General features: G+C 46.2%; 2 protein-coding genes across 2 annotated transcripts in view; one reads left to right on the top strand and one right to left on the bottom strand.

The window, feature by feature from the left end:
• The window catches only part of kiaa0825 (KIAA0825 ortholog), a gene marked incomplete at both ends in the record, with an annotated part of 164702 nt that extends 154571 nt beyond the window's left edge, over positions 1-10131 (bottom strand). The window contains one exon of the mRNA XM_083645361.1: positions 10001-10131. Within this exon, the coding sequence (XP_083501487.1) occupies positions 10001-10131 (131 nt within the window). The remainder of the gene's footprint in view (positions 1-10000) is intronic.
• A 6216-nt stretch (positions 10132-16347) lies between these two features.
• slf1 (SMC5-SMC6 complex localization factor 1) lies at positions 16348-69100 on the top strand (the record flags this gene model as incomplete). The annotated part of the gene is made up of 17 exons (XM_083645360.1): positions 16348-16458; positions 18061-18139; positions 18320-18545; positions 18766-18919; positions 21503-21634; positions 21880-21948; positions 22470-22616; positions 23369-23538; positions 23711-23845; positions 26242-26431; positions 26584-26752; positions 27178-27323; positions 28483-28592; positions 33937-34016; positions 41082-41174; positions 42886-43068; positions 68517-69100. The coding sequence occupies 17 exons, from the start codon at positions 16348-16350 to the stop codon at positions 69038-69040; spliced, it is 2718 nt and encodes a 905-aa protein (XP_083501486.1). The 3' UTR covers positions 69041-69100.
• Positions 69101-72089: the final 2989 nt, after the last annotated feature.

Below are 72089 nucleotides of genomic sequence, written 5' to 3'. Positions count from 1 at the left end.
CTACCAAATTTTGTAGTAACAAGCTAAGATGCTTAAAGCCGGGGAAACGTAGAGTGTGAAGTAAAAGTATACATTTTATTTTAGGAAATGTAGTGGGGTAAAAGTTGACATACATATAAATACTCAATAAAGTACACAGATACTAAAAAAAAATACTGTTATGTATTATTACTTTGTTACATTACACCATTGACGTTCATGCATGCATGCGTCCAGGGTATAGGAAAGATAACATTGTAATTGTGAGAGCTAAAACGCAGCTCTACCAAGGTCCCAGCATAACCAGCATGGCTCACAATCGCTGAAGGCACTGTGTGTCAAATGAATAGACACCACTTGAAACAACACAAAGGATTGTTCAAATGCGCATTTGTTTGCGCAACCTCTGACTTTCTCTTTTCCCTCTGAGGAGAATTAGAGCAATGCCTTTTCTAAGAAAACGTTCAACAACACATGCTTAAAATAACGACAGTTTTCTGTTCCCTTTTCACGATCGCTCAGTGTAAGCAAAGCATGGAAAGAGAAGATATGGAATGCAGAAGAAAGACATGTAATGAAGTGCATTCTCAGCACGGTGCCATGTCTTATAATGAAAGCTCACTGTGTGTAATTGAATGGCAGCAGAGAGTATGTCCGTTTAATGTAGGTCATAAACATGGACGTGCTTTCTGGGCTCCACCCCAGGACTTCGCGCAGACAGCAGGTTTGAAATGGCCTTCCATCTGTAGCTCACTCCACAGCCACTCTCTGAAGTTCATTAAAAACAGATACACTAATGGATATGACTTTTGTCTTATTCGCTTTCACAAGCGCTTAGGCTAAACTACACCTTTCTAGCCTCGCTGCTCTATTGAGACCGAGATGTACACTTTTTGATCATACGTTACAGTAGTCTCTTTGCTCTGGGACTCAAGGTGGCCATAATGTGGATTCAACAAGGAAATAGTTGACTTGAAATCGTTTTGGGTTCAAAGCCATATAGACCATGAGAAGAAACAAAATGGCTTCTTATTCTCTCAGTCCAGCCCCACTCCCCATCATCTCACTCGTGTCTTCACTGAGAAAAACAATGTACCCTAATGGCCACAGCAACAGCAAACTCGACATTCTTTCCTCCAGGTGCCACCTTCACGTACATTTCCGAGCACTGCCTCCGCATTCTCTCTCTCTCTCCATTCCCCCAGTCCCTTTCTCTCTCTCTCTCTGCCCTGGAAAACTATCTTACTTTCCTAATTCTCTTTTCTTTCCTCTCTCCTTTCAATTGAGCCCTCCTTAGGGCCTTGTGCTGTAAGTTATAAAGTCAGTGGAGATGGTCTGTGTCAAGGAGTCCATCCGGCTCTCGACAATGTCCCGACCTTTTGCCCGCCAGTGCGAGAGCTACCTGCAAGCCCTAATCAACTTGGCAGGATTAACTCCGAACCTGATGACTTCCACTGCCGACGGCTCAGACGCCGCGGAGAGATAGAGAGACCCAGCAGAGAATGAGAGAATGAGAGGGAGCGGAAGGCTAAAGTGGGTAGAAAACAAGAGGCGTCGCGGAAAATAAAACCGCTCAACTCGGGGAGCGAGGGCGACAATGGACAAAGCTGTAATGGCAAAAACACCGAGGTGGAACCTCGACAAAAGAGCCGGAGAATGAGAGAAGAGAGCCGAGGAAACTGGGAGGAAAAGGTTTCTTTTAGGGCCTCTTGACAAACATGTCAATCATCTCGCCCTAACTGACACACACACACATGCACGCACGCACGCACACACACACACACACACACACACACACACACACACACACACACATGCGCGCGCACACACACACACACGCACACACACACACACGCACACACACACACACCGCTGAAGTGAAATCTAATTGTTTTTCAGAGCAGTCTAGCTAGACAGTCGACACCGCGGACCCCCGCTTCCCCCCCACCTTCAGCAGCGCTGAGCGAGTTGGGGAGCGAGCGGAGGTCTTTTATTAGATATGATGGCACATTTCACAGCTCCCTGACTTACAGAAACCCAATCCCGCGATTAGTCAGCGCTTTGACGTTATCTTAAGTTCCTTGTCAGAATTAATTTAGTGTGGGTGGGCTGCTGCGGGGCTGTCTGTCTGTCGCGCTCCGCTCCCCTCCGCGCGCCTACAGGGGGGGGTGGGGAGCGGGGCAGGAAGATCCCTTTCAAATAAGCCCCAGCTCCAGTCGGTGCCAAACCAGCCGCCTGAGAACCGAATATCTGCTCCATCAAAGGGCCCCATTCTGCGAGGGGAAGAGGAGTGAACGGGCTTGAATGAGCAGGCTGAAAACAGATCCCGTCCTGGCCCGGCCTGTGGCCCACTTAGTGCCCTCGGCCCCTGGCCGCCCGGCCGGGCTCCAGCGACACCGGAGAGCAGATACAGCCGATAGACTAACCCAACACACGTGTCACGCACAGCTACACACAGAACCCAGCGCACACTGCCACGATTAAAGAACACACTTTTTTTTCTAGTAGAAATGGAAGCCGGTGATGTGTTTCAGTGTGGCCGACTTTTCCAAATCCACCGGCTCACATCGGACGCAGCACACACATACACATACACACATACACACACACACACACACACACACACACACACACACACACACACGCACGCACAGAATCAAATTTAAAAGTACTGATGCATCCTGATCAAGATTGGCAGTTGACTGGTGAGAGCCATTTGCCTTAGCAGTGTGAAACAGGAGGCGTGCCTGTGGTCCGCAGGCCCGCACTGACACTTCATTAGAGGCCTTTTCCTGGTGGCCCTCCCCCGCCCGGGCCACTATCCCATCTGATGAAAACTAATGGATTACAGCGTTTCAATTTGGGGGAGCCGGCTCCGTTGTCAGCCTATCTTAATCTCCTTCAATTAGGGAGCAGCTCTTAGGCAAATCTCTGACATCTGACAACTGGGAGCAAGCCAGTCACTTTGACCCATAAACAGGTTCAAGTCCTTCACAGGAGTGGGCATCTCTCTCTCTCTCTCTCTCTCTCTCTCTCTCTCTCTCCATCACGCCATCCCTTACTTCTTCTCTTTCCTCTCATCCACTTCCGTAATTTGTCCCAGACACCACTAAGTCAATTACTGTAGGCAGCAGGTGTGTGTGTGTATGTGTGTGTGTGTGTGTGTGTGTACACACGTCTGGAGCCCACCCTAGTTGGGGCAAAAGAGAGAGCCGTTAGTCAGATCCTGTGTGTGTCCCTACAGCATCAGGGCTATCCTGAAGTGGTCTGGGGAGGAAGTACGCCACAGACCGACAGAGACACTGACCAGCGGTCCCCCGCGGCGAGAGGAGGATCGCCCTATTTTTAGCGCCATTCTCCATTATATGGAGCCTTTGTTCTCATAATGGTTATCCCTCTCCCATCTGCAGGAACACAAAATAACCCTTTAATGCTTAGAAAGCAGAAAAATGGTCCGGCCTTCAGTAATAAGCCTGGAATTACCTACCCAAGGGTTTTCCTTTCAAGATGTGGAATCTTCAATTATTATGGTCCCATTTAGAAGGGGGGGAGAAAGAGAGAGAAGGGGGAGAGAGAGAGAGAGAGGGGCAGAGAGAGCGAGAGAGTGGGGCAGAGAGAGAGAGAGAGAGAGAGAGAGAGAGAGAGGGGCAGAGAGAGAGAATGGGGCAGAGAGAGGGGCAGAGAGAGAAAGAGAGAGGGGCAGAGAGAGAGAGAGAGAGAGGGGCAGAGATAGAGAGAGAGAGGGACAGAGAGAGAGAGAGGGACAGAGAGAGAGAGGGGCAGAGAGAGAGAGTGGGGCAGAGAGAGAGAGAAAGAGGGGCAGAGCGAGAGAGAGAGAGGGGCAGAGAGAGAGAGTGGGCAGAGAGAGAGAGAGGGGCAGAGATAGAGAGAGAGAGGGGCAGAGAGAGGGAGAGAGAGTGGGGCAGAGAGAGAGAGAGAGAGAGAGAGAGAGAGAGAGAGGGTGTAAAAATGGAAGGGATGGGTCCCAGACACTAATGGTGGCAGAGTGAGGCTTTGTTCACTCGTCACATTTAGCCTGTCCCTCATCATCGGCCCTCTGCCTCACAACAACACTCAGGATAAAAGAGCTGAAATATAGATTTCTCTCCTTATTTTCTCTCTTTCTCTCACTGTCTCTCACTGTCTCTGGCCTTGTCAGTCTACAGTCCCTGACTATCCCTGTCTGCCTTCATAACACTGGCACACTACATCTAGTGCTGCACGATTAATCGAATCGCAATCGCAATCGCGATGTCAGCACGTGCGATTACATAACCGCAAAAGTGTGCGATTATTTTATTTTTTTCACGTCTTTTTGAGTGTGTGTGTGTGTGTGTGAGAGCCTCCTCTAAACTAACGTTACACGCGACACAGCAAACACACGTTTCTCTGCCATCACACTGGGCATCAATACTAGCGGGAGACTTCTCCCATGCACTGCACTCCCGCAAATAAGTAATGTTATGTGCAGCAAGGTTACATATTATCTACCGAGAGGGCGAGAGAGAACATCCATGATCGCTAACAGCAAACTATGCTAATAACTAGCTAGCCGTTCGTTCAGAAATGCATGTAAACAGCCGTGTGATCAGTGAGAACATCAGTAAAATAAGGAGAGAGCTGCAGGTGCTTATTCAGAACTAGTGCGCGATTAAGTACACAGTGGGGATGACCCGCTGTGATGAAGAATATAACGAGATTAACAAGGTTGATAGCAAAACACTGTCGCAGCTGCCAGCACTGGCAGCATCACCTCCAGGCTAGCTAACTAGCCTGTCACATGACGCCTTCATGGTCCCTCGTTAAAAGTCTGCAGATGCACGTTCTCACCTCTCTCTCTCAAGAAGCGTCACGTGAGTGTGGCGTTTAAGGCCATCTGTCGCTACAAAATAAATAAACGGGGTGTATCATTCATTAGTATTGCTGGACAGACATGTAACTAACTTTGCAACTTTGCTGAGCCATCTTCTATGTGCTGTAGCACAGTGCAGTTTCTATTTGACTGGTGTTTCTTTTTTACATGTTTGGGACAGGCAAATGTCTCAAAATGTTTTATTTTTTTGTAAAGATAATTTAATTTCAAATTGTTTTATTTTTTTAGTTTTAATATATATTAAATTGTAACATATTTCATGTATTTTAGTCTGTGATATGTGAAACCGTGGTATTTTTGTCCAAGGTTATCATACCGTCAAAAACTCATGCCGGCACATCCCTAGATACCTCTTGTTTATTATATCGCAATCACAATCGCAATCGCAATATTGTCCACCCTAATCGCTAATCGCACCTTTTCCCCAAATCGTGCAGCACTAACTACATCTCAGTCTGCAGTGGCAAGTGCACAGGAAGCAAGTGTCATTATTAACTTATTCATACTTATTGGTTTGAATTATTTTCTTCATCTAAATTCCTAAAATGCCAAATTCAATGCACTATTTTGACAACTACACCCGGAAACGTCACATCAGGGTTGTTCAATAAACTTGACTGATGAGAGCTAACAGTGTGTGGACTTTTTCTTATGCTTTAAAGGAACACTCCGCCCATTTTCAACCAGCTTTGTATCATTAGAACATCAGTAGTATATCAGAAAACTGTAAACTGTTTTGAAGTCTGTCATTTAATTTGACAGTTATTGAGTGTTAAAGTGTGGACCAGTGACATCACTGGTCCACACTAACTCAAATGAATAACTCATTAACTCAAATCAACTCTCAATAACTGTCAAACTGAAGTCATTCATCTAGTTTGACAGTTATTGAGAGTTGATTTGAGTTAATGAGTTATTAATTTGAGTTTAACACTCAATAACTGTCCAATTAAATGACAGACTTCAAAACAGCTTACAGTTTTCTGATATACTACTGATGTTCTAATGATACAAAGCTGGTTGAAAATGGGCGGAGTGTTCCTTTAATATTGACTTCTTCTGGTGGCTCAGTGACTCTCTCTCTCTGCCCCTCTCTCTCTCTCTGCCCCTCTCTCTCTCTCTCTGTCCCTCTCTCTCTCTATCTCTGCCCCTCTCTCTCTCTCTGCCCCTCTCTCTGCCCCTCTCTCTCTCTCTCTCTGCCCCTCTCTCTCTCTCTCTTCCGGTGGCTCAGCTGGTAGAACATGTACCACAAAGTCTCAGCCCTTCACGTGGCCGACCCGGGTTTGAATCTGACCCGTGGTGCTTTGCCTCATGTCATCCCCTCCTTTCCTGTCTGCCCACCGTCCTATCAATAAAGGCAAAATGCCCCAAATATATATATATATATATTTAAAATATTAAAGGTCCCAATTCGTGCAGCTGTAACCTCTTAAAAACGTGTGTCTCTGGTCCATAAAACATGATTCTGGATTAATTTGCCGAAAATATAGCAACCCCGTTTGTTGTGACGGAGTTCTCACTTCCTCATCTCGTCGCTTCCCAAGAACGGTCTGTTTCTATAATATATTCAGAACTAACAGTTCCCATTGGCCCAATCAGATTAGCGTCTGTGGACCAGCACGCTAGGTTGCGAGTTATCGTTAACTTAGCGGTTACTACGCTAAAGAGGACATCTCAAAATGCCTAGACTTACCGAATGCACCTCTGCAGTTGCTGGATCACGTACAGTTGGCGTCGCTCCAGCTAGAAGTGTTAATTTTGTGGCTATAGACAAAATGGTGCAGGTAGCTTGTGTGAGAGAGACCCGCGCAGTATGCATGAGGAAGCTCGTGACGTCCCGATCCCCCGTCTGGGCAAACGAAGCGTTTGGGGGTGTGGCTTGGAGGAGACTGCTTGAGAGAGCTGTATAGGGACAAATCCAACTGTGGCAGTTCTGAGCTTGTGACCACTCATTACAGGGAGGGCTGACAGCAGTATACTGTATATGCATTTACAAGTAAAAACAGCTTTTGCATGGAATGGGAGCTTTAAAATCTTCTGGCTCTGCACCTGCCTTGAAGGTTTGCGGATGTGCTTTTGATCCATGGCACCTACACCTTCCCACTATCCTCCTTCACAGCAGAGATGCTCACAAGTCATTTTTTGCAAGTCCAAGTCAAGTCTCAAGTCTCTTATGGATGAGCGTTCTATCATCTGCTGCTTGCCATCTGGTCTGCTTTGAACACTGCATAGCTAAAACTAAGAAATTCAAAGCATGTCATGTATTACCGTCACTCCTTATCTATTAGCATACAGTATCAGCATTGATTGGATGACATCAGTATAGATTTCCTTAATGTTAATGCACCAAAAAAAAAAAAAAATAATAATAAAGATTGTTCACAAGTCCCAAAACTCAAGTCCAAGTCAAGTCTCAAGTCTTTGAGGACGAGTCTCAAGTCAAGTCTCAAGTCACTGTGAGTGAGACTTAAGTGTGACTTAAGTCCAAGTCCCAAGTCCAAGTGCCCATCTCTGCTTCACAGCGCCCCGCGGTGCGGCGCACACTGAAACTCAAACTCATTTAACTCACACTCACTCAAACCAAATGAATTTGTACCAATGCTGTTTGTAGTTTTAGGCCACATGTGAGATGATCTGCATGTTTTACAGACAGGCAGCAAAATTGTATATACATCTTGACCTTGGCCTCTTCATGGGAATCTTTACAATCAGTTAAATCAGGAACAGTTAGGGAAGTAGAGAGTCTCAACTGTGGAAAGGTGATATTTCCGTGAAAGCCCTCAACAATGCGCTAAGGAAATAGATGCAATCCAATAGACAGTCATAGACATGGTGGAAATCAATGATTTGTCTCAGCGGAGAGTAATCCCTTTACTGGGAATGAAACGCATATATTTATGCAGTTTGGGCTCCCTGACGTTTCTAACCACAGGCCTTTTCAGAGGTAATTGTTTTGTTCAAGCTCACAATAGATCACATAGAAACAAAGTGTGTGTAAATTTACCATTCACTGTTCAAATGAGCCCCTAATATCTGGGGAAAAAACATCTGACATCTCTGACAGATTCTTGGCAAAGGCTGGGAGGCTCATTAGTGCGGTGAACGCACACGCGCGTATACACACGCACACATGCACGCGCACGCGCACACGCGCGCATGCGCACACACCCACACACACACACACACACACACACACACACACACACACACACACACACACACACACACACACACACACACACACACACATCCACAAACAAAGACTAAACTAAAGTGGTTCCAGTCCCAAAGTCAGCAATTTATAAACTGTAGCTAGTGGATGAAGACATTCTCAACTTTAAAGGATAAAATCTGATTATTACATTTGATGTCTTCATTCTGGAGTTTGGATTGACCAAACTTTGTGATGGGTTTATGGCTTTATGGGCCTTTTGAGTGACAGTGACCGTGACAGTGTGTGTGTATGTGTTTGTGTGTGTGTGTGTGTGTGTGTGTGTGTGTGTGTGTGTGTGTGTGTGTGTGTGTGTGTGTGTGTGTGTGTGTGTGTGTGTGTGTGTGTGTGTGTGTGTGTGTAAGGTGGATGGAAAGATAAAGGGAGAGAGGGAGAGAGAGAGAGAGAGAGAGAAAGAGAGAGAGAGAGAGAGAGAGAGAGAGAGAGAGAGAGAGAGAGAGAGAGAGAGAATGATCTTGGTTTGGAACCATGGTTTTGCCTTTCTACGTCTGTACAGGACAGTTAGCAGTGTTTGTTGTGCCAGTGGTCTCGGTTGCCCCTCTCCTTGACATTCTCCCTGCTGCTGTTTGCACACAGTCAGCACAGTTGGAGCTATCGTGGCTGGTTTTCCTCCCCTCAGAAAGAGCCATGTGCTGCTGCCATTCATTCTAGTACCGTACGAAAAAACTACTTCTACTTCCACAGCCTTGAAACCTGCCCGAGCTCCATGATCCATCACAGTAAACATGAACCCTTGTGTTGGCTTTGTCAGAGTTTCTGTTTTATGCTTATTTCATTGTCCCCGAGTTCAGTCTTTTCATATCAGTGCGCGCCATTATGTTATGCTCTGCTTAATGTTGATCACCTGTTGATCAACAGTCAAGTCAAGTTGCAGTCTACTGTACATCCATACATTACATTACATTACATTACATTACATTACATTACCGTACATTACATTACGTAATTTGGCAGACGCTTTTATCCAAAGCGACTTACAATAACACATTTTTGTCAGCAATAGAGCAATCAACTATGGAGCACAGTCTATGACAACTACAAATTCTGAAGGAACAGTGGTACAAGTTTAGTTTAGGTTAGTAGTTGGAGTTTTTTTTTTTTAGAAAGAGAGAGAAAGAAGTTAGATCAAGAAGGGCCCAGATGGAGCCTGAAAAGGTGAGTCTTTAGTCTTTTCCGAACTTGAGGATGAAGAAACACTTCGAACACTTTCTTCATCCTCAAGTTCGCGATTCCGGTGATCAGCACCTCCTGAAACGTATTATTGGTGTGCGTTACTATCTTCTTTTTTAGTCTTTTCCGAAACATCGGCAGTGATTCAGCTGTCCTGACCGAAGGTGGAAGCTCGTTCCACCATTGAGGTGCCAGGGACGAGAAGAGTCGAGATCGGGATGAGCGATTTTTGAGCCCCCGTAGCGAAGGAGGGGCGAGGCGACCTGCACTGGTGGAGGAGCGAAGGGAGCGCTGAGAGGTTTGGAACCTGACCATAGATTGCAGGTACAGAGGAGCTGTCTGGTGTACTGCCCTGTAGGCCAGTACCAGTGTCTTGAATTTGATAGTGACTGGACCAGGAGTTGAGTCGCTTCTCTTGTGAGAAAGGGACGTATTTTGCGGATGTTGTAGAGGGAGAACATCCATGTCCAGACTCATACAAGCACAAATATCTTGAAGTGCACGGCGCAGTGTTGTGGCCATTCAGCCTTATGGCACTTTAGGTAACGTTTTGGGGCACCTCAACGACATGTCTAATCGTTTTCAACATGGGAAATGGTCCTACCCTAAACCACCCACCGCCTATCACTGCTCTACGACCTTCCTATCCAACAAGACTTATCAATATCATACAGCTATTGTCAGTGTGGCAATGATGTGTAGATGATGGTGGTGGGAAACGTATGTAGACAGCTACTCTGACTGACCTGCTGGCATTGAGTTTGAGCTTCTCCTCTGTGTCTTGGAGAAGCTGTTGGAAGTCCAGCTCACTGGACACCCCAGGAACCAGCAGCTCCACAAAAGCATGGTCCTGAGGAAAATCACCTGGCCACTCCATACCGCTCTGCTGAGAGAGAGAGAGAGAGAGAGAGAGAGAGAGAGAGAGAGAGAGAGAGAATGTCAGGGACTGTATGTAGTAGCAGTAGCATTATATATAGCATGTAGCATTACATGCACCATACATGGCATGTGGCAGTTCATAAAACCTAATAAAGGAAAAGATAGACAGTGGTGTTTCGATTCAATCGACAAATGTTTATGAACTGACACCAAATACAACTGAGAAATCTGTCACAGACTCAGTTGTCTGTCAAAACACCCCCACCTCGACCACTCACACACACACACACACACACACACACACACACACACACACACACACACACACACACAAACACGTGCACGCACACACACACACACACACACACACACACACACGAACACGTGCACACACACACACACACACACACACACACACACACACACACACACACACACACACACACACGAACACACACATACACACATATGAGTCATATGGTCCGTAATAATTAGATTTTTCCTCAACGTCTTATTGCTTATCATGAACAAAACCTGTTTTCCGCCTCTCCTCTCCTCTCCTGCACTTCCCCTCCCTCCCCCTCAGAAAATCACTTACAGTGGGAGGAGCCCTGATCAAAATGCATTGCCTCAGCCTCTAACCACTTCCACCTTGTGACACTACAGTGAGTTAACACTGGTGGGGGGGAAACAGACCAAATAAATCAACAACGAGGTGCGCTGCTCTTCAGTCAAGGCTTTAAATAAACAACTCATCTCCGCACGTCTGTGCCAGAGTCGGGGGGCCGCCCCCCTCACCCCCCACCCCCTCAGCCCTGTGGTGCTTAACGCTCATGCTAACAGCCCATCCTGCGCCGGTGCCGCGTCGCCGGGTCTCACATCAACATTGTCATCAAGGCGAGTCAAGTGGAAGGTAATGGAGAGTGTCTGTGTCAATTTGGCTTTCTCACACTCCGCCTCCTCGCGCCCCTCTCTCCTCCTCATCTGCTGTGATTTTAATAATCCCTGTCAAAACTCCAAACAGCTCGGGCGACTCCGCGCCGCTCCTCTGGCGGCTGCACACAGCCTACGCCACTCTGCCTGACAGGGCGGGCAGGAGGCTCAACATTCATTTAGCCTGCACAAAGGCAGGCGGGCAGGAAGCTCAACATTCATTTAGCCTGCACAAAGGCAGGCCTGTCCAGCTGGACAAATATTATTTTCCTCCGCTGACAGCCTCGGCAGTTAAGCTTGTTCTTTATTATTGCCCTCTCTCTTCTTCTCTCTCTGTGCCGCCGCACTGATCATCATCACACTCCCTCTGCTCTCGCCACTGTCTATATAGGCAGCCATTGCCGAAAGCGAAGAGCATTTTCAATCCATGGGTTTAGAAAATCGACATTGTAATTATACGGGTCGAGACAGACTGTGACTTTGAGTAGAGTGTGCGTTTGCGTACGTCTAGGGGCGGGAATCGCAGAGGACCACACGACACGATACTATCACGATACTTGGCCCTCGATAACGACGGTATCGCGATATACAGCGATTCTGCGATAATCATTACACTGCAAGAAATTTCATCTACGATACATTCACGATATCTGTGTCTGACTAAAATCGTTTAAATCTGTGCCACTTCAGTTGACAAAAAAACATAAATGAATGCAAAAAATACACATTTAAGGTGGGTAAATGTCACGATATGGTATCACAATATGGCACCAGTGTATCGATAATGTATTGCAAACGGAAGTATCACGATATTTCGGGGGGGGAATTACACCCCCCCACGCGTGTGCGCACGTGTGTGTGTGTGTGTGTGCCTGTGTGTGTGTATGAGAGACAGACAGACAGATGGGGAGAGTCTGTATGTGCACAGGTCTGTTGGGTGTCTGCCTTCTGGCCTGCTTATTGTCTGTTGTCTTTAGAGTTTGCGTGTGCGTGTGCTGTACAATATGAGTGTGTGTGTGTGTGTTGTCAGGATCCTCCAGTCAGCTCACAGGGCCTCATTAGTACTATACTTTAAATCATCTGGTCTCCATTGTCTTGTCGTTAGCTCTTTTCAAAGCAGATGTTGGAGAAACCCCTGTGTGTTTCAGAGTGTTGCAACAGGGACAACTGGGCCAGGCACTGAGATGCTGCCTGCTTGAGACATTGACTCTACAGCTATTAGGGGGGGGGAGGCACGCACGCATGCGCACACGCACGCACGCACGCGCACACACACACACACACACACACACACACACACACACACACAACACACACACACTCACACACACACACACACACACAAGACACACACACACACAACACACACACACACACACACAACAGACACACACACACACACACACACACACACACACACACACACACACACACACACACACACACACACACACAATCACTGTCCCATCTCTCTTGCTGCTGCCTGTCTACCCCAGCTAGGCTAACACACAGGCCCATTTACAGTAATGAGTTTGTCCTGAAATATTTAGCAGCATGTCCCCCAGGCCGGCGCTTTAGAGACACTTAGAGCATGTCAAGTTAAAGTCAACATGATTTTAAAGAGGGCACCTAACAGTCAGCTGTAAAGGAAACATCATCAATTAAATAGGTACATATTCTAAGATCACACAATGCTGCTGAGAGCCATCTAATGTGTGCTCAGGGGGAGCAGCCTGCTATCACTGTGCAGCCATGCAGCTCTGACTGCTGCACTCTACTGCTTTTGACTGATTTTCTTCTTCGCGCCAAGTCCCTGTCTGCTTAGAGAGCTACATGTAGACTTACTATACATTTGAAATAGTGATATTCCTTCTAAATTTATAAAGGGAATTCTGTTTGAAGCCTTGGTGACTTGTTTTTTTTCTTGAGGGAAACACATAGACATAATGTTTTCATCAAATGCGTTTTGAAAGACCGTACTGTCCAACAACTCAGCATCAACATGAAAGCTCTGTGATTAAATTGAAGGAATGAATAATACATTAATTCATCTGTATTACTTGTTGTGGCTGTTTTGTGTAATAATCCTCCTAATCATTCAACTGTATTGCCCTGAACAATGAGCCAGTTACTATGGCTTATGGTAATCCAGCTGTCACAAGTCCAATACTCTAATAATCGTACTAATATAATTGGTCGGGCGGCGGTTCCGTGGCACACAATTGCTCAACCGTGCATGCGCAAAGGCTAAGCTCATGCCAGTTGAGTTGAGCGGGCGAGGCCACGCAGCGTCCGAGCTGCGGGTGAGGTCGTGCAGCGGCTGAGCATGCGTAGCGTGCGAGCTGCATCTGGTGAGGCGGGCGAGACCTCATGGGCAAATCAACCACTGAGGCACGGTACAAATGAGCGCTGCCAGTTCAGCGGGCGAGCCAGCGAGGGGCGCTAGAAATGAGCGCGCAAAGCATGCATAGTACTGTATTGCTAAACATGCATATGAGTAGGCCAGGTGACATGTAGCCAACGCACACACACACACACACACACATGTAGCCAACACACACACACACACACACACACACACACACACACACACACACACACACACACACACACACACACACACACACACACACACACACACTTGTTGTCCCACAATGTGTTTCATTAATTTACAGCTAAAAATATACATAATAACTACTTCTGATACCTGTTGGAGCACACAATCACTGGCCATTTAGTCAGGCCTCTGTTCACTCACAGAGTTGGCATGCTGCAGCCTCTCCTCTCTCTCCCCAGAGGGCTTTCATAGTCCACTTCCCAGGCTGATTCCAACTACGCTCAGGTGTGCTCCATCAGTAGCTAATGAATGGAGCTCTCCATTGTGCTGAACCTATGTTCACTCATTTCAGCCACTAATTAGCCATTTTTGCCCATTTAGTCAGCCCTAATGAACTAATTCAAAAATCCGGGTCTGTCGCCGTCTGCTCGGGACCCCTGCTGCTACCCCTGCCAAATATGAATGTTACCAGGCCGATAACAGTGTCAGAAGAAAATTAAACAGACACAGAGATACATAGAGAGATACATAGATACATAGATACATATATACATAGGGTTGCTCATTTATGTGTTAGACATGCACAACAAATACAAACAAGTACAAATCAATGAATCAATAAATCTTAAAATTGAAAGATTAGTGATAAACAAAATAGCCTGAATGTCATCTGATCTTATTATTTTCTACTGTACCACATAACTTGGTGTAAGCAAGCCATCAATGTATGGGACTATAGAGTCTTAGAGACCTGTTTGACTTGAAGTATATGACCACGTGATCCCACTAGTGATCCTACATAATAGTGTGGGATACTCTTCGACTGAGACCTACACAGGTAAAAACGCAAGTAAACACAGTTTAGCCACCTCTTTGAAATGAGGCAGAGTTTACTCACCTATTTTCAGATCAACTGTATCAATCAATGAGGGGAAACAAGGTGGGTAAAATACTCACCTTGGTTTACCCACCTCCGTATTTACCACTACACCTCTGGCAGTATACTGTACATGTAGATTTGTAGCAAAAGCTTGGCAAAAGAAAATCTATTGGTTTGTTGTCCTTGACAGGTTTTCTAATCTGTACCCTTGCAGTGCCATTTACTGCACCTATAATAATGCACAAAGACAAATGCCTCGTTTGTAACATGTTTACTCACTTTGGCTATTAAAATAATCTTGACTCTTGAATCCATCACTGTGAAATTGCGACTTAAACATTCTGAGGAAAACACTGTAGCCTACCTTTATGTTGTATAGAAACTCCCTCAGTTTTCTCTCAAGTTCGGTGATATGGTGAATCCATTGTGAAATATGCAGTAAAAGCAATAAAAACGCTTATGCTGTCACCCATTTCCGACTATTAACACAATACAAATCTATATCACAAATGGAAAGGGCAAATAACAAGTCTAAATCGACCTACACTACAGCAAATATGCCACCACACCAGACTGAGTCCAACTGTATTAAAACAGTTTGAGGGCTCACAAAGCATGTTAAACGCTGTCACTGCACGTTTCAGAAGGAAAACACGGAGGTGGTTAATACGACACGCGGTCGCTACAAACAACTTCTTTCACATGCATTTATCTGTCAGAGAGCACGTTTTAATGTGCGCAATCCCAAGCAGATAGCGTTATATCACACCGTAACGTTACACGCTATCTATCTGTTGTTTATGTCGGTGCAGAGAGAGCGTCCGTGTCCGTGACAACCACCCGGAAGTAAATGCATAAAACTTCCGCTTGCTGGAAAAGACCAACTGACATCGAAAACGAGGTAATTCAATTCCACAGTGCCGAATTAATACGCAACTTGTGCAAATATCCCAAATTCTTTTTTTAGAAGTGATAAATTAAGTAATTATTCCAGTATTTATTTTTATTCCAAACGAACTCGATTCACGGTTGCTAATGCGTACAGCACGAATGAATATGTGATTCCCCCCTCCTCTGATAGTACAGCTCGCTATGCTGTGTTTTGCTGTCAACTTTTGAGGGGTGGTGCCGCGGACGGAGCATGAGGAAGTAATCAATGCTGCAGATTTGTCTGCATTGTTGATTGTTTTGTTTATTTTTGTCTGAAGTCAAACATTGTATTGGTGATTGGTGAAGACGTAGCCAGACATACGTCGGAATTGAGCCGAGCATTGATCATGACTGGCTGTTGTCAGCGTCAGAATTTTGGCGCGCCAGCACACAATTGGGACACTGGAACACCGTCATCAAATGCACGAGAGAGGTATACATCTATTCGTTACAGCTGACACGGATTTATAACGTTGTCGTTAGCCAAATGAACACGAATCAGCACAGACACACAGCCATGCCAATTTAGTCCACTCAGCAAGACTGTGTGCATTCTAAACACTCGTATGACAGAAAGCTATTTGTAGACCTGCAGCTATGCCTGCAGCAACGTTTCACTTGCATGATACAGATTAACATTGGGCATAACGTTACTGTTGCCCCGCAACAAGGAAATTAAATGAAGTGTGAAAGGCTAAATATGAAACTGTGCAGATGGTACTCTTGTGTCAGTGACAGTGTCTGTGTTTCTACTGCTTAGCTTATGATGAAAAGCAATGTCAGTCATGTACAGTAGGCAAACAGGAATGCCATCATTATTTTCATGAATGGAATGAATTCAGTGAGCTACTGCCTACCTTCTAGACAAAACTCAGTTTTGCCACTTATATATCTGCTTCACTTCCCTCTTTAGGATGGCAAGCTCCATGCATGTGTTTCAAATCTCTGGGATCAAGATCCACGCTCAGAAGAAAACGTTGGTCCGTGGAATCAAGCAGCTGGGTGGGAAATATATTGGTGGTTCAGTGAGTATTGTACTACTGGCTACAACTTTTTTCAATAAACTGCTAGATGTTTTTCTTTCTTTCTTTCTTTCTTTCTTTCTTTCTTTCTTTCTTTCTTTCTTTCTTTCATTCTTTTTTGCATTTTGGCAGCCTGTAAGATATTCAACCACACATTGACTGTCTTGTTAATGATCAACTTTTTTTTGTTGACGTAGGGCTGTACAAATTTGTTGTTGACATTTGGCTCTACGAATTCATGTAACAGCCACTTCCTGTGAAAGGCTTTTTATTATATTCCTGTATCTATCTGCATGTAAATCAGTCAGACATGTCAGGCCGCTGACAGTGTTGAACTGTATTAATTTACCAGTGAGTGCTGGGACTGTATGGTAGATCCCAGTTAACTGTCATTACTCTATCTATCTATCTATCTATCTATCTATCTATCTATCTATCTATCTATCTATCTATCTATATAAAAGGGAGCAAGTGGGCAATGTTTGTCTGTTTCAATTTTTGTCATCAACGACATCATTATTGAACAAAATCATCTTATGACATCACTGATGATGTCATAGGAACTGATGTCATAGGTATTGCGACATCATCAGTGATGTCATAGGCATTGTGGCATCATCAGTGAGTCCCACTGATGATGTCACAATGCCTGACATCATCAGTGATGTAATCAGTGACATCGTTGACCAAAATTATCTTATGACATCAGTGATGATGTCATAGGCACTAATGATTTCATAAGCATTGTGACATCATCAGTGATGTCATAGGCATTGTGACATCATCAGTGACAGTGATGTCATCAGTGATGCGAAGTTGAGTAATTGTGCACTGTGCATTCCAATAGAGCAGGCGAGGCCACACAGCTGCCAAGCTCCAGGTGAGGCCGCGCAGCGGCTGAGCTGCGCGAGCGTACCATTAACAGTGATTTGTGCATGAAGAGTGACTGACCCCAATTGATTTCTGAGAGTGTATTTTTTGACTCCATTTCATCTTTGCTCTCAGTTGCCTCTTGTTATAGTGTCGACTGCTTCAGCTAGTGCCTGAGGGAACACATGTACTACAGACTTGTTAACCGTTACCCCCTTCCAGCATATGAAGTTTCATTCCAGAATGTTTTCCACCATTTGGAAACAACATGATGTCTACACACTAAGAATATTGCTTATTGCTTTATTAAGGTTTACATAATCGTTTTTATGACATAGTCTTTAAGGATAGATCTAACATTGTTATTAGATATGTGCTGATGAATTGCATGTTCCTTACATGGGTTTATAAAGATTTGTACGCCTTCATATATAATTTTGAAAAGGTCAGGCTATTTTTTTTTGTATTGGTAGAAAAAAAGTGATGTAATATAAAACACCACTGACTGTTGTACATAATCCTTAAATTTCCAGTGCCTTCCTGCAGATATCTGTTGTCTGTAGCATACATGTACTGTAGGAAAACGTATAGTATCTCTGGTTGGTTGGTACTGTGTGTTTGTTATCTTCCTGCCCTGCATTACTGTTTCCTTTATTGTCCATGGTCACACTGCATTTCCACCGCTGTGATTGATGCATCAATTGATTGATTGATTGATTGATTGTTGTCTTCCAGGTCTATCAGAAAGACAGCACCCATCTCATAGTCCCTCAAGTCTTGTCCAGTGAGAAGTTTTTGGCAGCATGTGCTGCAGGTCAGTGATGATGATGATGATGATGAATTTGAGAGCAACAGGAGTCAAATCAGCCAATTAGCCTAATCATTAAGATTGGTCATCTAACAAAGCTGCTTCATATCACTCTAGCTGTCCCCTTTTGTTTGATGTTTTGTGACGTGACAGTATTTTATATCCTGTTGCCCCCCCCCCCCCCAGGAAAGTGGGTTGTGACTCCAGAGTATGTGTTGGACAGCGTGAAGAGTGGCTCCTGGCTCGCGGAGGAGGCTTATGAAGTAGCCATTTCCCCAGGCAGTGACGCTGCCTTCTACCCCGTCAGGCAGTGGAGGGAGAAGGTGGCCAGTGGGAGCCTGGCGGGGGCCTTCCAGGGCTGGCGGGTCCTTCTCATGGTTCGAGAGCCTGGCCGTAGGGCCATGTTCAAACGGTAAGGTCTCACAGAAAATGTTTTTTTTCCCCACCCATGTTGGTATATTGAGTTAAGCTAACCTGACTTTGACATCTCTTATTCCACTCTGAGCATTCAGTGAACATGCTAATTCTGGGAATTCAGATGGATAGTTAAACAAAAAATGCATCCAATTCTAATGAAATGTTATTGAAAGTGTCACACTTTTAAATGACGGAATCGCACTTCTCTTTTCCAGGCTTCTGAAAGCAGGCAATGCCAAAGTATACCGCTGCCCTATTCCCCCTCAAGCAGCCATCACCCATGTCATGGCTAAACCTGTCACAGAGAGCTCAAAGACCCTCAATGCCCCCTGCTACCCTGTGGAGCACATCGTCCAGCACCTCTTTGGGGTAAGAGATCATCTTATCTAAGAGTGTGCGGTTTAACACAGCATTGCTCTCCCCCTTCTATGCCCCCCCTCCAAATTTGTATTAAAAAAATGCTTCTTCCTAATGTTTTCTGTTGGATATTCACAAGTTCTGCTTAATTAGTTGCACTAATCTCCCCATGCTGTGTGAACCCATCCTTCTCTTGTTATGCCTCCGCCGGCGATAGCCAGGCCGGAGGCATTATAAACTCCTCAAAAAAAGTTCGGAAACGTTATTTCGGACGATTATTTCTCCCCTTTAATAATACCAATTGGTAGCCGGAGGCAGAACTCGCCATCTTCGGCTGCTCAGAGTCCTCTCTGAACTTTCCTACAGCTGTGCAACAATCTCTGACACTGGGGACAACTGTTACCAAAAAACAAATTCTGAAGGAATGGAAATCTCCCTCTCCACCCTCTTTCCAATTGTGGTTGACGGACATGACCTCTGTTATACGCATGGAGAGGCTTAGGTTCCTGAGAACCAATATACTTAGAAAGTTTGTGACTATCTGGGACACGTTTTTGGTCTACCTCAACGAGGCTAGGGGTGACGGGTGACTCGCCTGGCTGGCTTCCCATAGACCCCTTGAGTGAAATCCCAAGTATATCGTTTACAAGAACATAAGCACCTTAGGTGGCTGGCGGCACCACTTTGTAATGTTGAATATATTGTTTTGTTTTTTCTTTCTTTCCCCTGTGTCTGAGCCTGTTTGTCTGTTTTGTCTTGTTTGTGTTCTATAAAAATTTAAAATATGAAAAAAAAAAAAAACCAATTGGTATTGTATTTTATATTGTTGGAAAGCCTGATTAGTCACCTTTACAACGAAGTACAACTTGTAAGGATCGTGTATTCGTGGAATGAGCAACACAGCTAACCGTGTGGGTGGTAGCGCCCCAAAAAACGTTGTAAAAATCCCATGCAATATTCTTCTGTTGGTATTCACTCTTGTTGTGCTGGCAGGTGTGTGCTGGCACCTGATTGGCACCTAATTTGCGGTGCTACTTGTTGGCAGAGTCTGCGGTGCTCGTACTCAGCGCATTTCCTCATCAAACTCCGCACACAAAGAAATACCACTCGTTTGACGACTTATTTGAGGGAATGTAATAATGTTATCTATCAGATCTGCTAACCTGTTGCTCTTTGAACAACTCGAGATATTTATTGGTGAGATGTTTGACCAAGGGGCTGGGAGGATTACACCAGAAGAAGCGCCCATTTCACGTAAGGCATCATGGCAGCTAGGAATAAGGTGGTTAACTGGAGGAAAATTCCAAGGTAAAGAAACTTCCCCATTCCAAATTAAATACAAGATGTAAGGAGGGATGTGCTTGCTTCTACAGTTTATCTAAAGCTGCAGTTACAAAGCACTACATTCCTGGATATTTTTTCAATTTAATATGTTTTCCAATTAGGCCTATAAAAGCTGATTTAAATTATTTAATTATTAAATAAAATGGAAATCTTGAACACATTTTGGTTTCATTTAGAGCTGACAGTGTTCTAAATCACATCATACGTTTTTTTTACAATTCACTTATGGTTATCAGTTTGTATAAGAACATATATAATGAAATAATGTTTTTTTAAGTATAAGGTTTTAAGCAGGTGTACACAAACTTTTGACTTGTGTGCAAAGCAAAGGTGCCGCGTCTATGTGCCGACAGACCGCAGTGCCGACAGTCCGCAATGCCGATAGCCCACAAGCAGAAACAGCTGAGCGAGGCGGTGTGCAGCGTGTCGGGGGACCGGCTGCCTCTCCCAGCCCCCACGCCTAAACCTAACCTCTCCCACCCCCCATGCCTAAACCTAACCTCCCGCAGACCCTAACCCTCAACCTAACCTCTCCCACACCCCACGCCTAAACCTAACCTCTCCCACCCCCCATGCCTAAATCTAACCTCCCGCAGACCCTAACCCTCAGCCTAACCTCTCCCACACCCCACGCCTAAACCTAACCTCTCCCACCCCCCATGCCTAAACCTAACCTCCCGCAGACCCTAACCCTCAACCTAACCTCTCCCACCCCCCATGCCTAAACCTAACCTCCCGCAGACCCTAACCCTCAACCTAACTTCTCCCACCCCCCATGCCTAAACCTAACCTCCCGCAGACCCTAACACTAAACCTAACCTCTCCCACCCCCCACGCCTAAACCTAACGATGGCATTGCGGGCTGTCGGCACTGCGGGTGGTCGGCACAGCGGGTGGACGCCAAAGCAAAGTGGTGAAAGCATGTTATGTGAGCTAAGCACAAGCCTAAAACACAGCGGTGTGTGGTATTCAAAATATTTCCCCAAATATTTTCTTAAACAAAGTCCTAATACCAGCTTGTTGGCTGTCCTCTCTCATTCTGTTGAAAACCAGAATAGTCCCACTCTGGAGCTCGGTTTGGTCGACAGAGTTTGCTGTCAGTTTGGTTGACCACAGCTGAATGTAAGCAAGTAGTTGATTACAGGTGATTACATTCACCTGTGTCACTCACAGGCTTCATCCAGACCAGCTTCATTTAAAAAGCCCAAAACAAACTGCCTGTATGTTGTTTCTATTCTTCTTCTTTGACAGAGTCATTGTGCTGATATGAATTTCAACATAAATCATCATCATCAGCCAGCCGAGGCACAGGAAATCAGTTTTGTTGGTGTTGACTTCTCTGAGCTGGAGAGAGAGCTCAGGGAATATGTCATCAAACGGGAGGTGTGTATTTGTGTGCGTGTGTGTGTGTGGGGGGGGGGGGGTGTTGTGTGTTTGTGTGGTCTGTGGTGTGTGTTTGTGTGGTCTGTGGTGTGTGTGTGTGTTGTAGAAGCATTGCAGCTTAGGTTCTAATTATTGTGGAGTGAAAGCTCGTGTTGGACCACATTCTGTTGAGCTGTCACGTGAATGACTGCTTTGCATCATAAGCATACCTATTTGACATTTTTAACGTGTTTTTTTTTCTGTAGGGGCGGACGAGACTATTGGGTGTGGGAATGGGTTACCATGTCCCTGACCCTTACCTTCCACACGCAGAGGTAGACGCACACACACACACACACACACACACACACACTCACTCCCCCACACACCCTCACGCTCAGTACTCTACATCTCTAAAATAACTGTGTTTCATCAAGAAGATCGGGTCATTCAATTTCCTTTATGTCATGCGTTTCAATGGAAAGTGACATCTAGAGCAAGGGCGTATCATACCCAGGTCAACGATTTAACCAGTGCTGTCAGCTGATCGGAGAGTTTTGATTGGCAGGCCTATTAACAGTACTCTCCGCTGTCCTGTCCATGCCTTACCCAAGTGGATCTCCATCAGATTGCTATTATAAGTGCTCATGTATTTCCATTCTGTGCTTTGACTCCATGTGCCATTTGCCAATAACTGACAGTCACAAATGACCCCCAGGAACTTCGGATTCCTATTCACTTCTTGTTCTCATTACCCTCTTACCCTCCTTTATTCCACCATTTTCAATTCACCAATCGCAATTTCTCCTCCTTTCATTTACCTCTTTCTTCCCCATCTCTTCCTTTATCCCACTAGGTGCCAGAAGCAGACTTCAGCAACGTGGGCGCCATGATAGAGTGTGGTTTCTTCGATGATGCGGTATCCAGGGTCAGAAACGCTGTGTTCCCAGGCGCTCTGCCCCCGCCACCGTACCTGGTCTCCTTCCTGGAGTACGCTCTGCAGGTACGACCAGAATTACCACACTTCCCACCTGCTGCTGCATACGCCTCGGGGGGCCTAAATCTATATGGTTATCTTGGGTAACTCGCACGCCTAACACTTCTAGCATTTTGCAGATCACCTTGTTGGCATCATCTGCATAGAATTTGTTCCAGTGTCACTTTGATGGTTTGAAATACAAATGTGCATTATTTTGTTTTGTGAACATCATTGGTGTCTTTTCTAGAGCCCGACCGATACTGGATTTTTTGGGGCCGATACCGATATTAGGGAGTAAAACAATTCCGATATCGATATATCGGCCGATATTGTTATATTAAATATACCGGTACACATTATATTACACAATGTTTTTGCAATGATCCCTCAAATAACAAACATTTGACAAAGATATGACTTGACATGACTTGAGATATGTAATGTAGGCAGGATATTTTACAGCTTATCAATAAACTATATTGTCCAAAATGACATCAATGCAATGAAACAGTCAGCTGAACTGGGGATTTAATAATTATAAATAACTAGAAATACAAAAACACAAATAGAACAAATATAAAATATAACTTGAATTAAGAAAAAATATCAAATATATACAACATACATTGTCTACAGTATGACTTAAAAAAAAATACAAAATAAAAAAATATCGGCCGATAATATCGGTGGACCGATATATCGTTTGGGCTCTAGTATTTTCACATCTCAAGGTGCCCCACTCCAACTCCAACTTCTCTCTCTTCTTCACATTACAGGGCGACGCCCCTCCTTTTTTCTACACTAATTTCCAGATGTGTCTGGACAGCCTGCTGTTGACCAACCCTCCCTGGCTGCCTCCCAGCCCCGTGAAAAGATATTACAGCCAGGTGTTGCAGTGTCCCCGGTGTAAGGCAGGGCTCTGGCCTTTTCTAGAGACGGCCATCAGGTAAACGTCCTGGCTCGTGTCGCGTGAGATTTCCTGTCCACGTACAGTATTCACACAATATCTTAATTGCTTAGATATTACGGAAGAGATAATTGCCCTCAGTGCCTGCCACAAGCACTCTGCTATTGTCTTCTCATGTCCATTGTTTGTCCATATCTGTGTGTCTTTCCAGGTACCAGCTGTCCAGTGAAGACACTTGTCACCCGCTCCCTGGGCCCGCACTGCCCGCGCTGTTAGATTTCTGTAGTGCCATCCTGGCATTTGTCCTCGGACTCTTCCAGGGGGAATTCCACTCCGTCACCATTGGGTAACATCTTAAAGAAATGGTTATTGTATATATGAGATAGGGTTGTGTCGTTTGTCTTTATGTTCAAATGACTGAAGTTTGTAGCCTGATAAAAGCATCGTGATAACGTGATCTCACATTCTGTTTCACTCTATCAGTCTGGACTCCGTGCCGTCCACATCGATTTCAGTGGGTGTAAGTACTTCACTACTTGCCTTGACAGACAACTCCTTCAGCCAATCAGCGTCGCCTAATCCACTCGGAAGAACGGCGTAAAAACGTCCTTTCCACCAAGAAACTCTGTTGGTGCATACTCTTGATCTTGTTTAATTGTTTGTTATTGAGCCTGTTTCTGCAATAACTGCACTTACAGGTATGGCTGTGTTTACTCTACTAACGTTAACGCCCGTTGCTTCGGGAGATGCCGTACTATTGCCAGGGGCGTCCCTGATTGGCCGGTTACATTGTCAACTACGAGGCAGGTCCCTGATTGGTCCGTGCACTTTGTAATTTCTGTAAATCGCTGGGGGGCGGGCTGGAGGCCAGACTGATCGGCAGAAGGGAACAGAATGTGAGTTGACGTGATCAGAATGGTTTACCAGGATAATGAAGTTTGTGTACCTGTAGTCATTCTGTCATCCCCTCGTTAACAGAACCTCAGACCTGCTTTCATGTTTCAGTCTTCTGGTGGGATTTTCCCACAGATACTGGATGAGTTGAATATTCCAGAAACTCTCAGCTAATCCTGTGTTCACCACCACTTGTGCTGCAGCACTGGGTTGGAGCACGTTCACTTTAAAGCATCATGCATCATCAGCCAGGGAAGCTGGATAGACCATTTCATCTACCTTACTGGATGTACAATAAACAACTTAGGTTCAACTAGATTTGTAAACGGGACTTATCTCATATGACAACAGGCTTTTCTGCCTGCTGTTTGAAAAGCATTCATCAAGACAATCATGTCTTACTAGTTCAATACATTTTTAAACTGTATAGTAAAAAAAAAAGTTATTTATGTTTTTGAGGAAAAAGTGGCAGCTCCATTATGAGTTATTAAAACAATTTGGGCCAGCTTCCATGTAACAACATAACTCATGTAAGCCCCTTCACATGCAGTGAAATCCAGATTATTACCAGCTGCTAGCCGGTCGGCCTGCATGTTTAGAAACAATTATCGGCTTTAGTGCGGATCATTACCATCTGAGCCCCTAGTACAGGATCCGCATCGTTGGCAAAGCGACTATTGTTTAACACTGGCAGCTCGTGTTCCGGATCATTCTGAGTGGGCGGGTGGTTAATTGGCACTTTACAAACCATTAATGTCCCCGTGCTATTTAATAATTTCATGAATGGATGTAGTTACGTGGCTGGATTATTTGGAAGGGAGCCAATTGGTGAGTAAACAAGTAAAAGTTGAATTATCTTTCCCCCATCTCATCTTCCAGTTTGAAACTGCAACAAGGAGATGATAGCCTACTAATGCATTAGGCTATTGGGTGATAAGTGCCCGCTATTAACGTTTACGTAGCTTATTAATTAAAGGTTTGCGTAATCGCTTATATCAACGAATTAAATGAGCAAACTCACGGTTTCCTCAAGTGCTGCAAACGGCTTGAATGGTTTATTTTCCTCCCGACCCGTCTGTCTTGTATGTGAAAATACACAAATGCAAGAGGGTGATGATAGTGTTGCATTAGCCTGTATATTCGAGCCTAACTTTTTTGTGGGGAGAAATAAATTGAAAACTGGTCAGATATGACTTGAATGCCACTTGTAAAATCATCCACTGTTGAACGTTATTGTGACCACTATTTTGATTGGCGGCTTTTGGGCGATGTAACAAGGCAAGCGCTCACTCTTTTTGGCACATTGCCACCCCACGTTATCGCCAGAATGCATCTTGAACTTCACAGTGCGTTATGGAGTAGTGGAGAAAAGTGTTTGGCAGAGATCTCATGTTGTGGATGTAGTGTATGGAGACCTGTGCACGCGTTTTGGGCATTAGTGCCCAATTCTGTTCTTCGGCTCTCCTCCTCCTCCTCGGGTCTGTCAACATCATACATACACCCTCGCCCAGTAGACCCAGCCGAGGCCGATTACGGCCCCGACCCGCGTCCCAGAAGCAGCCGCTCACGGAGCAGCCTTCCTACTCTGTCTGCAACGTTGCCCAATCCGCTGCAATAGAGTTAGTGCTACACCGCAGTATTGAAAGACCTTCGGTGCATGGAGGTCTAAGGCCCTGTGGGGTGATTCCAGACAACATAATCCCCCCCCCCCCCACACACAACTTTTTTTTTGGCAATTTTTTTATGTACCGGTACTCTAAGAGTGTGTAGTGTTACTCTTTTTGTACTTTCAACAAAGACATTTCAGCTGTGAAGTCCTTTACTCACACCACACTTTCTCTTCCTCAGAGATTCTCTGCTGCCTCAGGAAGTAAGAGTCTCTCAGACATCAGGAGGCTCTCAGCCATCAGCGTCGGGCTGTTTGCTGTATGCCACCTTCTGGACGGTGTGGGAGCGCCACACTCTGTTGTCCCGCGCTGTGAAGCAGCTCACCCAGCTCCTGGTGCGGGCATCAGTCTGGGAGCAGGCCCCCAAGGAGGTAAATAAATACCGTGGAGCTTGTACATCAGCACTCTTTGTTTGGTATATTACATCACTAGAGAGTAGACAATGATGAGGCCTACTCTTAGCGACTTGTTAACTCCACAGTGTGGTATTCAACCTGATGTTGTTTGCCCCCCATCTCTGAAGGACCCCACTGAGAAGGAAGCGAGGCACAATCTGCGGCTGGTTGAGAACCTGCTCGACCTTCTGTCTGTGATAGTGGAGCTCTGGTGTCATCAGCACTTTAAACTGAACCCAAACATGGTGGAGAAGGGCCTGAAGGACCTGGCAGAGCACATCGCCGTCATCAGCCAGGGTACGGGGCACCACGTAAAAGAAAGATGGTGGCAAGGATGTTTCAACTCACAGGTGAAGAACAGCCGCACACTGCAAGGCCCCCTTCATTTTGAGCATGAAGCACCACTTCTCTGGTGCTCTGAAAGAATTGAAGGGAGCCATGCAGTGTGCAGGTCTTCACCTGTTGGCTCCTGGATGTTTGTCAATTCCCCTAAAAGTCCTGGTGTGATAAATCAAGCGCTTCCGTTATGTGTGACAAAACCACAACCTTGGAATGTGCACCATGCATACGTGACCGAAACAAAAGTTAAGATAGAAAATGTAACCGAACGTTAGAAAATCCTTCAGCTATTTCTGAATGGTTATGTGTGTGTGAGAGTGTGAGTGAGTGTGAGTGATCTGATGTTACCTGCTGACATAGTGTCCCTCTATTCTATCTGGTAGATGTGTCTCCAGAGGTTCTGGTGCAGCTGGTTAGCAGGATTCCTTCAACCAGACTCAAGCTGGTGACAGCAGATGCCATGTTCAGGAATGTCTGCTGCAGAAATGGACTCACACTGGGAGATGAACCCCTCTCTCTCAAGAAGATGGTGTGATAATTATTTATTTTTCTTCATTTTCTTGATTTTGCATTACCTGCCACCTAGTAACGCTCATTCCATTCATCCATTTGACATAATCCATAGGCAGTCTGCCAATTGATAGGCTTTGATTTGCGGCCAAACACCCTTACTTGAAATAATTCAGTCTGTGTTGTTTAGTAAGGTCATAAAAAATATTATAGAAAATTGGCTAACTAAGCCGTTTTTGATTGGTAGACATTGTGTAAAATATAAGTTTAGAGGAGGCTATTCAGTTCAGTTCTGGAACAATTCCTTTGCATTGGCAGTGGTGACGCTGAAAGTCAGCTTGCCAGCTCATAAAAACACACAGACACAAACAAATGCTCATATAAAAATGTGCGCAATTATAAAGTAATTTATTGAATAAACAAAGACATTTACTGTGTTGATCACAAAAGCATTTTTTTACAAGTAGTTTTAATTGTCCGCTTCCTTTTTCCACTTGATACCTATGTTGAGAGTTGAATCATAAAACAGAGAATGTTGTATTAGTCAACCTGAAATTGGTATAAAGTGGGTGTTTTCAAAGTCTGAGACGGTGGGCCTCCCCGTAGACAAAGCTTGGAAAAAGGCACCCCACTCGCTCAATTCCTGGATGCCTATGAGATCGTGATTATGTTATTTGATCCCATAGACACTCAACAATTGTGCCAAGATTTCCTGATATTGCAGTTTGACACATTTCAGACTATAGCAAATACATCAAAAAGGTCCGTCTGCAGGCATTTATTTGTTTCTGCCTCTGGGAAAGTGAAAAAACAACAACTGTAAAATTCCACAAAACCACTCTATCTCTGAACTATCTCTTAACAAAATCACACACATTTAGCCTATTCTATGTGATTTCCTTTTGATAACTAATGTCATAATATTTATTCACTTCCATTCACTGAGCCCCCCTTGAAACTGCTTGGAGGGCCGCCTCCCACTTTGAAAACCCCTGCTAAAGTATATTACAAGATGTGCAGAAGATGTGGTCATTGTGTTATCAGGGTGCTGTTGGAACATCTGGCTTCCTCACTCTCACAGTTGGTGCCGTTGTGCCCGTTTAGTCCCCTGAAGACACGCGCGCCTCCGCAGTGTAACGGTGCTGTCTAACCCTGTGTGGATGTGTCATTTCTGACAGGTGTTGTCCTACCTGCCCGCCTTGGGGAGTTTAGGTGGGCGTCCCAGGCGTGCGGACCTCAGGGGCGTAACCATCTCCCACAGCTGGACCAGCCAAGGGACCGGCTCTGGGTCAGTAAAAACACAGCTGCCTGTCTGTCAGTGCCACTGCTCGTCTCTCAGGTACATTTTCAGGAAGAGCCCAGAGCACAATGTGGGCGCGACAGGACAGATGTGGGACACAGCGACGCTCCGAGGAAGACTCTGCGGAATGTTGGCTGTGTTTAGGATGCCGTCTGTGCAGCCTCTAAAATACATTTTAAATCAACTTGAGTGCAAGTTTTTTAACCCTGAATCTACTTCTCCATTTCGAGTGTCTTGCTCTACACTGCATTTGAAATTGCCAAAGATCAAGGAAATGTAAATCTGCAGCAAATCAGCAAGGGAATTCCCACTGGCAATGGGTTCAGTTCAGTCCAGGCAGTGGGCAGATTGCCTAACATGCAGTCATTAGTTTCTGAAGCAATACAGTGTACGTACTGTAATACATTGTTACTCTAGCAACCTTTTGAGTGTCAAAAAATTAACAAGAAGGGTCGTAACAAGGTGCATGCAGCAGAGCGGATATCGTACTGTCGCTGCATGTCCATCTCACTGTCGGCTTCCGTCAAGCTGTCATGTCGGGAGTCTTCATTGTGGGAGCAGCCTGTCAAAATTAGCTCTCATAGTCTTTTTGTCGTGTTTGCGTCTTCGGAGAAATGTTGCCTGCTCATGTGTCTGAAATAAGACCGTTGTTCGACCAGTGGTCTACTCTCTTGTCTGTACTGCGAGCTCCAGGTTTCCACGCACAGTCTTTTGAAGCGTAGAAAACATGAGGCAAGGCGGGCCTACATTTTTTTTACAGACCAAGGGAAGATGAGGAGTGAAAGGGAACAAAGGAACACCTGTAGAGTGAATGGGGGAAGGGGGGGTGGAGGGGCTGAGGGAGAGCTGGGGAGAGGCAAACGGAGGTCAGATGGAGTGCGAGGAGTTGGCATGTGATGGGTCATGCCCAGGTCTGATCCTATCAGTGTGTGCTGGCTGACAGGAGGGGTGCAGAGGGAGGTTAGGCCCCCTCCCCGCACGCACGTACGCGCACACACACACACGCACACACACACACACTGCCAAGGCCGATTCGGACAGGAGGCTGACAGACTGACACACAGACTCACAGGGAAATCCCGTCATCCCTTTGTGTGCCCTCCCACACGACCACCAGCTCTCCCCCTCGCTCCCCCCCCCCCTCCTCCACCTCCTCACCTCTCCTCAGCTGCCCCCCGCGCGCTAAATCCCCTCTGCCGCCTTCAATGCAATCACACACATCATGCCCCATAATCAGACATCTGCTGCTCCACCAGCAGGTAGTTGGCCTGGAGAAGGGCAAGAGTCACCAGGGAGCAGGTTCATCTGAAGGCTACTGGTTCATGCACTGAGCAGATCCCCTCCTCGGCTATCCATCTACTTCTCACCACAGCTTTAAGGTGTTGCGCTGGTGTAGTTGCACTTAGAAATGAGAAGTGGAAAAAGCCAAATACGGTCTGTGTGGGGGAGATGAGGAAACCTCAAGTGGCTTCTTGTACAGAAACATCTTGATACTAAGATAAAGGTCATTTGGCAACCGACACCACAATGACATCAAGTCAATATGCAGAAGTTCCAATTATCTTGTTTCCCTCGCTTTTCATACAGTAGATGAAATCATGTATATCTTAGTGATGTTGGCCCTCTTGTTTTTACGTTTCAGATATTCATCAAATAAGTTAAAGGAGAACTTACCTCCAAAACACTTTTTTTCAGCTTTTAACCAATATATATGACTTTGGGGGTGATGTGTGAAGAATTCTGGTCAGAATTTCCACATTTGACACCAAACTGTTGCCATTTTACCATTTGTATCATTTTTCAGCAGCATACCTGGCATAAGCGCCCTCTAAGGGTGTAACACTGCTTTTTTTTTTTTCTCAAATGAATGGGATATTTGACACGTCGTGACGTCACGGTGACCCAAAGACTATGGGATTTCAAGATAATTACTCCCCTACCCCCCCTGTACCCTTTCGGCTCCTCAGAACTCCAAGCCTATTTCTATTGAAGTTTGCTCTTAAAATACTGAACCAAACGTCGTCAAAGTTGGCACATGTCTTAATTATAGTTAGTTTCCTGCTGAATGTGTCATTACTTTATTGATATCTTACCTGGATAAGCTCGAATGATGATGTTTATATTATCAGTCCGAGTTGCAAGCACTGTCTCCAGCCCAGAGGCAGGCGGGAGAGAGTCGTACTGTAACATGGACGAGCCCCAAGCTCCGCGGGCGCGCGCAGCAGGCCAGCAGCAGCTGGGCTCTCTGAGAGCAGAGAGAGCAGTCTGATATTTCCGCAAACAAATATGGTCGCAGTTTAGCGCACATGTAAAATATAACGCTATACTACGACGTGACAACGTGACAAAGCTGGTCTAAACACATCGGCTACTGTAATATCGTCACTGTGTACAAGCAACGGGGGGGGGGTTGACTCGCTGTGTGTGTGTTTTGCTGTCTGGAGCACTTTCTCCAGTGCTCTCTGTGCACAGTCTGACATTTCCGCGGCTATCAGTCCGACTTGGAAGCACTTTCTCTCGGCCAGTCAAACGGGAGTCTGCTCGCTCATGCACCCGCGGGGCGCGCGCACACTGCACACAGCAGCAGTGAGAGGCGGGGGCTTTCAGTCAGCAGAGCAGAGCAACTGGCTCTGTCTGTGTGTGTGTGCTCCGAGGAGGAGAAGAGCTCTGTCCTGCTCTGCGCCCTGAGAGGAAAAATCATAGGTGCTGTAACTTTCAACAAGAATCACGAAAAGCCCCAAAACGCAAATTAAAAACGGATTTCATTGCGCGGTTTATCGCTAGTTGTACGAGGGAATGACGTGGAGAAATCTCGCATTGTGTTACCCCAGAGCGAGAGGTTTGTCCTATTGTGGGTGTGCTGCTGTTAACGAGCCCATGTCACTTTGCTCCCGTAACGTAGTTTGAGTAGTTTCCATAGAGATACATGCAGAAAAATAATTAAATTTCTAGTTCGCCACTGAATTACCAAATTGATATAACTTAAAACCATTTTCAGATTTTCTGTTTCCATACAGACCAACAGCGTTGGCTAGTTGTTGATATTTATAGAGATATTGCCCCTCTCAAATAAATTATTTTTGAGGCAGTAGGCAAACTGTAATGGCGTCGATTTCCGAAAAAGAATCTCGACTTGAGCACAGCCAAAGAGTCCAGTATAGACAAGAGCATATGTCATTTCTTGGTTTTTTCCATAGGTATTTTCAAATCACTGTTCTAATACATATCTAGGGGGTAAGTCCTCCTTTAAGCTAAAGCATTTCCTTTACAGTTCTACACGTGGTTTTGAGCAAACCACATAGGGAAGATGCCATACAATTGAATTAAAAATAATTTAATAATCACTAAATATTTATAGAGCACTTGTGAAAACGGTGGTACAAAGTGCTTTACAGGCTACATATGAAGAGCAATAAAAAATTAAGTTGAAACATCAAATTGAACATAAACATAACAAATGTGTTCATTGTTGTTAACAGTGGAGAGGTATTGGTGTTAAATGGGCCCGTTTCAGAGGCCTTTGCACACTTTTGGTGGAAGAAGCGTCAGGATGTTGGGTTTTGGCTTTATGAAAAGAGCCAGAGCGAGCCATGAAAGTGAGAGGAGCTAGGACTATTTTAGCTTTCATTTTTTAGCTGTTAGAAGAAAGCATTGGCTGTCCTAACATTAGGCTGTCCTAACATTAGGCTGTGCTAACATTAGGCTGTGCTAACATTAGGCTGTGCTAACGTTAAGCTGTGTTCACATGGCTGGAGGCTGCTGCAGGAGCATATGAGAAAGGGCAAGTGCGGTTCCACTCCAACAGACCGCCTGCCATTAGGGCACAGGTCCAAGCCAGACCAAGATGACAGGCCGGCTGATTGACCGACTGGTTAGATGGCCGTTTGACTGGCTGGCTGGCTGGCTGGCTGGCTGGCAGTGACAGAGACTGCTGTTAGCGGGAGGGAAGCTATAATTGAACTGAGGTTTCCTCCCGCTGGCTTAATCAAGCACAGCTTATTGCTTTTCCTTTTTCAAACCATTTGACTATGTCATTACGCTGGCTCCCTCTCTTCTGACCAGACCCGCATGTAGCCAGTGTCATTTGGAATTTAGAGACGCTTTGAACCAGACCAACTACACAGATATTTCCATGATGGGGATAGGTCAAAGGGATAAAGGAAAGGGAGTTTTTTTTCCCCCCTCCCATTGAGTTGTTTTTTTTAATCAACTTTTCTTGCGGGTTATATTGTTATGGCCTTTTTGGTGGGAGTTAAAGCGTTGGGAAATAGAACGCAGAGTCTCTGTCTGCTGTGGCATTGAACATGCACATATTCCATTATTGCTCGCAATTTTCTCGGGAGTTGGCCTCCAAGAGCACACACTGCCGCGGGCCCTGAATTGATAGCTGGGCCCACATGGACAGAATGCAGGCCTCCTATAGTGGACCATGGGGAATCAGAGAGACTAGTGAGGGCACACACTAGCCAAGTACTGTCAACTCCACCGCTGCCAGCCTATATGGACAGGGGACACTTGGGTTAAGTGGTTTGAGATGAGAAGTGGTACCCCCCCATCGTAGATACACTCTCTCTCACACACACACACACACACACACACACACCCCTCGTCTCATCTCGTCTCAGCCTTGTCCCTGCTAATAACAAGCAACGTGACAGGACGTGTGTTTCCTCCTCACTGCTGGGAGCTCCTTCCTGGCTTCTGAACAAGCCAATTACCAGGGAACAAGCCTCTTCCCTGTAGTACGGATGGCACTCCTCTTCGCTGCCGCGCACGCTCACACACACACACACACACACACACACACACACACACACAGAGACACAGACAGACACAGACAGTCAGACACCCGTCAGGCTCCGTGCAGGCAGATCTCCCATACCCCGCTCACAGGACTAGTGACAGCCCACAGCTATTAGCACGCCACTACTTTGAAGTGGCTTCGCTCTCTTTTACTATTTATTCCTCCTAATGTGCTTGCTCACGTCGAGTCCTCCGTCTCTGCGCGCGCGAGGCTTTAAGTGGGAGGAAAAATGCTTTGGAGACGGCGATGCCGGATCGTTTGTGTGTGTGTGTGTGGCCAACGCTGTCGCGCTTTGACAGATATTGTACATTTCATATAGGATGATCCTACGCCACAAGGGATTTGTTAGCTAATGGCCCTTTTCTACAGTGTTCCACTTTAGCGTTTCGCTAGGTCTTCTCACGGTCACACCAACATGGTCAGCGACCCACACTTTGGACTTGTTTATGTGCATCCTTGAACAAATTATATATATATATATACTTGTTTTCCCCATAAACCTAAACCTTGTCCTTTGTCTCTGTACAGAATTCAGAGTTCTTCTGTGGATGAAACAAGCCCGGGGAAGGAGAACATCCCCAGAGGTCTGAACAGAGTCAACGCGGCAGGTATACACACACGCACGCGCACACACGCACACGCACACACACACACACGCACACACACGCACACGCACACACACACACACACACACACATACATACACACACGCACACGCACACACGCACACGCACACACACACACACACACACACACACACGCGCACACACACACACACACACACACCCCACTACTTGACAGCATACTGTAGCTGCACATTTGCAAGGAGCTGACTTTGAATGGACTGATGCACAGCACTAGGTCATCAGTACAGAGGGACATGATAGCTCTGTCATCACTTTCACTTTAATGAACAGCACATAATGTATATGGAGAGTGATTGATTTGCATAGGACCATGCTTCCATGTAGTCAGCTGTAAGGATGACTTCAACTTTAAGGAGGCCGCGCGCGCGCGTGTGTGTGTGCGCGCGCGCGTGCAGAGTTTGGACAGTGTTAGCACCTCCAGTCTCTTCTGTACCACACTTGCTCCTGCGCTTGGAGCATCCTCATTGGAATTCCACATAGTGCCCCCCCCCCCCCCCCCCCCCGCATGTCTTATTCGCCTTAAAGAAAATAATAGGTAAATAAAGAAATGGCATTGACAGAAATAATGGGTTTTTCGCACAAAACAATAACGCATATTGGTAAGCACGGCGCACGTCAGATCTCCAGTTTAGGAATATTAAATGCAGCAATTAGGGCAGTGCAGCGGAGAGGCAGCGGCTGCACGGTGGAACTTCCCGCAATTAGAGGCATGGCACTCTGTGTGAACTCTGGGAGGTGTCAGCACTCATATCTCCCCCCTGCACCTGATCAGAAAGGCCCGGAGCCAGAGCCAACCAATCAGGAAGGCCCTGCGCCGGAGCCAACCAGGGGTTCAGGGTAAAGGAGAGGAGCACGGGGTGGGGAGCGAGGGGGGGGGGGGGGGGGGGGGGGCTGAGGCAGGAGACTCAAGGCTGTTGGCATGTGTTGTTTTTCCACTACGTGATCTCTATACCGATGCGCTCGGCATTAATTTTTGATGAACCATCGGCACAGCATCCTCCCCTCTCGCCCTCTCATCCCGTTCTCTCTCTCTCTCGCTCTCTCTCTCTCTCTCTCTCTCTCTCTTGCATACTTGCTCACCCACATATGTGAGCTTGAGCTTGCTTTCTTATAGGCTGTGCTTCTTTGCTTTGGAGCATCTGTCTCGCCTCCTGGAGCCCTGCTATCGTTGTCAAAGTAGCTGAGGGCGGTTGAGGGATTTTGGGAAGACGATCTTCTCTTTTTCACTCCCACATTTGCTTTGGGAAGCTCAGCAACTATTTCAATCTACATCAACCTGGTGAATATACTGTAGACTGTCAAGGGAATTGTTGGCTAACTCTACTACAAACATGTTTTTCATTGTCCAAAATGTTTGCTTTTGAGCTACGTCTTCTCTGAAATAAACCATATACAATTTTTTTTAAGCTGTGCATGTTGGCGGTTCCAAATGGCTGTTAGAGGTAACGGTTTGAAAAGTTACTACTTTTCATCGAGATAGTATGGCCAAACTTTTTACATTTTAGGATGTGTGCAGATGTATTCAACTTCTTGATAAGTTATCCAGTTTTTGCCCTTAGAAATACAATGTTGAGGAAAGTTACTTTTGAAACGAACTACCGGTAGTTACTTTACTTGGCAGGCTGTGCTCACAAGTGCTTTGAATTCAAATCTTCAGCTTATGGTGAAAGGCTGAACTTAAAGCTTAACTAACAATAATGTTCTTATCCATCTGACTGTTATAAAAGAGTCCAAAACGTGGTTAACTAATTGTTATAGAACCTTGCTCAAAGAATATTAAATGTCCAGGTTTTATTATGGTCGCTATTTGACCTACAATTAGCATCCTACATTAGCATCTATCTATCTTCTATCTATATTCTATATTATTATATATAAAACGTAGCAAGTGGACAATGTTTGTTTCATGAGAGCAATTGTGATGTCATCAGTGATGCGAAGATGAGCAATATGCGCTGCGCATGCAAATAGGGCAGGCGAGGCCACGCAGCAGCTGAGCTGCGGGCGAGGCCACGCAGCGGCCAAGCTGCATATGTGAGCCCGGACAGCAGTTGAGCTGCAGGGCGGGCGAGGCCGCGCTATGCGCTGTGCGCCAATAGAGCAGGCGAGGTCATGCAGCAGCCAAGCTGCGGGCTACTGTGTAATTAAATTTTCTAACATTTCAAAATATTTCTAGAGCAAGTAGACTTCCAGGTACACTGCCTTCAGCTAGTCTAGACCAGTGCTTCTCAAACGATTTCCACTCAAGGACCCCTAAACTGACTTGTCCCAGGGTCCCCATCTGATACGGTTTTTGCTTTTAGATGTTTTATTACAGAAAGTGTATGAAAGCCATGACTAAAATAACCATACATTCTGTCATTGTGTTAGTAAGGATGGAATTTATAGTGAAAATAAATGATCCCCCTTTTGCTGGGGACCACCTGCAACCCCCTCGAGGACCCCTGGCGGTCCTCGGACCCCACTTTGAGAACCACTGGTCTAGACATTTTTCTCCAGGAATGAAACTTTTCTTCTCGAGTAAGATGTGTGTGCATGCGTGTGTACTTATGCTGTTTGCCCCTGTTTGAAAAGTTGTCACTTTAATAGTCAGAAATAATGTGGTGTGACATCAGTAAACAGCAAACAGCGCGCTCTTTTACCAACGCAGCCGATCCACGATGGCTTTATACCAAACCAAATGGGATGAGGGAGGGTAAAGATCTAACGTTGGTGAGTTCAGGTTTCTCTGGATGGAGCGCTGTCGCCCTGCTGTTCAGGAGACAGTTATTCATCGTTTGTCCATTCATACCCGACACCAGAATGTCATTTGGTTAACCCATTGATACCTGATGCAGCATTTGTGTGTGTATCCCTTTAAGACCGCGAACCGCGTTAACGCGGTTCGCGGTCTTAAAGGGATACGCACACAAATGAGGGATATACATGCAAATGCTGCATCAGGTATCAATGGGTTAAATTGGGTGAATCTCTGGCACCTCAGTTGAGGGTGGGACATTGTTCTCTATTGCAGCCCTACTGCATGTGATTTAGGCTGAGAAGACAGATGCATTTGTACATTAAAAAAAATCCTGCCCAGCACAGTTTGAATGCTTTAAAAGATGGCACGGTTGCAATAATCCAGATTTTGAGGAATCACCATGCTGCCTTTGCTCTGCCAGCAGCAGTAGTAGAAAATTGTTTTTTAAAAGGTTCCAAAAATATATGCAATGACTGGCACGGAATGCCTTTCTAACACATTCCTAAATGGCATTGTTACAGGCTTCCAGCTGCTTTTCGGTGCAGGGATCGTCTGGCCAAGCAACACTTAGCCGGAGTGCAGCAGGCAGACCGAGGGATATAAAGAGCAACACATACATGTAACTTTTCTCTTAAAGTGTGAAACGGCCGATTGTTAGAGGATTTATAGAAAAGGACAGGCGGATTTATCCTTTCCGTGCTTGTAAATGCTGAGCATGCAATTACCCCTATAATAGAGGCGTTGTGTCCAAATTGGAGCCGTTAAAGTGATTTAACAGTGCGTGGATTGGCCCTGGCATTTGCGAGGATGTGTACATATGAGGTGTAGTGGAATGGGTCTTTAATCACACAACGGTAATAGCAGAACAGTCCATGTAGAACGCTGACCTGCCACACGGTGCTGCTTACTCATTAGAGTAAGCAGTTTGGTTTGGACTCCGGCACCCTTCTTGTTTGGCTGTTGGAGGTGTTTTTAAATTGTAATTGTTGATTTGCACCAATTGATTTAACTCTCATTGTTGTTATTGATATATTTGTACTCGTTTTATATGTCTGGCATCTCTAATGGGGCGAGGGGTAAAATACACTGTTGCGGCCCTACTTTGTAATTGAGGCTGGTAAGAAAGATGAAGGTATTAGATGGGTCAGGTACTTTTAGCTCGGTAGTTTGTTTTGAGCCACACTGATAAAGATGAAGGTATTAGATGGGTCAGGTACTTTTAGCTCGGTAGTTTGTTTTGAGCCACACTGATAAAGATGAAGGTATTAGATGGGTCAGGTACTTTTAGCTCGGTAGTTTGTTTTGAGCCACACTGATAAAGATGAAGGTATTAGATGGGTCAGGTACTTTTAGCTCAGTAGTTTGTTTTGAGCCACACTGATAGTTGCAATAATCCAGTTTTTGAGGAATCTACCTGCTGCCTTTCCTGTGAGCACCAGCAGCAGCAGTAGTTTTGAAATTGTTTTTAAAAGGTTCCAAAAATAGCTCCAATAACTTGTCACGGAAAACCTTTCTAACACCCCCCCCCACCCTGGCCAATACTGAACAAATACCAGTTATTCATATCATATTTCTCCAATGTTATTTCTGCAAACAATCGCCTTTCACGTGTGAGTGATTATGATTTACGCTATGTGTATAATGGTATTTTTTGATCGATTGGTTTTCAGTTTGAGAAGTTTTCTGAATGAGAAGGAGTCAGATTGGAATGATGAGTTGACACCAGTATTCCATTCACTGAGATCAGATGCATGCAGAGTCAAACATGAACAAACTAAGAGGGCATACCTCCGCCAAACTTTCTACAAAGTCTTGTAGTGTTAGGCATATTTTTGTGATTGACCACACACCCATTGCCACATCCCCTTTTTGGCCTGTGGGCATGGACAGTTAAATCGGTTCTTCTAAATTGACCCATGACCTACTTTTGTAAAAAGTTTTGTTCAAATCCATTCATATCTTTATGAGATATCCTGCAGACAAACAGACAGACAAACAGCAGTGAAAACATGACCTCCCAGGTAACTCCGCTGGCAGAGGTAATAATCACAGTCTGTTATAGCATGGAAACTGTCCCGCGTCTTAATTCAGCTGAATTGCATCTACCTCTGCTGAACGCTTGCACTAATGACGTTTGGTATTCACTTTTTCCAACACAACATGAGCCAAGTTGGGCTTCACTCTTTTATTTGTTTCTCAACTGGCTATGGTGGTGTTGTGCTACCACAGAAGGTACAAACAGTGCTCAACATTGGGGGGGGGGGTGAATGAATGTGTACATTACGAATACCGTATTTAAACTTGCTTCCGTTTGGTCGCTTTTGCATCGCGTCTCTGAGGAGAACATAAATGATCTTCTTTTCCATTCCCTGTTTCTCCACTCGTCCTCCTCTTTGCTGGGAGCGGGTGGCATTTAATGCATCTGCTGCCATCTCAAAGACACCTCCTGGAAGAAAGGAGGCTCTTGGAGATGAATAGGATCCAGCATCTTCAATATTTCCCCTCCATCCTTTGAAATGCAACAAGCCTTTCACTCTCACCCGCCCGCCCCGCTCCAGCCTCCACACCGCCTCTTCGCCCCAGCCTCCACTCTGTGTGCCCTCACCCCTCGCCCCGCTCCAGCCTCCACACCGCCTCTTCGCCCCAGCCTCCACTCTGTGTGCCCTCACCCCCCGCTCCAGCCTCCACACCGCCTCTTCGCCCCAGCCTCCACTCTGTGTGCCCTCACCCCCCGCCCCGCTCCAGCCTCCACACCGCCTCTTCGCCCCAGCCTCCACTCTGTGTGCCCTCACCCCCCGCCCCCGCCCCGCTCCAGCCTCCACACCGCCTCTTCGCCCCAGCCTCCACTCTGTGTGCCCTCACCCCCCGCCCCCGCTCCAGCCTCCACACCGCCTCTTCGCCCCAGCCTCCACTCTGTGTGCCCTCACCCCCCGCCCCCGCTCCAGCCTCCACACCGCCTCTTCGCCCCAGCCTCCACTCTGTGTGCCCTCACCCCCCGCTCCAGCCTCCACACCGCCTCTTCGCCCCAGCCTCCACTCTGTGTGCCCTCACCCCCCGCCCCGCTCCAGCCTCCACACCGCCTCTTCGCCCCAGCCTCCACTCTGTGTGCCCTCACCCCCCGCCCCCGCACCGCTCCAGCCTCCACACCGCCTCTTCGCCCCAGCCTCCACTCTGTGTGCCCTCACCCCCCGCCCCCGCTCCAGCCTCCACACCGCCTCTTCGCCCCAGCCTCCACTCTGTGTGCCCTCACCCCCCGCCCCCGCTCCAGCCTCCACACCGCCTCTTCGCCCCAGCCTCCACTCTGTGTGCCCTCACCCCCCGCCCCCGCTCCAGCCTCCACACCGCCTCTTCGCCCCAGCCTCCACTCTGTGTGCGCTGGAGTGGAGCCCCTGTACAGGCGTGGCGTCCTGGGGAGAGCTAGTAAAGCATTTATTAGGAGCTTTGCAGTCCTGTATTATACTGGCAAGCACAGAGCCACTCATGCTTGGCCTTTAACTTCCCTCTGAAGTTCAGCCATACATGAAAAGAGGGGGCTCTGGCCCGCTAATATATTCCTCCATTTAATATTGTATCAGGGGAAAAGTGTGAAGAGGAGGAAGGAGGGGGGAGGAACGGGGTTAAAAATGTAAATGGAATCCGAGAGTTATTTTTCCTCCCCTGCCTGTTGGTTGGTAGTTTGCTGATTAAACGTCACGTGGCGAAGCAGGGCGATGCCCAGCGGAGCTTTTGAACTCTGGATCTGTGAAGAATCCTTTTGGGGGCTTTGTGCTTGAGCCGTCTACCATAACTTCCTCTCCAGTAACAATATAGGGACAGGAAGACAGGAAGGAAGACGATTGTCCCACAACACTCATTCAGCCGCCGCGCCGCCTGTCCCGATGTTCACTTTGTGGGGCTCTGGTGTCAACGCAACACTGCTCTGTCCCAAAAGAGGAGCTCAACTCCCAATCTTCATTTTCTCTCTCGCCCTTTTCCCCCTCTTCCCCCGCTTTTCTCATCACTCTTCTTAAATCGCGTCCTCATTGGTGGGTCGCGTTTTTTTTTTTTTTTTTTGGTCAGCCTTTTTTCTTTTGGTGTTTGGGGACATTTCTCTGGTATGTTATTGGCGTGTTCGCCATATGGAGGGGGACAATGGGCAGGACATAGGGCACACCCTAATTTTGGATTTATTTTTTTCTCTTCCCTGGGTGTGTGCGCACATGTGTGTGTGTGTGTGTCTCTGCTGTGTGTGTGTGTGTGTGTGTGTGCGTGTGTCTCTGCTGTGTGTGTGTGTGTCCTGGTCGAAGGAGAGACCCTCCTCCACAGAGCGTGCAAGAAGAACCAAGTGGAGACGGTGCTTCAGATCCTGGCACTTCCTGGCACGGACGTCAACGTTAAAGGTAAGGCTTTCTCTCTGTACGCCCCGTCTCGCCTTCATCTCCCCTCACTCCCGCTGCGTGTGCTCTCAGGTGTCATGCGGCGATTAGCATGGGGGGGGGGGAACGAGCAGAGAAGAGATGGAGGAGTGTGTGTGTGTGTGTGTGCGTCATCGTCAGGGTTAACCTTTAGCTAAAATGTAAAGGGTGTGTCTAGGAGGAGCGGGGTGTGTTTGGAGGCTCAGATTTATAGATTCATGGCCACTTTGCTAAGTGAATGCAACGCCTTCTGATATTTCAGAATGACTTTTCTTTTGTCACCTCAGGTCAAATATAATGACTTTGCCTTCCTTTTACGGATCCGTTTCAAAGGTTTCTCCTATTTTGCAGTCGGGATTTAATAGCAGTAAGTGGAATGTCGACAGGGGGGCTTGTGGAAGACGTGATGGCCAGGAATCAGACAGAACTATATTATGGAATTGTAAAATGACTGCTGAAACCTCCTCCTTTCTGCCAAAATGAGGCCCGTGGTACAGTAACTGGAAGAATTTAGGTTGGAAACATTTTTCGTCAGACAAAGCAGATTGTACATTATGTTCTGCTACCGATTGGCTAGTTCTTGTTCTCCTCAAACTATAATTAAGGAGAGGCTTTTCATTTGGAAATCCTCTGCCTCCCCATGGCTGTTTAATTCTGTCAAATAAAGCTGTAAAAAAGAAAATCATGAACCAAATGATTTAGTGTTTCAAAGAAATAATGCTTTTAATGATGATTTAGCTGAACAAAGGTTAGTGACGCATCCTACTGTAGCACTGAACAATTTTATAACCGACAAATGGCACATTCATTAATACTGAATCGATCCTTCCAGTAGGTTTAGTTATGTCGTGTCACAATGTGATTTGTAATAATGCAACGTATACGTAGCTCTCTTGCTGGCCTACTTGTTAGTTAGCTCTGGAAGCTAGCCCATTGATGCTGTTTCCACTATTCTCTCCTTGGACTAACCGCTTTCATCTACATACTGCGGACACACTTTAAAATAACAAGTACTTTAGGAGATGTGCAGATGTATTCAACTTTGATACGCTTAATTCCTTTTAAGATATTTAACGTTTGCATTATTTTTGACATGTGACTTTTATTCAGTTGTTTTCCCATACAAATGCCCACTAGAGCAGTGATTCCCAACCAGGGGTACGTGTAACCCTAGGGGTACTTGAGCAGCTTGCAGGGGATACTTGGAAAGATTGGGATTACAATGTATTTCCAAAATGCTAAAAACTGGCAACTTTTTCCAATTGAAAACTGTCAAAATTGTAGGATATTAAAGAGGAGTCATTCAAATTATTTTAATTTAATGAGATGTGTTAGAGAGGCCTAGTAAAAGTTTAATACAACCACTTTAGGAGAATTATGGACACAGATAAGTGAGGGGGTAGGCTACTATCGGCATGGTAAAACAGCTCAAGGGGTACATAACACAAAAATGGTTGGGAACCACTGCACTAGGGAGTGAAGAGGTGTCCAATTGTAAGCGGTTTCTAAACAAAAGAAAAAAGTCCTTCCAATGAAATCAACTTTTTAACATTTCAAATTAAAGCAAGCAGACTTTTGGGTGCTTTGAGCTGGTCTTTCGCCAGTAAACTTTCTCCAGGAATGTAACTGTAAGTGGTGTGTGTGTGTGTCTGTCTGTGTGTCTCTGTGTGTGCTTGTGCATTTGTCCACCTGTTAGACCATGCAGGCTGGACACCTCTACACGAGGCGTGTAACCACGGCAGCACAGCGTGCGTGGAGGCCTTGCTGCGGCACCAGCCCACCCCTCACCTGCTCAGCCAGGTGGGCGGAGTCAGCCCCCTGCACGACGCCGTGCACACAGGACACATGGACATCGCCAAGATGCTGCTGGAGCACGCAGGTGGGTCAATGTCAGCTTCCACCATGCAGTCCGCACCATACAGTCCACACCATGCAGTCCGCACCAGCGCTTTACAGGGTTTTTACAACCGCTAAGAGCCGTTGTCGGCCATGATGCAATGCAGTGTTCATTCAGAAGTCACCGTGAAGAACTGCCTTGACTGGCTTAAACTGATAGAAGGCTAATGTTCAACCCTAACTCTGTTTGATTTGAATTGCTAATAACTTGATGATAGTTAAATGTTCTTTCATCAAGCAATATACTGTACTTCTGAACCCATAGCTAAAGTGCTTGCTAAGTGACACATCTGGTCTGCCATCATTAGGCAGTTTACAAATACCTTGAATGTGACTCAGCCAATCAGAATTGAGGCCTGGGGCTGTCTGTTTGATGAAATAGTTTCACAGTATTATGGTGTTACACTGATGAAACGATTACCGGTTTAGTGATAAACCGTGATAAATTCCTGACGGTTAGTATAAATCTGGAAACATGCTACAACGTCAGCCTCCACTGGGGGCGTTGCAGACAGCAGCTAGAACTATATACTCGGACGTCAGCTTGACGAGGGGGTCGCAGCAGAGTCCCCGGCAAAATGTGTAAATTGTTTGATTTCACTCTGATTTCAATGATTAGAAGTTAGCCCAAGGAGAGAATGTAGTGCCTATACTTGCTTTCACTCTCTCCTGTTATCTCCCCGTCTACATTATGTTATACTTACGCTGTTCACGTCAGCTGCGTCGACACTTTTTCGGGGAGCTGCACGCCGCCTGCACCGCCCTAGGCGCCTACTGTGAAGGCTTTGATGCTCGACCATGAATTTCGCTTTCCCAATTTGATTATCATTAAAACCGTGTTACCATGGTTACTGTGTTGCCATGATTACAGCACTTTGAAAAACACGGTAAATACTGTCCATCATCAACCAAAGTTAGCAGCAGTCCCCCAGACGCAGGCATGCAGCCTTGGTGAAATGATTTCAGTGAGTGTATCGGTACTTTTTGAAAAATATCAGCACATTTTAACAATACTGATTATCAGTATTGTTAAAATGTGCTGATCATTTGTCACTATAATCGTGATATAAAATTTTCATATTGTTTCATCTCTACACATGCTGTCCTGGTGATTTAAAAAAGGGGAGCCTACTCTACTAGAGTTTTTCCATAAACAATATTTTATTTTGTAATAGTTTTTTATGCCTCCGCGATGGCTGTGGCCAGAAGCATTATGTTTTCGGGTTGTCCGTATATACGTCTGTCTGATGTCGTTAATGCGATATCTCAGCAACGCCTTGATGGAATTGCTTGTATGGGTGGTAGAAGGGGGCGTGGTGAGGAAAATGGGTGGGGCTAGGGAAAAGGGGACATGGCTAGTGATAGGTAGGATGTAGAGAGTCAGGGTTCGAGGGGTGGCTAGGGGGATGTGGGTGATGGGAAGGGTGTGGTGAGAGAAGTGGATGGGGCTAGGGGAAAGGGCCGTAGCTAGGGATAAGAAGGTCGTAGAGACTAGAGAGTCGTGGTTCGAGTGATGGGTAGGGGTAGTGGCTGGGGGGTCTGGGTGGTTTAGGATAGGACCATGTTCCATGTTGAATACGATTAGACATGTTGTTGAGGTACAGTACCCCCAAATATTGCCTAAAGTGCCATAAGGCTGAATGGCACCAGTGCGCTGTTGATTTCAAGGTATTTGTGCTTGTATGAGTCTGGACAGACATGGATGTAGAGTGAAACTTGACTTGTTGGCGGAGGCACACACCCGTGAGGCGGTTATTTCTAGTTTTATATTTAATTTACAATGATCAGTTTATTTCCTGTCCAGGAAATCAGGCATGACATAAGCTCCACAACCAGGATGTTTTGCAGTTAGCATGCGAGTGCAGAGAAGTTGCGCTACAGTCAAATATGTCCTACAGACAAACACTTTAGGTAGCTTACTAGTACAATTGTTTCATTTAAACCTCCCTGTGTTATTTGTAGGTTACTTCATTGGTTATCCTTTATGCATTAATTTACTGAATTATTCTTTTACTATGGTAGCATTGTTGAACCGAAACCAATTATTCTTTTGGCTGTAATACATATTTCTGATCTCTACATGTTATTTTCACATGTGCTGGATGGTAATTCCCCAAAGTTAACACATTGAGTGCCAGCCGTTTTTTCAATGCTGGCTCATTTTACAAGAGCCGAGGATTCTTTTCTGTTAAGACTTCGTGAACACCAATCATCTAAAAAGAACTAATAGAATGTGTGCTTTCTCTGTCTAAAAGAGTTAGTTTGTAGAGTTAGTAGTTATGTAGATATTAGCCGTTGAGTACAGCATGGTTTCAGAGATTTTCAGAGAGTTTTGAGATAAATGGATTTTTAGAACCACCTCACGTGCCTGTGATTATGGGTGCCCTTGGGCAAGTCTGTATACTGTTTTGTGTGTGTGTGTGTGTGTGTGTGTGTGTGTGTGTCTCCAAACTCCTCCCTCCGTAGGTGTGGCTTTGCAGTGTTTTGTCACAGGCGAGTTTCTGTTGCCTCACAGATCCCAAAAAAATAGAAGGGAATCGCAGGAGCGGGGAAGAGGAGAGGAGAGGCGAGGGGGGGGGGTTAGACACGGGAGAGAAATTCCTTCGCGATCCCCTTCTTCCAATCTTGAGGCAGCCTACTCCGCTCTGTGCTGCTGCTGCTGCTGCTGCTCCTCTGGGCTGCTGCTGCTGGCGGCTCTCGGGCGAGTCTGGAAACGGGCTCGTTCGTTTCTTGAGGTGTCGGCTGAGAGCTTTGAAGAAGCTTTTGCGATTCTGGTCTTATTTATGCGCAAAGGTACTCGAGTGTGTGTGTGTGTGTGCGCGCGCGCGTGTGTGTGTGTGTGTGTGTGTGTGTGTGTGTGTGTGAAATCGAAAGAGTTTTCGCCCAGCTATTTCCTTGAAAATTAGAATGGCTTTCTCCCGCGGACTGGCTTTCTCTCTGTCTGGAGAGAACTGTCGCCACTTAGTGGTCGGTAAAATAGATTATACACATTCTCTTCCTCCAATATTGATATAGAAGACGTAAAAGGGGTTGATTGATGTCCCACCGTCCAAAAAAAAAAATGTTTATGTAAGACGAGATATCTCGTCTTTGGCACTCAACGGTTGGATTATGTAAGACGAGATATCTCGTCCTTGGCACTCAACGTGTTAACGGTACATTCAACAGAAAATATTGTTGCTTCAAATTTGGCTTAAACGTCCACTTGGACTCAAGGATGAACTGGTTAGATTTTGGTGGTCAAAGTTCAAGGTCACTGCAACATCACGACCGCCCGTTCCATGCTCGTTAGCGCGATATCTCAGGAACGCCTTGAGGGAATTTCTTCAAATTTGGCTCAAACATCCATTTGTGTTTTTGATGTTCTTGCTCACAATCTAGCCAACTAGATATACTCACCTGTCTTCATATAATCCATCTTTCTTGAAGCTGTACATCAACCAAATGATCAAAAAAGTTAAAATAAAGCACCTAGGCCAGTTGGCTGCCAAGATCTAATCTGAAGAAATATCCATTTAGCTAATGATTGAGTGCATTGGGGGGCTGTGTGTCACTGCTGCTGTACAGTAGATAAGACGAGCTTTCAACTTAATATAGCCAACACATGTAGCTAAGTTAATATAGCCAACACATGTAGCTAAGTTAATATAGCCAACACATGTAGCTAAGTTAATATAGCCAACACATGTAGCTAAGTTAATATAGCCAACACATGTAGCTAAGTTAATATAGCCAACACATGTAGCTAAGCTTGCAGACAAATTGAATGCTGCTCACCACCTTGTTGTTAGCCTGCCCACTGTTCTCTTAGCTAAACCTCCTGGTAGAGAGAGGAGCCTGTTGATATGGGACACCTCACATCCCCAGACATCAGCTAACCAAGCAATTATTCACCTTTCTGCCTTTTATTTTGCAATGCTTCTGTTTGGGTCGGGGTTGTGTACGCTCACAATCATTTACTTCACTGTTAGTATCGCCCTGAGTGATGCAGCGAGGAGTGACACGTTTGGGTCAAGAATACAACATAGAATACAAATGTCTGGTAATTGGTTTGTTACCTGCACACCATGGACTACTTCACACGGTGACAAACACATTTGGGACAAAGGCAGTTGGCGAGAGGCCTCAGCAGCCCTCTTGCTTGTTGTGCTGTGTGAAATGGAAAACATGTAAACCATCTTCTCCCGCTCATCCCCCGGTCGCTACAACCCTCACGCAGTCCCTCCATCGCCATGTCTGTCCAAACGGATTATTACCCCATCAGCTGTGTGCATGTCTGTTCATGTCTTTTTTCAAGGGATTAGAAGAGTCCGACATGCTGCTTCTTGTGGGATCTGTCAGCACAGAGCTGTGTTGTGTGTCAGTGTGTTTTGTCAGCACAGAGCTGTGTTGTGTGTCTGTGTGTTTTGTCAGCACAGAGCTGTGTTGTGTGTCTGTGTGTTTTGCGCTGCCACATACAATCTCCGCTCACCAGGGTTGAAGTGAAGCGACTGTCGGGCGGCGTGCAGGAGAGGGTGGCATAGCTGGGTGTGCTGCAGCAGGTAGAGTGTGTGTGTGTGTGTGTGTGTGTGTGTCAGGGGTGCCGTTCGCCAGCGGAGACAGCGTTGAGCAAGTCTCCCATGTAACGCACCTCTGCCTCCGCTCACTTCTCAGTTTGACTAATTATAGTTAATTTGATTCGACTTTCCCATTAACACATGTACATATTCTGTCCTCAAAAAATAAATTAGACTGGGATTGTTTGGTCCCGGAGAGGAAAGAGGAGAGCGTTCTCTCTCTCGCCCACCCCACCCCCCCCTTTCCCTTCCCCACCCTCCACAGCAGCGGGAGAGAGAGAGAGAGAGAGAGAGAGAGAGCAAATTAAAACAGGTCAGAGGCAGAAGAAGCTATCTGTATGTGTCAAATGAGAAGAGAGGGAGAGACTGCACAGCAGACGTCTGGCCTGCCGTCTAGGCCATGTCTCTATGAGGGACTACGCCCAACAGCAGGAAGGAGACTACTCAATTTGAAGCACCTGCAGGCCTGAATATTCTCCTTGTATTTCTGACTTCTCTCTCCTGACTGTTGGCTCTTTGTTCCCGCCTTGATGGCAGGCTGTCTGTAGGCTACAGCGGGGAGTTTGAGAGAGGAGGAGGTCCTCCTGACTAGAGGCTATACCCTCTCCGTCTCTCTGCGGCGGTCTCCGTCTGGTTGCCATGGACACCATCGACAGCCCCGGCCGCTTTTGTTTTAGCGGGCTTGATCATTCAGATTGCACCTCTCAAAAGAGCAGGCTGCTGTTAAGCAGAGGGAGTTTGAGCTCTGAGGCGTACGACTACGTCAGGCTTATTTACTGACACCCTCTTTGTGACTGAGTTCCAACTATAAACTCAGGCAGGGACTTTTCTGCTTATGGCTGCGTTTCCTAATACCCACAGTGATACATCAGACGACTTTTTGGGCTCGGCGTTGACAATCGCACAGGGAAGCGCTGAAAAAACAGGCTAGTGGGCCACTTGCATGTAGCATATTTTGTTTTATGAAAGCCTACTTTATTTGCTCTCGTTGCCTAAACGATATTTTTCACGTAGGTCTTCACCCTGTGTTGTCCTACTTGTTTCCAACAGACAGGCTGAGCTTGGCTGCCAAGGTTTTGGTAGGCCAGAGAGGGCAGCACTGACACTGGCACACCAACAAAGCCTTTCTATGGGAGTGATCTCACCCTTTCTAAGCCTCCCTGCTCGGAGGCCTGTGTGTGTGTGTGTGTGTGTGTCTGGGTGTGTGTGTGTGTGTGTGTGTGTGTGTGTGTGTGTTAGGGGTGAATTGTGGTAGGGGGAGGGATGGATGGACCCCCTCTACCTCATTCCCTGAAGGCTTAGGGAGCTGGCAAGGAAAGCATGCCATGGCTGAGGGCAAGGCTGACTCTGCCCCCCTCCCCTCCTCCTCCTACTGCCCAAGGCTGCCCCACATGACCCTGTGTGTGTGTGTGTGTGTGTGTGTGTGTGTGTGTGTGTGTGTGTGTGTGTTTGTCCTCCCGTGTGTGTGTGTGTCCTCCCTGCCTGGCTTGTTTTTACACACAATATGGAAGAGGCCTTGGCCATAGCCTTTGTTGTGTGTGTGTGTGTGTGTGTGTGTGTGTGTGTTTTTCTGTTGGGATATGCGTGTGCATGAATCTATTCCTGAAGGTCAGACCTATGGAATATTAAATCTTCCATCTTTGCTCGCTACATCTTAGCCTTTCTTACCCTCAGGTGTGCATAAACTACAGGTTATGAAGAACTACTTAAAATACAAACATGTCAACTTATCGGTTATCTTATCGGTATCAGCCATGAGCGGCAGGTAATTATCGGTTATCGTCTGAAAAAAAATCCATATCGTGCAACGCTACTTAATCATAAGTGGTAATAAGTGAGAGTGTGTGTGTGTGTGTGTGTGTGTGTGTGTGTGTGTGTGTGTGTGTGTGTGTGTGTGTGTGTGTGTGTGTGTGTTCACGCTCCCTCAGCTGGTGGGCGGGGAATGTTTAAATGTTGCAGGGTGGCCGGGGCAGCCTGTACCCCTGATTGGAATGGAAAATGACCCGGAGCCTTTAGCTGTGCAGTTCTGGCCTGGCACACACACACAGCCACACACACACACACACACAGCCACACACACACACACACAGCCACACACACACACACACACACACACACACACACACACAGCCACACACACACACAAGACACAGCCACACACACAGAGGAGGCGTGTCAGTGAGCAAGGGGAGGGAAAAGAAAAGGGCCTTTAAGCTGTCACCACTTCGGCCCTGTGGCCCTAATCTCTGGTGGCATCCTCTCAATACAGGCCCACCATGTTAGTAAGCACAGCTAGTCCACCTCAGCTTAATAGAAACACACACACACATGCTCTTAGAAACACACACATACTCTTAGAAACACACACACATGCTCTTAGAAACACACACATACTCTTAGAAACACACACACACATGCTCTTAGAAACACACACATACTCTTAGAAACACACACACACATGCTCTTAGAAACACACACATACTCTTAGAAACACACACACACACACATACTCATGATGCAGCTAGAAGGGGACTGGAACAGTCGGTCGGTCTGAAGATGATTGAAGTAGAAAGAATTGCTCAAGTATATTTAAGAGGTTTTTGTCTTAAGAATCACACAAAGGGTCAAACGTGTATGTGTTTTAGTTTTTCTTCAATCTGCAGCCTAACTGCTGGTTTGCATCTCCTGTCTTAAAGGAACACTCCGCCGATTTTCAACCAGCTTTGTATCATTACAAAATCAGTAGTATATCTGAAAACTAGGGATGCACCGATTGCCATTTTCTTGGCCGATTCCGATTTCCGATTTTTGAATAGTCTGACTTGCCGATACCGATTTTTGCCGATTCCGATTTTTTTCTTCTAAAAACAACAATTGACAGCTTACACAAACGTTTTTGTAACTTTGTTTAAAAATTAAGATTCATAGAACAATTCTTACATCTAATGGGGATCCAAATAAACAAATAAACAATTCTTATCATTTGCATGAAGTAGGACCTTCTCACTCAAACACTCAAAATAAAAGTGTTCCAGGTTAGGCTACTGGACAGAGCTTTTTTGTGCAAATACAATGAATACAAAAATTAAATTAAATCCAATAGCCTATATCCCACAGCTATCATGCATTTACTTTTCCAAAAGAAAACAGGTGCAACAGAACATCAAAATGATCCATGGACAAGGAGTTTATAGACTGGCTCCAGACCAGTCCTCTTGAGTAGAGGGGAAATGAGTTTATGAGTTACAGTAACGATCTTCAGTCTGAATATCAGGCGGAGTTTACACACAGTCCGAAGTTTGGTATGCATATTTTTATCTGCCATCCGAAAAAATATCGTCACGCACAGAAAACGTTGCACACTTGTGAGTCCGATGCATTTTTATTATTATGTCCGTCGTTCTCATGTCGTTCTATTTGCATTACGAAACAAATAGTCTCTCCTGTATCCACGTCACGTTACAACATGACTTGACAGGCTGAGGCAGCAGCGCTGATGTGGAATGGAAGAGCAGGTCGGGGAATGGTTATCATACTGGACACAATGCTCGCGTTCACCTCGCCAAGCCGGCTGTGCGCGGTGGCGGGTTGCTGGAGCACCGCTTCCCGGGGAGAGAGAGCAGAGAGAGAGGGGCCAGTGAGGTGAAGCGAGCCGCTCTGACTGGACTCCAGCCGAGCGGGACTCGGCCGCATCTCTGTCTCCACGGCTTATTTTCGACTTGCATGTGTGACAAACTGCGAGCTTTGTCTACTTCACTGACGGTGAAAAAAATCCACAACGAGGAAGGTATGCTGGCGTGTGTGGTGTGGTGGCTGGGTGCCTGTCTCGGTGCTTTGGGGTGCGCGCACGTCATGTGAAAATCGGCTCACAGAATCGGCTATTTAGAGTGACCGGAACAGATCACCGATCGAGGCCGATCACGTGAAAATCGGCCATTTCCGGTCACGTGCCGATCGATCGGTGCATCCCTACTGAAAACTGTTTTGCAGTAGTCATTCATTTAGTTTGACAGTTAGTGAGAGTTTATTTGAGTTAAGTTGTGGACCAGTGATGTCATCCATGCACATGAATGTCTGCAAAACCGTTCCGTTTTCAGACATACGACTGATTTTGATACAAAGCTGGTTGAAAATCGGCGGAGTGTTCCTTTAAGTACTCTGTTGCAAGCAGTTCAAATGAGGTAAAAGAGGTTGTTAATTTTGTGCATCTCTTACCTCTTGTATGCACACACACACACACACACACACACACACACACACAGATTAACACACACACACACACACACATTAACACACACACACACACACACACACACACACACCAACCAGCCCGTGTTTTCCCTGCAGATCCCAGGGCCTTTCTGTGAATGAGTGTTTGTGGAGCAGAAAGATGTCATTTGCTCGGTGGCACAGGAAGCGTACGGTCCCGTTGGACTGCTGTAGTCAGTCATGGTTTGTCTCTGTCTGTTTGTCGATCTCTGTCCTAGATACACACACACACACACACACACACACACACACACACACACACACACAGGTAGTGATTTAGACACACTGGGGCCTCTTCGCTGTCAACGCGGTAAAGAAAGTTCATTCTGTTGAGCACTTTATTTCCCAGCGGGTCCTGAACTGGCGACTGTGAGGAGTCGAGCGCCATGTTGCTAACTATTAGAGGCTAGGCTGCACATTTCTCCAGGCTGTTTAATTTGTTACCAAATCCTTCCTCTTACGCCGCTTCTCCTGTCTCTCTGTCTCTCTCTGTCTCTGTCTCTCTCGGTCTGTCTCTCTGTCTCTCTGTCTCTGTCTCTCTCTCTGTCTCTGTCTCTCTCGGTCTGTCTGTCTGTCTCTCGGTCTGTCTGTCTCTCTCTTTCTCTCTACTCTTTCTCCATTTTGGGGAGGTTGCCAGGATTTAGTCTGAAACTCACTCCAAGAATCTCCCTGCTCTTTCCTCACCATGCTCCGGGAGGAGGGCGTGAGACCCCTTTTGTGGAAAAGCGTGTGTGTATGTGTGTTTTACACAGAAGAGGGACACGAGAAAATAATATTATAATAATAATAATGTCATATTGAGAGGAAACAGGTGACCTGTCAATCACGACCAAAACATAGTCTTTTCTATCATCTAAATGGGTGAGTTATATAAAAATTCACCCCCGTACAGTTGTTATGAAAGGTGAAATTAGCTACAGTATATAGACCAAAACATGGGGGTGAATGGGGAGCGACTCCCTTTTGGATTCGACCTCAAGTGGCCATTTGATGAACTACAGCTTTCAGTATGACTTCCGTGGCTTTCTCCTCCCGAGCTTGCCGCCTGGTTCCAATTCAGTGTTTACATGTGTTTTTCAGTATGTACAAAATTTGATGATCATATGAACTTGTTTTTAATATCGGTTATCGGTATTTGCCAAAATGTCCATACCATTCAGTGTTTCTCCTAGGTCTGCTGCCTTGGGGGTCCATATCATTCAGTGTTTCTCCTAGGTCTGCTGCCTTGGGCGTTGGGGGGGGGGTCGCGGTATCGCAATATTCCCCAAATATCACAATTTAAAATAAATTGTTTTACCCCCTTCAGGGTGGGCGGGTTGTCCCGTTGAGGCAATGGTAGGGGAAGCACTGATTCATATACTTATTTGTGATTTGTTGCCGAAGGCTCCTTGCAGGCTGCTTGCTGTATGGCCAACACCATTTTTTCTTCCTAATGTACACACACACACACACACACACACACACACAGAGTACGCTTTTCCCTCTGCTGTCTTCTTTTTCTTTTATAACTGCTGCATTAAGTGAGACAACAGGGAAGTGGCTTGTGTAAAAGGGAGGGGCAGAGGCCAAGGAACATCTTTCCATTTCACTATCCTGCATCTCCCGTGAGCTTCACATTATTTATATAGTTTTGTATTTTCTTCATAGACTGCACGATAATTTACTGTGCCAAATTCGTAAGTGATGAAAACATACCCTTTTCCATCCCATAACAAAGCAGGGTTTCAAGGGTAGCTGCTCTCTTTGTTACTGTAGCTGCTGTGCTGATTTCGAGGACAACCAGCTTGGTCACAGGCCAGAGATGATTTTCATTGTTTGGCTATGATCATTCTCTGTGTCTGCGCTCCAGCCCTGAACTCAAATCTTCATATACCCCCAGAGTTCAATGTTTTCTCGTCTTCCCCCCAAAATGTAATTAATCAACATCAACTCAAACTAAGGAATTTAATGTGTGAAAATGTACTCTATAGAAAATATAGGAACTTTTATTTATTTACTTACTTCAATGACCGCATGGAGTCAAGAATGAGTGTTGTAAGTTAAGAATGGGTGTGTTGGGTGTTGTCAGGGCTGTTTGAACTCTGCTGGAGTGGAAACCAGTGAAAACCAAGTGGAAATGAAGACATTGAACAGCAGTGAACTGTTTTGCAAAGTGTCCAAGGTTTAACAAGTCTGTCATTGAGAGATGGTTTTAGAGTGTTGCTTTTTCAATAGCGGCAGCTGTAAAGGCCACCTCTAGCTCACCTCTAAGTTGTAACATGTTCTAAGGAAAGCAAAGTATTTGGAGCAGTACAAGGACAGTGCACCCGATGAAAGCCAGCCTGCTATTTCGTTTTCAACTAGAGACTGTAAAGGGAGTGTGAAATTTCAAGTTCCCTAACAATGTCAAATTCACAGCCTTCATAATAGAACCAGTAGAATTCCTTAGATGATCGGAAGTTATCGTCCCTGTGATAGAAGCATTACGGCCGGCCACCAGCCGTCTAGCTATTAGCGTCTAGCTATTAGCTAAATAATTATATTTACAACCAGAATGAACCGCGATGTGACCGAAAAAGTGTAATTTACAGAGCACGTGCAGCATGCCCCGCAGGCTCTCGTTCTAGCCTGTTTGAGTGTTTGAGGAGTGTACTCGGTGCGACAAATCTTCTGTGGGGATCCGAATGAACCAAAAAGTATTTGTGGGTAGAAAACATATTTTAAGCTGGAAATGAGGACCGTGGTGTAAAAAACTGAAATTCTCCTTTAACTTGAATAATATTTAATATGATTTAAGGTCTCATGACAGGAAGAGATTCAACAAGCAACAATGGTACATGGATACATTTCTTTGAAGAGGAAGAGATTGATACAGTCTTTTGTATATGACGCACAGACAGCTGACATGATCATAGATTAGTAAGCTGTGGTACACAGATGACTTGTGGGATGAACAGTCAGTTGCATTGCTGATACAGGAGGACAACAGTAGAGGTCATGATAGATTATTAGGATTTCTGTGAGGTCGTGTGAGATTAAATGGTGTGCGTGTGTGTGTGTGGGGGGGGGGGGGTTCAAAGTGTGTGAATGTTTAGGAGAGATGTGCTTATGAAAGTATATATTATGTGTGTACTGTATGTATTTAAGTGAATGAATAACTACAAACTTTAAGGGGGAAAATACTGAGAGCTACATTGTTCCATTGTGAGACACTGATGTACTATTTGATGTCCCTTCTAAGTTAAGATAGTGTTACTATAGTGTGTGAGTCTGATTTAGATGTGCAAACAGATTGTTGACTGTAAAAACAAAAAACTCCAAGGTACTCTCCTTTAAAAAAGTATTAGTATAAAAAGTATAGACTGTATTCTATTAGATTGTAACTATAATGGACACATGTAATAGGACATTTTTCTCTAAAGCTGTGTTCACACCGAGATATTTATTTTTCGCTCTGTCGCTTGATTCAACCCTTTGGAATCGCTCTGTCGCTCTGTTTAAATCGCTCATCAACAGGCACACAAATTGACGGACATGTGGGGGCTATAACGTTACGCAATGTCATGCTGTTTGTCCACTACGAGCCCCTGTCGTTGTTTACAAGCTAAGCCTATCAGCGTGCTCCTAATGCGAGCTGCATACCGGTAGTACAGACTTCACCTCATGTCAGCTGTCAGCCTGTCAATGCGGTTTGTTGCCACACAATAAACCAGCGGTTTGTTCCAAGCCAGTGTGATCCTTGACTCGCTCTCACACGGCAGCCAATCAGCGTTGAACAGCGAGCGACTGATGCCAGCGTATTTTCGCTCGAGTTGGGATATTTCATCTGGGGCGACGAGCGTATTTTCTCCCTATCACTCTGTCTCTGCCGCTCGGACGCCCAGCGATTTTTCTCCCGGGCGAATATACGCTCAATCGCTCGTTTGCATGGACTTTGTATGTAAACTCGATGCCAGCGAAAAACTTTAATAGGTCGGTGTGAACGCAGCTTAAAGGTCCCAATTCGTGCAGCTGTAACCTCTTAAAAACGTGTGTCTCTGGTCCATAAAACATGATTCTGGATTAATCTGTCGAAAATATAGCAACCCCGTTTGTTGTGACGGATTTCTCACTTCCTCATCTGGTCGCTTCCCAAGAATGGCCTGTTTCTATAATATATTCAGAACTAACAGTTCCCATTGGCCGCTGAGGGAGAGCCCGCCCCAGGCTCCCAGCGGCCAATCAGATTAGCGTCTGTGGACCAGCACGCTAGGTTGCGAGTTATCGTTAACTTAACGGTACTACGCTAAAGAGGACATCTCAAAATGCCTAGACTTACCGAATGCACCTCTGCAGTTGCTGGATCACGTACAGTTGGCGTCGCTCCAGCTAGAAGTGTTAATTTTGTGGCTATAGACTAAATGGTGCAGGTAGCTTGTGTGAGAGGGACCCGCGCAGTATGCAGGAGGAAGCTAGTGACGTCGATATTCTCTCCAGATTCCTCTCTGGGCAAACGACGCGTTTGGGGGTGTGGCTTGGAGGAGACTGCAGGGGGACGCTGGATAGGGACAAATCCAACTGTGGCAGTTCTGAGCGTGTGACCACTCATTACAGGGAGGGCTGACAGCAGTATATATGCATTTACAAGTAAAAACAGCTTTTGCATGGAATGGGACCTTTAACAGTTACACGGTCAGTAGTTCATTAGTGAGGCCATTCTCTTCGGTTTCAGGTCCGGCTTAGGTCGGTGTCCACGTCGCGTTCTGCCAAGCCCTCAAACGCCCACTTCCTGCTTCCTGCTGGAAATGACCCCTGAGTGCTAGGTTGGCCCACCCTCAAGTCAGGCCTCAGCCAATCATCCGCTCAAACACATGATGACACATGCCAATATCTATTCCCTCAAAATGGCGCCCATGACAGTTAAACTAACCAATGACTGACGCCTAACCTCTGACTTATCTGCCCCGTAGAGGTCTTTGCACACACAGTCAGTTTTTTTTCCTGTCTGCATTTTTTTAATCGGTCATCCGAAAACACAGATGGGTCAAACAGCTCGCAAAAGGCTATTGACCGATGCCAAAAATGCAGGAAATCAAACCTGTTAAAACCTGTTGAAAACTTTAAGGACAGACTAAACAACATGTATGCCCTCACTCCCAGGACAAAATAGTCGTCCTCTCCCTCGTCTCCACCTCCGCCGGTAGCTCGAGGGGTACGCCTGCCTGCTCTGGAGATGAAGGGGGGAGTAGTCCTCCACAACTGAATGGAGGCTAACGTTAGCGAGGGTAGCATCCAACTCATCGCTGTCAGACTCCATATTGGTTTGATCTGACGCTAGTGACGCACCCACTTTTCTCCAAACGTTTTGTCCCGCCTCTCTAACGGCCTGTTGTCCAATCAAATTCCTCCCAGTCTCTGGTCCCGCCTACAATCAACTTTTCACTTGGAAATACGTCGCAATAAGGAAGTTAAATACTCTGGAAATGCCATTTCAGCTCGACTTTAAGTAACTAAATAATGCCAATAACAAGCACATACATACGGAGTACAGTATGCCTTAGAGGTAACTCTTTTCCTGCTTGTAGATGATGAGTTGATGCATCACATGATATTAGAGCTACCAGCTGATGCAAATGATGATTGAAGAAACAAGTTAATGTGAGCCTCCACGCTGTTTATTTGGGATGCAAATGGCCCCCTGCTGATCAGCATCCCATCAGTCAGCATATGTGATGCCCTGTCTCACCAGTGGTGGTGTGGTGGCTGGTGCCCTGTCTCACCAGTGGTGGTGTGGTGCCCTGTGTCACCAGTGGTGGTGTGGTGCCCTGTGTCACGTGTGGTGGTGTGGTGCCCTGTATCACCAGTGGTGGTGTGGTGCCCTGTCTCACCAGTGGTGGTGTGTGGTGGCTGGTGCCCTGTGTCACCAGTGGTGGTGTGGTGGCTGGTGCCCTGTCTCACCAGTGGTGGCTGGTGCCCTGTGTCACCAGTGGTGGTGTGGTGGCTGGTGCCCTGTGTCACCAGTGGTGGTGTGGTGGTGTGGTGCCCTGTGTCACCAGTGGTGGTGTGGTGGTGTGGTGCCCTGTGTCACCAGTGGTGGTGTGGTGGCTGGTGCCCTGTCTCACCAGTGGTGGCTGGTGACCTGTCAGTGGTGGCTGGTGCCCTGTGTCACCAGTGGTGGTGTGGTGGCTGGTGCCCTGTGTCACCAGTGGTGGTGTGGTGCCCTGTCTCACCAGTGGTGGTGTGTGGTGGCTGGTGCCCTGTGTCACCAGTGGTGGTGTGGTGCCCTGTCTCACCAGTGGTGGTGTGTGGTGGCTGGTGCCCTGTGCGCAGTGGTGGCTGGTGCCCTGTCTCACCAATGGTGGTGTGGTGGTGGCTGGTGCCCTGTGTCACCAGTGGTGGGGTGTGGTGGCTGGTGCCCTGTCTCACCAGTGGTGGTGTGGTGGCTGGTGCCCTGTCTCACCAGTGGTGGTGTGGTGGCTGGTGCCCTGTCTCACCAGTGGTGGTGTGGTGGCTGGTGCCCTGTCTCACCAGTGGTGGTTGGTGCCCTGTGTCACCAGTGGTGGTGTGGTGGCTGGTGCCCTGTCTCCAGTGATGGCTGGTGCCCTGTCTCACCAGTGGTGGCTGGTGCCCTGTGTCACCAGTGGTGGTGTGGTGGCTGGTGCCCTGTGTCACCAGTGGTGGTGTGGTGGCTGGTGCCCTGTCTCACCAGTGGTGGTGTGGTGGCCTGTGTCACCAGTGGTGGTGTGGTGGCTGGTGCCCTGTGTCACCAGTGGTGGTGTGTGGTGGCTGGTGCCCTGTGTCACCAGTGGTGGTGTGGTGGCCTGTGTCACCAGTGGTGGTGTGGTGGCTGGTGCCCTGTGTCACCAGTGGTGGTGTATGGTGGCTGGTGCCCTGTGTCACCAATGGTGGTGTGTGGTGGCTGGTCCCCTGTCTCACCAGTAGTGGTGTGTGGTGGCTGGGGGATTAAGCCAGCAGTCGGTGTCCATGCCCTCACATCCCACCTTGTCCCCCCTTGCCTCCTCCAAAAAGCTTCTGATCCGTCTGTAATCTACGCCTGGCCAGCCTGTGTTTGGGTGCGGAGCACAGACACAACCTGTTAAGCCACATGCAGCTCGCCTATGACTGAGAGGCCGGAGGCTTTCACGCACTAAGCTGAACCAAACGGAACTCAAAGCCGGCTTTCAATAGAAAATGGAACAGAACACTCAATAGATCAAGGCATAAAGCGCCTGTTGCCTTAATATTGTCTGGTTGTATTTCTCTAATATGTATAAAGAAAAGCCCATTTTAGATTTCCATGGTAGCAACTGCCACATCAGCTGTAGCAGCCTCCATGGGGCTTCCCGTCCGTGTTGCCCCACTACTCTGAATACATGTATCCAAAGGGAAAGCAGAGTGTCCAGAGACTGCTGGTGAAGAAGAGAGAGGGGGGGGCGGGGGGCTTTTAGCGTGTTCACATGTCTGGCTAGTCTTTTGTTTCCCAGCATCTGATGCCTCTCTGCTCGCTGCTTTGGTGCTCGGCTTGGTTGGCGGTGTTGTTTTTGCTGCGGTTTTTAGTCGCTAGCTAGCAGCTCCCTGTGGATGTGTGATGCCATGCCCCTGGCTGCAGTTCACACACTCGCTCTCTCTGCTGCCTCTCTTTTTCAGGCAGCGAGGGGAAGCGCGCGAGAGAGAGAGGGAGAGGATGTTTACCATGCTGTGGAGCTGCCTGCTTCCCAGCTTGTCTGCCTCAGCCCCAGCACCAGACCAGAGAGAGAGAGAGAGATAGAGACATAGGGGGTGGGGGCATGGCATCTCTCCCTCCCTCTTTCTCTTTTGCTCTGATTTTCCCCTCCTCCACTCTCGCTTTTATATTTCTTGTCTTCGCCTGCCCTCTAAAGGCCAAAGGGCTCTGCGTGTCTGTGTGTGTGTGAGAGAGAGAGAGACTGTGTGTGTGTGTGTGTGTGTGTGTGTGTGTCATCTGGCTGGTGGTTGAGGCAGTGGCTTTTGCACGGCGTGTGAGTTCCCTCCCAGCGCTGTAGCTTCACAGCTCAAGTCTTAGTGGGACATTCTCACATGCATGCACGCGCATGAACACACATGTACACGCACACACACACACACACACACACACACACACACACACACACACACACACACACACAGTATAATTACCCTGTGCTCTCATGTAATCCCCCAGGTGTTGTATTTATCTGCACAGCAGCATATCTGACACCCAGCGCCAATACCTGGACTCACTTCAGTTGCTCTCCCTGACACCGGAGCCAGCACCAGAACCATGCTACTCCCCAGCCACTAGTTTCCATAATAGTGAATGTGTCTGCGTTTCTGTCTGTCTACAGTATATTCATCCATGTCTGTGTCTGTAGCTTACTGTACATGTGCACACACAGACAATTTGCTTAAAGACCACAAAAGTAAAAAAAAAAAAAAGGTTTTTGTTGTTGTTCCTACAGTGTGATGTTTGAGCTTCACTGTGCAGGCTGACACTAGAAGCCAATTTTAGGGGGTGGGCCTAAAAGCATGATTTGTGACATCACAAATAGTCTGGAAGGCAATTCTGGTCCAATATTCAATTTACAAAAGTTGTGACGCTTGTGTCCAGCAGCACACCTTTTGAGAGGAAACATATTTGCATATTCATAGAGAGACATTTTTAATGAGGGTGAATGAGTAGATGTCAAGGATTTTAACAAGATAATTAAACTTTTTTGTGGGGGGGAAATAAGACAGAAATTATTATTCAAAGTAGAGGATTTTATATACATCTTAAAACATGACTTTATGGCTTCTTTAAATAGTACACAGCTGTTTTTATGTGTGAAAATATGTATTTTAGCGCCTGTGTTTATGACCTGTACTGTATGTTTGTAGTGACGTATAGTGGATTGCATGGTAGGACAGTGAATGAGTAAGTGTATATTTTATTCCATGGCCCATAATGGTTTAAAAAAACTCCCCTGGTAGTATTGTCCAGTAGGAGGTAGTATTGTCCAGTAGGAGGGAGCTTGATGTGTCAACAGGTAGTATTGTCCAGTAGGAGGGAGCTAGATGTGGTAGTATTGTCCAGTAGGAGGGAGCTAGATGTGGTAGTATTGTCCAGTAGGAGGGAGCTAGATGTGGTAGTATTGTCCAGTAGGAGGGAGCTAGATGTGGTAGTATTGTCCAGTAGGAGGGAGCTAGATGTGGTAGTATTGTCCAGTAGGAGGGAGCTAGATGTGGTAGTATTGTCCAGTAGGAGGGAGCTAGATGTGGTAGTATTGTCCAGTAGGAGGGAGCTAGATGTGTCAACAGGTAGTATTGTCCAGTAGGAGGGAGCTAGATGTGTCAACAGGTAGTATTGTCCAGTAGGAGGGAGCTAGATGTGTCAACAGACCGGGAGCGAAACGCAGAGAAAAGAAGAGATCAGTAAAAGAGACAGGCAGGAAGGCTTGGTGGAAATAGCAGAGAGAGTGAGGCAGGTAAATATGCAGATGTGACAAATGGTAGACTTCCAGACACGCAGGCTTTCAGGCAAGCCGATAAGATGGATCCAGAGCCCCGCTGCAGGGGGCCCTCTCCTCCTGCAGGGGGCCCTCTCCTCGTGCGGGGGGCCCTCTCCTCCTGCAGGGGCCCTCTCCTCCTGCAGGGGGCCCTCTCCTCCTGCAGGGGGCCCTCTCCTCCCCACACCAGAGTCGGCCCCTTGTTGGAGCCTGTCTGTCAGCCCGGCTGACACGGCGATGGCAGGGAGCGCAGCAGAACTCTATCCCTAACCTCGCAGTTCTTTCTCCTCGTTCTCTCTGTCTCAATCTCTCTCTCTCTCGCTGATGACTCACATCCTGCGTGCTTGTGGGGTTGGGACGTGTGAGCGAAGGAAAGCTAACCAAGCGACAGTGGTAGGTTGAATCGAACTGAAAGCACTGGAGCATAATTGTAAAGTGATTTTATTTAACGTGGGATTGCAGTTTGCGTTCAGCTTTGTCGTCATTCCAACTTGTGCACGGTGGAAGAAAACTTTTTCTTGGGAGTCCCTGCTTGTTACTGTAATTTACAATTGAGGAAAGAGCACCGGGTGTTTATACAACAGTGCCACAAGACAATATAGCGCAACAATGCAATGGTAATTGGGAATCCCAGTATCGCAGTATTATCAATTGTACTGTAGTATAAGTGTAGTGTTTAAATCTCTCCCTTTTTGCTAGATTCTTATACATTATTTATTTTTCAATAACCTATTACAGTATTAGTGTTTGCAGCTGCAACGAGCCGATTCTCCCAGGGAGGAAGAAACCATTTCAGTTTCATCTTAAGTGACTGACGCATTCATGTATTGCAGGAGTGTAAGTGGCTGGTACAAAGCGAGTGATAAATATATATGTGATTATATACTTACAGTATATGGCTGTTTTCTCTTGAGTTTGCTGCACCTTGGCCAGCCTTTTGGATGTGCGAGTACATGTCCTTGTATTCTGCCCTGCATCAAGCAAATAATAATCTTCTCTCTAGTCTCTCTACCATGTACTACTGAAGGGCAGTTCATGTCCCTGTACTGTGCCAGCTGAAGAAAAGCCCAAGCAATCATTTTTGACCAAAGCAGAGCAGTGTTCCTTTTTCTTCTGCTGGTTGAAAACACTCTGCAGTGTCCAGGCTTAAAGACCCCATGCAGAACTCTGCCCAAGGCTGCTCCTCTCAATGGAAGCAGCAGAACAGCACACACTGTGAGCAGAAACAGCCTTGGACTAGCACCCCCTACAGACATGATGTTGACACACACGGACACATGAGCACAGCACGTGTCTGTATGTGGTGTGAATAGAGGTGGTTAAAAAAACACAAACAAATAGAAAACATTGAGGTGGCCGTGACAAACTCCCCGGTGTGTTGGCTTCACATGTTACAGCCACTCTCACTGGATGGAGCTAGTCTCACATGTTACAGCCACTCTCACTGGATGGACCTAGTCTCACATGTTACAGCCACTCTCACTGGATGGACCTAGTCTCACATGTTACAGCCACTCTCACTGGATGGACCTAGTCTCACATGTTACAGCCACTCTCACTGGATGGAGCTAGTCTCACATGTTACAGCCACTCTCACTGGATGGACCTAGTCTCACATGTTACAGCCACTCTCACTGGATGGACCTAGTCTCACATGTTACAGCCACACTCACTGGATGGACCTAGTCTCACATGTTACAGCCACTCTCACTGGATGGACCTAGTCTCACATGTTACAGCCACTCTCACTGGATGGACCTAGTCTCACATGTTACAGCCACTCTCACTGGATGGACCTAGTCTCACATGTTACAGCCACTCTCACTGGATGGACCTAGTCTCACATGTTACAGCCACTCTCACTGGATGGACCTAGTCTCACATGTTACAGCCACTCTCACTGGATGGACCTAGTCTCACATGTTACAGCCACTCTCACTGGATGGAGCTAGTCTCACATGTTACAGCCACTCTCACTGGATGGACCTAGTCTCACATGTTACAGCCACTCTCACTGGATGGACCTAGTCTCACATGTTACAGCCACACTCACTGGATGGACCTAGTCTCACATGTTACAGCCACTCTCACTGGATGGACCTAGTCTCACATGTTACAGCCACTCTCACTGGATGGACCTAGTCTCACATGTTACAGCCACTCTCACTGGATGGAGCTAGTCTCACATGTTACAGCCACTCTCACTGGATGGACCTAGTCTCACATGTTACAGCCACTCTCACTGGATGGACCTAGTCTCACATGTTACAGCCACTCTCACTGGATGGACCTAGTCTCACATGTTACAGCCACTCTCACTGGATGGACCTAGTCTCACATGTTACAGCCACTCTCACTGGATGGAGCTAGTCTCACATGTTACAGCCACTCTCACTGGATGGACCTAGTCTCACATGTTACAGCCACTCTCACTGGATGGACCTAGTCTCACATGTTACAGCCACTCTCACTGGATGGACCTAGTCTCACATGTTACAGCCACTCTCACTGGATGGAGCTAGTCTCACATGTTACAGCCACTCTCACTGGATGGACCTAGTCTCACATGTTACAGCCACTCTCACTGGATGGACCTAGTCTCACATGTTACAGCCACTCTCACTGGATGGACCTAGTCTCACATGTTACAGCCACTCTCACTGGATGGACCTAGTCTCACATGTTACAGCCACTCTCACTGGATGGAGCTAGTCTCACATGTTACAGCCACTCTCACTGGATGGACCTAGTCTCACATGTTACAGCCACTCTCACTGGATGGACCTAGTCTCACATGTTACAGCCACTCTCACTGGATGGACCTAGTCTCACATGTTACAGCCACTCTCACTGGATGGACCTAGTCTCACATGTTACAGCCACTCTCACTGGATGGACCTAGTCTCACATGTTACAGCCACTCTCACTGGATGGAGCTAGTCTCACATGTTACAGCCACTCTCACTGGATGGACCTAGTCTCACATGTTACAGCCACTCTCACTGGATGGACCTAGTCTCACATGTTACAGCCACACTCACTGGATGGACCTAGTCTCACATGTTACAGCCACTCTCACTGGATGGACCTAGTCTCACATGTTACAGCCACTCTCACTGGATGGACCTAGTCTCACATGTTACAGCCACTCTCACTGGATGGACCTAGTCTCACATGTTACAGCCACTCTCACTGGATGGACCTAGTCTCACATGTTACAGCCACTCTCACTGGATGGAGCTAGTCTCACATGTTACAGCCACTCTCACTGGATGGACTTAGTCTGGGGCCAAACGCTTGGCATCTGCTCATCTGGTAAAAAAGCGGAAATGGCCGTTGCAGATCCAGCAGATACAAAAATGGTCTGTGCGCCAAAAACGGACATCATAGAGGCCATTAAATGGCATTCAATTTACACACGTCTTTTCTGTGATCAGATTGCAATCGGATAGTGCTTGACTACATTAACCTGATTTAATTTACACCTGGTATGTGTCTCCAGTGTCCCCATTGAGATCCGATTGCAATCGGTTTAGGGAAGCCCCATAGAGGAGAGCGGCAGATAAACAGCGGTAACTGCTGTTGCATGTGGATTGAGAGGACACATTGCATTTACACTTGTGTTCAATGTGCGTCCCTGACCACCTGCGGAGGTGGTTTGAGCGATCAGATCGCAATCCATCCTCAATGTGTCTTGGGGGCATTTACACCTGTACTTTCAAGTGGTCAAGCACTATCCGATGGCAATCTGATCACAGAAAACGCATGTTTATTGCCAGGTGTACATGGCCTCAGTAAACAATGTGATGTGAGTTATCTAGCTTTGTAACTAATACACAAATATAAAATGGATCTCAGACCGGAAATCCAATTTCACAGTAACACATACCAGGCTCTGCTCCTTTGAGAGAGAGCCTGTGGTGACGCGAGTTTAGATGGGTGGGCCTAATAGCAAGGACACCTTGTTATGGAGTGCCTGCCTGGTACTTATGAACTGCTGTGAACAAACTCACTCTTCTTTTGCACATGCTAGTGTCTCCCTCTCTCTTTCCCTCTCTTCCTCATCCTCTCTCTCTCTCTCTCCCTCTCCTGTGCCTTTCTCTAGTGGCCACGTTGATCAAATCTGCGCTCTTACGTCCTTGACTGCTGCCCCCGCTGCCTGACCCCTGCATTTGAAATTTCCTCGCTTATGTAAAAGTTTATGTAGATTAACGCCACAATTTATGCAGATTGAGTTTTTGCCACTCAAGCTTGAAGCACTAAAAGGTAGATGAGCGCTGACCTTCGCCGCTACCTGCTACGTGAGCTCTCACCATTTATCTCATACTGTAACTACTCCACACAACGCTAGTTAGCTGGCAGCCACAGACAATTCACTATTTATGAGCTTCTATTTTCAAGTTTTGAACGAACATGTATTATTATCATTATTTTACAATGGCTTTTCTACCATTTGTTTTTTTTAGCTCTTTTGCCATAATTACATCGGGAGGCTTAAGCTTAATTTATACTTATTAGAAAGTGTCGCTCAGCACATGGTCGCAGATGAAAAATAAAGTGTCGCTCATGTTGCTGCATCTATGCTTCTCTCCTCGGCTCAACGGTCACGTGACGCTATAGACAGAGGGAGGCAGAGAACTAGTGCAGACAGCCAAGAGAGGGAATGCTGTCAGTGAACCCACGTCGGAGGCAAGATGTAACTGCAGCCGCATATAACGACACACAACCACACAACTCACCTCCTCTCTCTCTCTGGGAAGTTGGTCACGGTGTTCTTTGTGATTTTCACGAAGTCATACATCAAGGACATGCTGATCAAAATAGCGAGGACACGTTCATTCATTTAATTTCAGCGAAAACCAAAACAAGGGAGTCAAGCGCGTGCCCGTCTATATAGCCAATCACACTTGCGCGACATTATGTGACGTAGTCAGCGACACTAGAAATTTCACTAGGTAGCAGATACCTCTCGCCGACACTTGAAAGTGTCGACTCTAAGTCCTCATTTCTGTCGGCGACTGTTTCAAAAGTATCGACAGACAAAGCATAAATTGGGCTTTAGTATGTGTGGCTAATTTCATGCTGCCCAAAAAAATTCACCCAATTCGGCAGTAGTTGCTGAAAGGTGGAATGCCTGTTGATGGCAGCACACACACACCTACACACATGACTGTCCTTCCTCGAAAGCTCCATGCTTCCTCCAGCCTCAACGTGTGCTATCAAGCAGCCTTTCCCCCGACTGAGTCACGCTAAAACGCCTCCGCTCACACGTGGCCACGACATCGCCGAGGTTGAGCAGTCAAGTGGCATCCAGAGCAGTTTGTCACAGAAATGGGTCCATCTGAAAGCAAACAAAGGGCTCACACACTTGACTCGACCCGCTCCAAATAGGCCAAGTGTGGACGGGCCCCTCTGACACACTGGAAAATGGCTTCCAGTCTGAACAGAGACAGAGAGGGAGGGAGAGGAGACGGTAAATGCCATCGTTATAACTCGCCTCGCTTTGTGAGGGGAAGAAATAACAGCAGCAACTGCCATGTTGTTCAGTTGGAATGAGGAGTTGAAAAGGGTCAACTCAAGGTTATTGGAGATGTGTGTGCTGATGAACGTGCAGATATACTGTACATGTATGTATCTGCTGTGCCGCTGTAGCAGTGTAAACATTGCTGTGCTTCATCCTCGTAGTCAAATCATATCGTCTTCATTGAAATGGGCTGGCAACTCTCAACATATTTGTAGCCAAGTGCTACAATATTTGTGGCAACTTTGCTGTGTCTCTCTTCCTACCTCTCTCCCTCCCCCACCTCCTCCCTTTCCCTGCTCTCTCCTCCCCCACGTTCCCCTCCCCCTTTCTCCCCTTCTCTGTCTCTCTTATCATATGATTATTCAATCATGTTGTTATTATTATTACTGACAACACTGCTAACACTGCCTGAGGAAGACCTGCGTGGTTGAAACGCGTTGCGTTTTGTCTGCCCGTAGTATATCGAAGATATATTCCGTTTTGTAACTGCTTGTACACAGATATATTACTTCTTATTAAATATTGCCTTAAAACTCCAAGTAGCTCCCCCCTTTTTTCACTTTGTTATTATTATTACTGTAATTGTTATTGTTGTGTCAGCTAGATTTAGCTAGACATATTCTCTGTGAAGTCCTCTGAGACATCCTTGTGAATTAGGGCTATACAAATAAACTTGACTTGACATGAAAAAAAAGAAGACATGTTAGCTGTATAAAAAGTCTAGTTTTAACAGCACAATGTCATCTCGTGTGTTGTGAGTTTGGCATGTGGCGCTCTCCCCGGTAGGCCTGTGTGAGAGTGGAGAAGATAGTGATGAGCTGCCTCACACCATGACATCGGAAAGCGAACGAGGACGCAGCCTCCATGAGGTCACTCACCCTCTGTCCCTTTTACATAGACGTGATGTGACCCGCCAGTCACACATTTAAAACAAGGTGTCAACTGGAGTTAGTGCTGAAGCTACTGAAGCCCATGAGGAAACAGCTGTTCACTTTAACTCCCCGCTTCACTGTGTGCGTGGGAGAGAGAGCGTGTGTGTGTGTGTGTGTGTGTGTGTGTGTGTGTACACTATTTATATTTGTTGCCGTGTCCGGCCACTGACCCGTGCAGTGTCTCTTCCGCCTTATTTGATAATGATGCTGCCTGGCTTGGCTGCATGTCAGCGTGGTGTCATGTGACACTGTCAGCATGGTGTGTGACTGTGTGTCATGAGATCATCACGATGTTTGAGCTGGCTGTGTGCATTAGACTCATTAACCTCCTAATCTCAGGACAATCTGCCCGTTTAAAATCGAATATTTGAAATCTGATTGATACCTAAAGTATTACTGTGCTGCTGTTTGCACAAAAAAGAAAAGAAAAATACTGTGCAAAATACTTATATACCATTATAATATTGAAAGTTGCCCTAATTTCTTAGCAAGTGCTTTCAGATGCTGTCATTTGCAACACGTGTGCAGCATCCCTCTCAAGCATTCGGTTAAATTAAATCTGTGAGGCAAAATGGCGCGAGTGAAGGTAGTGACGATGGATGAAATACTAATAGGTCAAAGGGCATTTATGTTTGCGTATTCAGGGTTTCTGTATGTAATATGTGCATAAGGTCATGTAATGTAATCCTGTGCATCTCTGCCCCCTCCAGGCTCAGTCCTCCTCCGGCAAACCGACAGAAGCGGGCAGACGCCGCTGGATCTGGTCTTGATGGCAGCCCAGAGGGAGGAGCTCCTACGCAGCGCGCAGGCAGGCGACTCCACCCTGGACGCGTCGGAGGTGAGGGACCTGCCGCTCCTGGAGGCAGGCTCCTCCCTGCTCAACCACGTCATCTTCTCCTACCGCATGGAGATGGGCCTGCTCGACTGCACACAGCTCAGCGACAAGCTCTGGGTCCTGAGCTGGAAGCTGGCCCGGGCTGTGGACCGCCACTCCCTCCAGAGGGTGACCTCCGGCTGGGCGGACCAGCGGGCGGTGAGGCTGGCGGAGGATGCGGAGGTGTTGCTGGGCCTGGGGAGAGGGAGTGAGCTGCAGCAGGTGTCCCAGGCGGTGAGGGAGTGCCAGGGAGAAAACACGCGCTACCTGATGGGCATACTGGAGGATCTGAAGGCTCGCGGAGCGGCGCTACTTTTTGCCGACATGCCGACTAATGGCCTCCTGTCAGCAAGAGTGTGAGAGTCGCCGACAGAAAGACAGAAAGAGTGACGTTTTCAGTCAACTCATTTTTTTTCAATATTTTATTCCGTTTTTTTAGAACACAAAAGAGCAAAATCGAATAAACTCAGATCGAAAGAAAGAAAAAAATATTCTCTTCTGAGGCGTGATAAAGGATGGACTGGGGTGGGGTGGGGGAGGGCTAAACAGTACACATTAGTTGCATAAGGGGGTGGGGAGGGTGGATGGAGGAGGGCTTAGGGTAGGGTCAGGGGAATAAGGTCCAGTAGCACATGATGTCCCGGAGGGGCACTCCCCCCAGTACCATGCCTCAAAGGCCCCGGGGATGCCGCCTGGAGCCACACCCGGCGGGTACCCAGATGAGTATAGAGTGCCGCAGGGATGCTCTCTTTAGTACCGTGCCCGCTGCTCCTGTTCAAGCTACCAGTCAAACTCCCGTCTTTCTCTGTTACTTACTGTATAGTAGTATAGTTACTTTTCTTCTGCCTTTTCTACCGTGACTTTGTCCACCCCAGCTAGATGATGGCCTCAGGCAGAAGTACTTCCATCATGAAGCGGACACGTCCTACAGCCAGAGCCAGTCTTTTTTGGCTTTACACACCAACTGACTGGCCTCTTCGCAATCAAAACGCTTGGTGGTTTTCAGAGCCACAGTGAGCCTTTTCCTCATGTCATTGAGTCAATGAGTCAATTGAGTGTCGTCACGGTCAATGAACACAATACTGGCTTTTTGTTATTTTGTTAGAATACCAAGCAAATACTTTATTTTCAATTGACTTAACGCGTTCTGTTTTCCCGTTGGGGCAATTCTTTTTTTTATAATTTTATATAATCTGTATACGTTTTACAGATTATACTGAATGCCATGGGCATCCAGAGTCTATCAGTCTGACGAATAATAAGTCTCTGGGATAGAGACTATTACTATACTAGAGAATATTTCGGTGTTTCTGGTGTTGAGCGGATATGTCGGCGCAAAGACTTCCTCTTCCGTGCCCTGGTCATTGTTTACAGTCTGATTGGCACGAGAACGTAGTTGGAGCTGATGGATTGTAGGTGTTTTAGGTCCAGACGGCATTCTGGCTCATAATAATAATAATATATAGCTGCATAACATTCTGGCTCATAATAATAATAATAATATATAGCTGCATAACATTCTGGCTCATAATAATAATAATATATAGCTGCATAACATTCTGGCTCATAATAATAATAATAATATATAGCTGCATAACATTCTGGCTCATAATAATAATAATAATATATAGCTGCATAACATTCTGGCTCATAATAATAATAATATATAGCTGCATAACATTCTGGCTCATAATAATAATAATATATAGCTGCATAACATTCTGGCTCATAATAATAATAATAATATATAGCTGCATAACATTCTGGCTCATAATAATAATAATAATATATAGCTGCATAACAGTCTGGCTCATAATAATAATAATATATAGCTGCATAACATTCTGGCTCATAATAATAATAATATATAGCTGCATAACATTCTGGCTCATAATAATAATAATAATATATAGCTGCATAACATTCTGGCTCATAATAATAATAATAATATATAGCTGCATAACATTCTGGCTCATAATAATAATAATATATAGCTGCATAACATTCTGGCTCATAATAATAATAATAATATATAGCTGCATAACATTCTGGCTCATAATAATAATAATAATATATAGCTGCATAACATTCTGGCTCATAATAATAATAATATATAGCTGCATAACATTCTGGCTCATAATAATAATATATAGCTGCATAACATTCTGGCTCATAATAATAATAATAATAATAATATATAGCTGCATAACATTCTGGCTCATAATAATAATAATAATATATAGCTGCCTAATATGAGACGTCATCGGACTGTAAACGATGACTGGAGTGGAAGTCTTGGGTCGAACATATCTGCTCAACACTGGAAACCCCCAAATATCGTCCGTCTGTCCCAGAGGCTTATTAGTCATCAGACTGATATAGACTCTGGGTGCCCAGATTGTACTAAATCTGAAGCCTTGTTTTGTTTATGTCTATGCTTTGCAGTTTGCACTTTTATGAAAATGAAAAATGTTTTATTCATATTGAATGTTGTTTATTTGCTTTTTTACTTTATATCCTGTTACTACCTCAAGTTGTATTTACTTTCTGTCTGTCTAGTGATTAGATGCATTTTCTCCTGTTTGTGTTGATTGAAAATACATCTATGACAGAAAATAATGTTGAATAAATAAGTTAAAATCGCATCAGCTGATCAGTCTTCATATTTACTTCACTGTGGAGGAAAGGGGGTATTTAAATTAACTTTTAGGGGCTCATGACAGATAGAGTGCTGTCATGTGGGGACCACCGCATCGAAAGAGAGTAAAAAGTGCTCTTCACAAAAATGCATCCTGGTTTGGGACGATGGGGGCCAGGTCTGCACCCAGGGGGCAGAGCCCAGCCATACAGACAGCAGTGAGGAATGAGCCGCTTCCTGAGGGGGGACATGCATGGAGAGAGGGGCTGGAGGGGGGAGGAGAGGGATTTAAACCTGAAATGTGAGCGTGCTTGGTCTTGGTTTGGTGTCTGCTTGAGGCGGGGAGATGAATGGCCTCATATTCCCTCGGCCCAGTCAGGTGTTGGCTTGAATAAATGGGTTCATCCCTTAGGAAAATGCCACTTCATTTCTGCGATCATTCTTTGACAAAAATGAGACATTCTGAAGATGATAAAAAATATTTAATCTTTTGTTTTTTTGGTTTGTTTTTTCAAAATACATAGCGACATACATCATGTGCATTTTATTTGTCCAACCAGAAATGTATATAATATTTTCTTATGGCTTTCCCCCCTCCTGACACACCCGTGTCTCAGCCCCCTATCCCCGTTCCCTGAAATGTCATTGGTCAGAATTGGGCACATGAAGATGATGTCACAGGCAGGCAACATTGCAGGCAACAAAAGAAAATCTCAGAGAAGATGAGGCAGGCATACACCTAATTTACAAGATCAACACCAGACCATTGAC

This window comes from Poromitra crassiceps, assembly GCF_964638095.1.
Source record: "Poromitra crassiceps genome assembly, chromosome: 10".
Lineage (NCBI taxonomy): Eukaryota > Metazoa > Chordata > Actinopteri > Beryciformes > Melamphaidae > Poromitra > Poromitra crassiceps.
Note: the sequence above shows the minus strand (reverse complement) of the source record. Positions and strands in the feature narration are given on the sequence as shown.